This window comes from Elgaria multicarinata, chromosome 4 (assembly GCF_023053635.1).
Source record: "Elgaria multicarinata webbii isolate HBS135686 ecotype San Diego chromosome 4, rElgMul1.1.pri, whole genome shotgun sequence".
Classification (NCBI taxonomy): Eukaryota; Metazoa; Chordata; class Lepidosauria; order Squamata; family Anguidae; genus Elgaria; species Elgaria multicarinata.
In genome coordinates, this window is record NC_086174.1 from 66,063,189 (window position 1) to 66,135,277 (window position 72,089).

A 72,089-nucleotide genomic window follows, 5' to 3' on the forward strand; every position below is an offset into this window, starting at 1 on the left:
ATCTACGTCCCAGCACTGTTGTGAGGATAAACCTAGTTAAGAATTTTAAAATAATTAAATGTGCTTTAGAAATTTGTATCAGTCTCCCTGGTCATAGTTTTAATAGTTCCTCAAAGATCAGACCTGTCATTCCCATGATGTCAGGGGGTGGGGGCAAAATTTTGTTCAGAAGGTCCAGTGTCACAGGTATTTTGCCATAATAATGTACATTTTGCAATTCAATAATAGCGTTATGACTAAGGAAAGCAATTCTGTGACATCACCGAGAGATATCGAACATCTAAATGGGTGAGGAAGTAGCAATCATACTGGAAAAGAGGAGACCAAATAACATGAGGGATAAATAAGGACAAACAAATATCAAATCATATTATGATGATGATGATGATGATGATGATGATGATGATGATGATATTGCCACAACCACATAACTGGAGTTCCAAAATAACTTTCAATATGATTTAAGTACATTTTTTTTAAAAAAAAAAGTTAAAACCATGTAAAGTATTTGAAAGTAACACAATAGTGAGCAAGCATTCCAGTTCTCCAGTATGTTTTATCAGATGACAAAGACATGAAAGCCCCTTCATGCCTGAAAGGGGCATCATGTGATCTTCAGTATAGTGAATGATGGGTCACTGAAGGATATCTTCTCCTAATTTGGTACTGCAGCTATCAAATGTGTTGACTTCTTTTCAAGTCTCAGTTACAGAACAGATTATGATGTGGCTTCCTGAAAACTGGAGAGGTTGGTATAATTTGGGAAATAAGGTACATGCATGCAAAAGGAGAAGGAATCCTGGAAGAATTGACATAATCATAAAAAAGTTCTGCCTGATGAGTGATATCATCAGACTTTATTATAAAACTTAAACAACCTCTAAAATATTTATTTCAATAATGTAGAATTTAAAATAATGTGTTTTCTCTGGACTCTTTTCAAACAAGGTTTACTTTTAGCAGGAAATTGAACTCTCTGCTTCTGAGAACATTCTTCAGTTAATACTTTCCTTCAGTAAAATTCTAAAGTGCAATAGACTTTCTTGGAGTTTCCTAAACAGTCATATTCCCACATGTCAGTACAGTAGTTAAAAATGGAAATCATCATATTTGAGATTACAAATGACTGTGCTTTCTTAGGTGACAGAGCCATTACAACAAATTTAATCTACTAAAGCCATTAAGTATTTGCAAAATACACATGCAATTAGCAACTGGTGCAGCTAAAGAACAAACAGAGAAACGTTGTTTGGTTGGATAATAAGACAAAATTGATCTCAAAAATGTTGTAGACCATGTGGGGAGATTTAATATTTAACAGGTTTTCTGAGTTTTTCCTTATCAACTCATTGGTTTCTATCCTCACCTACTACTGTAGAAAGTAAGAGAGGGACTTACAATGCTGATATCTATCTCTATCTCTATATATATATCAGAGACAATTTTATAACACATCAAACGGAGCATCTAATTTGGTATTGTCAATCCTAAATAGAGAGAAACCCCAAACCCAATTTCCTATGATTCTCACAGAATAGTATATTATATTTTATTCATTCATTACATTCATATAGCTGAAGCTCTCTGGATAGTATTTTATTTATTTATTTATTTATTTAGAGTATTTTTATCCCGCACCTCAGCCAAGAAGACTCCCAGAGCAGCTTACAATCAATCAGTAAAGAAGACAGTCCCTGTCTTCAGGCTTACATTCTTAAAAAAGACATGACACAAGAGGAAAGGAGTCTGTTTAGCAGGACTGATAGGAAGGCCCTACTCGCCCCCTCTCATCTCCCAATGGAGGGCAGACCAACAGTTCCTTCTTCCCCACATGGTCAAGATGACCATTAGCCCTGGGGGGTCCAACTGAAGCAGGCCCTGATGTTCTCTGCCTGCTCCCATCTCCCTCGCTGCTGCTGCTTTCCCACAGGGACAAGATGACCATTAGCCCTGGGGAGGGGGGGGCTAACTGAAGCATATCCTGATGTATATCACAGTTGTGATGATTCCAAGCACTCCCACCAAGATGTGAGACAGTAAAGACGTCTGCCATGCAATCCACAAAACATTATTCAGTAAATAGACATTTTACAACTGGAGGGAGTGTGAATGCTAGGAGCTATCCTCTAAGCTTAATTAGTCTAACAAAGCAAGGCAGTTACCTATCAACTAAATGGGCAGTTTCCCACCATGCCCAGCAGGCTTTTACCAAACCCCTCCTTCAGGGATGGTCTTCAAGCTATAACCTCTTGCATGTGGCTAGTCTAGTGGACCACCTCCCAGCTCTTCTCACCTCCACTCGCTTGACCCTATGGCAGACTCTGGGAACTGCAAATTCCAATGCTCCCTCCCCATCCAACCATGATTGAGTTCCTAGGGAGGCGGAGGAGGGGGAAGATGATCTCTGAGCCTGGACCACCTGTTAAATACACTTCTGGGAAGATTCCTCCTTGACTTCTGGAGAATCTTGGAGAATTTCTTCCCCCACTTCCTGTCTTGGCTGCTCTTCTTCAGGTTTCAAGTCTGATTTGGGATCCACACCAGGGGGACCAGGCCTGATTCTGACACCAGTCCTATCATCTAGCACCAGTGAATTGAGCCAGGGAACTAAAAACAAAACAAAACCCAAAGCATGTACTTTACAAAGCCATGCTCCCTTTCTTTCTCTCCCTCTTCAAACCACTAAACCCTAACTGACTGTTCACAATCCCTCCTTTCTAATGTCATCAAAGAACATTTCATAAAAAATTTCTCACCAAAGAACTTTTTTTCCCCAGACAAAGGGTAATTCCCAAGTAGTGGTTTGAAATCTACCCCCTAGATGCTGAAAGTAGTGGGTGTGCCATCAGAGGGTGGCAGAATGAGATATAAGATCATAATGGCTACATGGGCTGAGAAATAATGACTAGAGTGAAGTCAGGTTAGGAGAACAACTGGATTATATAAAACAAAGCAAAATGACTTTTCTTGAAATGATCACAAAAGTCCTTCAATAGCGCTATTATGTTTAGCATATGAGTAATCCTGATTTTCAATGCTGTACAAATGCACATGTTTACCTTTTAGCATTTACCCAAATAACATGCCAAGCCTGAACAAGGCAATTCCAATACTTAACCTGAATTTCAAGCATCTGGGGAAAAGACTTGTCTATACATTACTTTCTGTTTGGTTTTATAATGACTCCAACTCCATCCTTGTTGAGTTAAAATAATAAATACCCAACTAATGCAGCTAACGCCTATCTAGAGTCATAAGCAGCAAAGGCTGTCAATCTGTGGCAGAAGAGTTTGAGTTCCATTCAATCAATTTACATAAACACAGAGCCATATGAGACAATGATGTAAACAAATTTTAGTGCAGTTTCATTTAGCCCAAAGATGTGTATGAATCTTGGAATTCAGAGTCAAAGGATTCACCTACTGCCCATTGTGACATCAGAATAGTTAAGTCAATGGCAACCATGCAATTCCCGCATTTGTAAGAATAACACAGGACCACACAGAGCAGATCAGGCAATGGCGTTAAGAGAGGTGGGGCTGGCTGAGAGGACAAAGCCAGAAAGAGCAAAACTGAAGTGAAAGGAAGGAAGTGCAGGCCCATCAGGAAGGAATTTTAACAAAACCATTGGCACTTAGCTAACCTATAGTGTTTTAATTACATAGGGTGACCATATGAAAGGAGGACAGGGCTTCTGTACCTTTAACAGACATGTAGAAAAGGGAATTTCAGCAGGTGTCATTTGTATGCATGCAGCACCTGGTGAAATTCCCTCCTCATCACAACAGTTAAAGCTGCAGGAGCTATACTAGAGTGACCAGATACAAAAGAGGGCAGGGCTCCTGCAGTTTAACTGTTGGGATGAAGAGGTAATTTCACCAGCTGCTGCACGCATACAAATGACACCTGCTGAAATTCCCTTTTCAATAGAGCTGCTAAAGATACAGGAGCCCTGTCCTCCTTTCCATATGGTCACCCTAACACTATGGCCTGGCTCAAACATAACGACAACCTAGGGTGTGGGTTGTATATGGGTTGTTGTTTTGTGCAAACCCTTTACTACAGTTTAAATATGGGTTGCTAACCATAAACAACCTAGAGTTCACAACCCAACAACAAAAATATGTTCTCTTCCTCAGCTGTTCATGGTTAACAACTCATAGTTAAGTCATAGTGCATATGTAACAACAACCCATGATTCAACAACAACCCATACTCTGGGTTGTCCTTAGCTGAGAACCAAGTCTGAATCTGTGGTTTTGAACTGCCATCTCACTGCCTTTAGAGGGTTCCACTCTTAAAGGTGGCCTAGAAATAACTTTATCTAGAATGACAGTTTCTGTTCCTGAGGTGGATTCAAATAAGCAGCAATGTTGGAGGAGATGGTCATTTTAAATCCAATAATATTAAGATTGCTTTAAGTTAAGAACCATTCCTCTATATTGGATCAGCATGTGGAACCTGAGTTCTTCATTGTATAGCAAAATACCCCAGATGCACATGTGGGGTGGCATGCTGAGCATGGAAAATTCTCGATAATGCTCTACCACAGACAAAAGGACTCCCCTACATAAAATATTATCCCTGTAAGTTCATTTAAAGTCAACCTAAGTCAAGCTGCATATGCTCCAAGCTGGACTTGAATTTTGCATTCTCCCACTTCTTCAAGTACAGAAGGGCAATGGGGAAAAAAGAAGAAAACTATTAATTAAATAAAATTTTATTATCTACTTTTTCTAATTTCGAAAAAGCTTCCATTTGCATTCTGGGCAAAGATTCAATTCACTTCACATTGCACTCAAATGAGCTCACTCATCTTCTTCTCTAATAAAAGCAGCACTAGTGAATCCATTTAATTAACATGAAAAACGGGCTCAGAAGAATACAGCAAAGTCTAGGAGGCCAAACTTAATACCTTCTGCCCTCAAAGCTTTAGAGCTTGGTCTTCATGGCTTGGTGTACATCTTGCGTAGTCATTTGGATTCAGGGTGCTCTGCAGCTCAATAACACACTTTCAAGAAGGAAAAGGTGAGGATTTGCCATCCAGGAGTTTAATAAGACTGCAATCATTTACACTCACTAACCTGAGAGTAAGGCCGTAGCTAGCTAGACCTAAGGTTTATCCCAGGATCATCCCGGGTTCGTCCCTGCCTGAGCACTGGATGCCCTGTGTAGCACTTAGATGGACAGGTTTGACCCCAGGACAATCCTGGGATAAACCTTAGGTCTAGCTATGGCCTAAGTCCTGCTGAAGTCACTTGAGCTTACTTCTAAGTAGACCTGTATAGGATTGTACCATTAGTAAAGCCCTGTGCAGCTATTCAGCCTGCACACATGTGGACTAAAAGGATGGTTGGGGTAGATGTGCATTCAACCCCTCCCCAAACCCCAGGTGCTTGGGTGCTTCGGAAGCCTTCATGTGTTTAGCACCAAGGTCTGCAAGTTGCTTGTAAGCATGTTCAGCTGAATGGCCTTCCCACGATTGGAACTCTGCCTTTTCAGGCTTCATGCTCACATGGACATTTGTAAGCATGTTCACACACACACACTGTAGACCTTTGTGCTCAACTCATGCAGGTCAACAGAGGAGCCAGCTGCACAGGGATTTGAGAGTGGGGCATGTCAGCAGTGCTGGTTCCAGTTTTTTGAGGATTCTAGAGGAAAGACACCATCAATATGCTGTCTCCCTCCATGAATCTACCTTCTTGCTGCCATTGCCACTAGTTGCGCCCCCTCTTTCCCATTCTTGCTGCCACTTGCTTGCTTAGCAAGCAGAGAACCAGTGAGCAAGCAGACAGTGGTATCTAGTGTTCCTCCTCCTCACCACCACCGCTATTGTCTGGGCCAAAGTGAGAAGCAGGTGAACAAGCAGGTTGCAATAGTAAAGAGGAGCAACTCCAGGGGGCTCTACTGTGGGCCCCTGCTGGGGTGTGGACCCTTGGTCAGAGCCCAACCATGCCTATCTTTGGTGTCAGTCCTGCTTGTAAGGTCATCCTCATCCCACCAGTCTTTAACCTTCATGTGTGTGGGATGGGCACTTGCACAGTATGTTTCAGAAAGAAGACTGCTGCTTACATTGTTTTATAAAGACAAGGGTATACTCTTCAGAACTAGAATCTCAGAAAGGTGAGCAATGAAAGAAATCCCATCTGGGAGAAATAATGGTAAGGGTTGTGCCTTTTTTTTTTAAGGGCTCTCTTAGCTAAGATCTAATTTTTGAATTGTTCTAATTCGAAAGACCCATTTGGTGTTGGCATGAACCTGCGGCTTCCTGTGTGCTTGCCTCTGCACCCCTGTGATTCTTGCCCAATGTACATCATGGTGTAGTGGAGCCGGTTCTTGTGGGAATGCAACACCAGCACTTTTCAGTAGTAAGGGAGATGACAAGATCTGCTACCACACCCCTCAGATTTCCCTGTTCCCTCTGAGCTTAGCTACAATTCTTACAGTCACTGGAGGAAAATGATTTTTCCCAGCAACAATATATTGTTCCCTGTTGTAGTGCAAAATATCTTGGGGTGGTCTCAAATGGGGAATTAAGACCCATGTGCTTTACAAAAGACCTGCTCCTGGTGGCAATAAAAACTGCAAGAACTGGTTTGTTGATCAAACCCGAATTTTTGACATCTCTATGGGACTGTCATGATGAGCAATGGCACGTCAAGATTTGCTAGTATACCACTGTAATGTACTTTGTACATTTGTAAATGAACAAAGATACCTTACACCAAACGTCTTTTCTGCACTTAAGGAAACACATGCCAACATTCCCAAATGCTAGGGAAGAAGAATTTGGAAACACTATTACTGTCTTTTGGGTCATTTTTCCAGCTCATCCTGAATCTAAATAAAAAGAGTGGTATTTTAAAGTGAAGATGTGCCAGATACCTGTAAGCAAGATGAGACCTAATCTCATTCCCATTCTGAACATACAAATGTAGCAGAATCACCCTGGGGCATACAGAAAGTATACTACAGACCCAGTGGTGGTGATTACAACCCCTAGTATAATAGGGATTGACTTTTTGGGGTGTTCCCTGTTTTGTTTGGGAGTAGGGAAATTGACAGCCAGAAGCACCCTCCTGCATCCGATGTCCCAGTCATCTACATGACTTGGCTTTGAGTGCTTCACATGGGAGGCTCCCCTTAAATAGGATGGAGAGAGAAGTTACTTTGCCGCTCTCTTGAGCGATTGCTTGAGATTGCCTTTGCCGCACTGGTTACACTTGCTTCGCCGTGTTTACAACATACACAGCAAGACACTGTAAATTACATTATAAAATGGGGACAGCAAGGAAGTTAAGAGGCTGGCACAGTGGCATTAAGCCCAGAAGTGAAGTCAACGGAGCAGACCTGGAATGCCCATCTGCTTTCATCTGTCCCTGACTGAAGGGGACTCCAGGTTTGAATGACTTTTCCTTGCAGTAACCTGCAGCTAATTAACTGCTGCCATTTCAAAGCTCCACTGGCTCACTGCCCAGTATTCACAGCACTGTTCAGGTAGTGACCTACAGCATCTCTTCCAGTGGACCTTGACTGTTCTTTCACCCAGAGCTAATTGACTAAAGCAGCAAAGGTGGGTTGGCTCCGTTCAGAGGCAGTGCAATCACTCCGTTCAGCTGCTTCCGCTGCTGCTGCTGCTTCTGTTTTATGCAAATCAGGGGTGCAACTTTTAATGGGCTATTGTAGCTGTGCCTTTAACATCAGATGGATGTGTGGACATTATTAATAGAAAGTGAGATGCTAATGTGAAGCTGTGGCAGGACTGAATCTGATATCTCGAATTAATAATGGATGAGGGACAATAAACGGAAGTTCAATGCAGCCAAACAGAAGAAACACTGTTGGTGAGTGGTTCATCTGACCTGGAAGATGGCATTCAGTCTGTTCTGGAAGAGCTGCACTCACCCTAAAAGATCTGGTTCACCGCTTAGAGGTGCTTGTTTTTCAGAGTGACTTCTGTGGTGCAAAGCATCATTCACCAATGATGTGGCTGGAGCATCTCTCCTCGAGAGAGAGATCGCCTGGTCACATTTCTACACACTCTGCTATCATCCCATTTGGACTACTGCAGTGTATAGTATGTGGGGCTGCCCTTGAAGATTGTCCATACAGCAGCTAGATTACGAAGTAGGACCAGGTAAATGGAACATATCTTGACAGTCTTGACTGGATTTGTTATTGGTCCATTTTCAGGCACAGTTTAAAGTGGTGTATTTAGCCTTTAAAGCTCCAAATACCTTAGGACGTAGTGATCCGAAGGGCTGCCTTGTTCAACATGACCCAGCTTGAGCATTAAGATCACCTCTAAAGCCCTTCATTGGAGCCATTTACCTTTGGAAGTGAGGTGGGTAGGGACCAGAAATAGGCCATTTTTGGTTGTAGTACCTTAGCGAGAGCAATGCAAATACTATACCTAAAACTGAACATGTTTCCATATTGCACGAAGCTTCACCTGCTGATGTCAAACTGCTGTTAAAGAAAGATGTCTTTTTTCTGATTAGTTGCCACCCATACAATAAACATGTCTTGTGAACTCTGTCCAGGTTCAGGTGACAGCAAAGCTTGGAGTGGATGGGGTTGTCAACTGACCAAAAAAAATCCTGCCTGACTTGCTCTTGTGCTTTTGGCAGTGAATTGAACTGGGAGGGTTGGGGCGGGGGAGAAAACTCATCAAGTGAAGCTTTTCACAGCATGGAAATAAACATTATAATATGTGAATGTCTGCTGATTAAGGTACAGCTATCATGTCATCCCTATCAACTGACCATATGAAAATATAATGCAAAGAAGGAACACTTATTTGTATTAAGCCCCATTCTGTGACAACATGCATAGCACTGGACTTCATGGAGTGTAAGCCAGTGAGCAAAACTGGACAAGGGGAAAAAAGGTTTGATTATACTCTGGGCAACAGGGTATTCTTGTTCTCTTTTTAATATCTGGGAGGGTATGTCCAGATATTTTAGACTTCAGCTCCTAGAAGTCCCTGCCAGCATGGCCAATGGTCAGGAATGCTGGGAGTCCAAAATATCTGGAGATTTACTTTCTGTCCACCTCTGGCTTATGTGGAATAGTATGGCAGCTTATCCCATTCCATGGAGCTTTTGTCTAAATCACAGCCAGGTGAAAGGGTACCAGCCATTAGTGTGAGGGCCAATACTCTAAATCCATATCTCGTAGCTGCAGATTTCCCCCACCCACCCTTTTTTTAATTCTGCAGCAGTCACAGGGGGGCAAATCCAGATAATAATGGCCACCCTATGGCCCATGCTAGGGCCCCAATGCAAACCTTGGATCCTACACCTACTTTATATTAAATACATAAATAAACGATGCAGTGACTAGATACAGATTTAAATTAATATTGGTTTTAGCCCTGAAACATGGAGTATTTAGAGAATGTGACTCCGGCAACACTCATGATCCTGGAAATTGATTCCTTAAATAGCACAAGCCAACAGAGATCATGGGAAAATAAAACCAATACCGCTGCTAAACTAAAAGAATGAAACAAATATAAGATCATAATATGGCTCAAAACCCTGTTTTAGTCTTAGATGAAACAAAGCGATACAAATTCCATCATGGGACTCTACTTCGGAATGCTGTTGGCTAAATTATAATCAAATAGCAGGCAGAGAACAGAACCACAGTTTTAAAAAGTGGACTGTTTGTTTCTGCTAGGTCCTGAGCAGTAGCCAAAATGAACAAATGAAGCTCCCTTATACTGAGTCGTCAGTCCATCTGAAGATCTTACATCAAGGTGTTTCTCAGCTCTGCTGCCTGTGATCTTTTTAAAGTGAGATGTCAACAATTGAGCCTGCATGCAGGACATGTGCTCTACCATGGAACTCTCCATGTGATTGAATTCTGGGGCAACATGTGCTTACATGATCTAAATGGCTAAAAGGGCATGGAAGCTCTGTGCAAAGATATATTCTTGACCCCGTATTAATAAAATGCATTCTCTCTCTCAGGCCAAACTACATGTGATATTAGCCACGTGTTTATGCAAGCATGCTTAACCTGGCCACTTTTATTTTGAAGAAAAAGCAACCATGAGCTCTGATCGGGAACATGTTCCCAATACTGATCAGAGAATTAGACCAGTTTTCTGCTGAAAATCACTCCCTCGTGGTGGCCTTTTGCTCTCAAAAGTACTGCTTGCTGCAAACAGTACCTTCGGAAGCAACTAGGGGGGAAATTTCAAGAGAAAAAATATCTTAGTTTGGCCTTCGGGTTTCAATCCCTGAATGACATATATGCCTCTGCAAACACAGGCAGTGGGCATCCTTCCCTTGACATGCTAAATCTACATCAGGGTGGGTGACTTGTAGCCCTCCAGTTGCTTTGCTCTACAGCGCTCATCAAGCCTAGCCAATTGTGAGAGAGCATGGGGCTTGTAGGCCAAAACATCTGGAGAGCCATAAATTGTCCACCCCTGATCTACATTGTGGTACAGTCCATGCTGCTACTTGAAAGGCTATGTGTCTCTAACTGCTATATAACAAGCAGAAAACCATCAAGTACAACCTTCTTCTCTACAGTATCTTCATGCTGGGGAAAGCTGCACCTGCTGAATTTCTGTTTGCCTTGCAGCAGTTAACAGTGCAGAGCCTTTTTTAGGGAAAGAGGCTGTTGCCTAGGTGAAGGTTGCATGTCCATTCTCCTCTCCTTCATATGTTGTGAAGGTAGCTCCCATCAAAATGAGGGAGGGGAAAAAACCACTATGCGAATCCAATGAAAAAGAAGAGATAGTCTCTAGTGTTGGAAAATAGAAAAGGGTTTTTATTTTTTGTTACGTATATCTTCAATCTTTAAAAAATTGCATTGTTGTAAAAGGACTTAATGTATAAAAAGCTCGACGTTTTGGATCTCCCGATCCTTCTTCAGGAGCTACAAATAAATGAAAAACTTTTTTATCAACACATACAATACTTACATTGAGTTTTGTCATAAACTGTATGCATATTAACTAGGGGTGTGCACGGACCCCCCAATCCGCCTCGTGGCCCGATCCGGAAAATCCGGATCGGGCCCAATCCTCTTCGCGCTGCTCTGCCCATCTCCCGCTCCACTCTGCGGAGCGAGATCCGGCTTCGCTCCGTGGAGCAAGATCCGGCTTCGCCGCCGTCACTATATCGAAGGCGGCGCCGGTGGCAGCGCCAGAGAAACCACCCACCCTCCCCGCCCCCTTACCTTCCTCTGTCGCGGGATTCAATTGAGGCCCCGGTTGAAGCCAGAAGAGGCCTCGGCCTTCACTTCCAGCTTCAACCGGGACCTCAATTGAAGCCGGCGACGGAGGAAGGTAAGCGTCCCTCCTCCCTGCTCCCTTACCTGGCGCCGCTGCCGCATGGATGACGGCGCCGGCAGCACCAGATTAGTCCCCCTCCCCCCCACTTACCTTCAGGCGAAGCTCCGGATTGAGGCGATCCTCTTCGCCTCGATCTGCCAGCCCCCCAATTCTCTTCGCCTCCGCCTTAAGGGTAGGCGAAGCCCCCCGCTCCACTCCTGCTTCTCCGGTTCGAGGAGAAGCGGAGCACATCCCTAATATTAACAACATTAAAATATGCAAAAAGCAAACGAAAAAGGAGGAGAGGGAAGGGAGGATAGGAGGACAAGAGAAAAAGAGAGAAAACAAAAAGAAATCAAAGTAACAACATTGCTTTTACTTCCGTTTGTGGCAACCTCCCTCTTCCCTTGGATTACACTTGCCAACCCAAACTTTTTTCGATCATTTACTTGTAGCCTACAATGTTGGCCTTGCAGTCAACCTTATTCTTACAGTAGACCCATTGAAATGATTTAAGTTAGTTCTGACTAACTTAAGTCCCATTCATTTCAATGGATCTACTCTAAGTAGGACTTAGGTTGGATTTTATCCCATGTTTACTTGGAGGTTAGTCACACTGGTTTCAATGGGGCTTACTCCCAAGTAAATGGACAGAAGACTGCAGTCTCAAATCAAATTCACATTGCAGAATGTGCCCTTATTTATAGATTATTTTTTTCAGGGAAGAACTTCTGCATTCACCTTAAAAGGGGGAAATATCAATACATTTCTCTAATTCAATATTAAGAAGGTATCTCCAGCAAGCTTTTACAGGTTTATGTGGGGGGAAAGAGGCCGAAACTGCTTGGGTGACACAGGCTCTTCCGCAAATTGTTTTATCTGTGCTAGTTTTAATGGCTTTACATGACCAAACATGTCAGAAATGAAACTGAATTGCTTTTATCAGCACACTTCAGGCCTACCGAGTCCTCAGCAAGCCCACTTTTGGCATAGAAGAAGTTGCCCAGCCCCAGCATTTGTGTCACATTAAACTAAGCTGCATTGTCTTCTTCTTCAAAGCACTCTTTCCGCAGCCTTGGGGCTTTAGAGCAGGATCATTTTGTGCTCATCCTTCTCTCTGTCTCCATTTGTCAATGTTGGTATGAATCAGTAGCCGCTCACTCTCCCCCCGGAATCTAGAGATTATAGACTTTACTGACCGAATGGGACTAGGGGCTCCTGCCGCAAAATGCTGGAGTCAGGCTGGAGCGAGAGCTTCAAAACACAGACAAAACAGATTTAACAAAATGTGTACATCCTTACAGGGTACAAAATCGTAGATGGCCATATGTAGCCCTCCATGAATGTTCATGCTTTGTCTTGGGAATGGGAGAAACAATCATAGGGGATGCAGATCTATTTTAGGGTGTCTATGCACTTGCCTTGGCTCAGAGACAACAGCATTTTGGAAGGAATCTGGTGAACCCTTGCAGTTATATGAACTACAGCAGAGGCCCACAACTTTTCTGGACCTGTGGCTACATTGGGGAATTTAAGAAACTGCTGAGGGCACCACCATATAATGCCTAATCAGCAGATTGCTGTTTTGGCATATACCCTTCACATTTATGGATCTTAGGCTGCACCTTACTCACCAACAGTTTTTGTTCTATGTCCATTGGACACCACAACATCGCTTTAATAACAGCTTTTCTAATTCAGGTAATTGGTGGTGATGCAATGCAGCTAATTCTTCTTTTAAAGATATGTTTGGCAATATCCAGTAGTTGCTTCTTTCGGAGCAAGTGTAGGTTATTACACAGATAAATTTTGTACTGGAACAGTCTAATATTCACTTTTAAATTATTTACCTGCTTCACGGAAATTAACAAATGGTTAGGGTACATGGATTCTCCTCACCCTTTTGACTGCTAAAAGACTGATATTACAACATTAGCAGGATAAACAGTTATTTACTATATTGCAATGGATTGAGAACCTTACAATGTTTTTAGTATTTGAAATGGTGGACACCACTTTCAAATGGATATTTATTTGGACATTTGGTCCACTTTCATTGAAGACTATGTAAAATTGCTAGAAAGTTGTATGCATTTCATACAAATCCACACATGTATATTTTTTAAAAAGAACAAAAATAAAATGTAAAATTAAAGAAATATCAGGTGCCTGCAGGCACCACATTGGAGACCCCTACACAGATCCTATTGGGGATCCCTGGACTACATGTTACTTTAAAGATGTGCCTAGCAGCTATATATTTCTTTCTTACTCTAAAGTGCAGTGGCCCAATCCAGGTTGGGACCATACTGTGGGACAGGATGGTGAGGCTTTAACCCTTTTTCCCCTGCTGTGGTCTCAATCCAGAATGGAGCCCACACTTACTTTGGTGTATGAAAGAAAGACATAGCTGCTAACTGTATTTTCAAGGTAATTTATAGCTTATCCATCAGCACAATTCATGTACATGGAATCCAATAGGAATTGATTAGAGATCTCAGTGACATCTTTAGTTTGGATTAGTGAATGAGCTCATCACTCCATCTTGATCAACTGGAATATATATACTCTTGGGGAAACTAATACCTACAGCCATTTTACCATTTATCAATCATCTGTGAAATGTCTGTCTCATTCTACATCAACTCCTGAATAATGACAGGAGCATTATAATATTTAGTCAACATCTCAATTTTTTAAGGTTGATTTTCATAAATAGTAATTTATACTCTAATAAAATTCACTCCCTCCTAGGGATTGTATATGGTGTAGGTGTATCAAAATGCAGCAGACACTTCAGCTTCTTGCTAATGTGTTGATGCTGATCAGATTTTACGAGCTGGCAATGCATCAATCACTCATCATTACACCACCCCCAAAGTGAATGTTAATGCACTCTTCCTCCTATTGGAGTGCAAGGTGAGACACACTTAGTTGACATTGCTGCCTTGCCATAACATGAGACTTACTTAACAAAACAAAGTTTCTCACAAATGTCATTCTCAAACTATGTCTGCCATTTAGGCACTGTGAAAAAGTTGGTACATTGATATCAGCACAACTAAGACCAGAGTGGAGGCAAAGAGATCTTCCTCCACTTCAAAGGTATTTCTCTACAGGGTGGCATGAGTGAGGCATTGTACCAGTTGAAGTCACTGGGGGTGCTTTCAACAGGTAAGAAGCATTCGGGAAACAAATGGTGGATGAAATTCTTAGACATATATAAAGGTCACCTCAGGCAGCTTAACAGATAAGTATGAAACATCACTATCTCTCACAATTATTTACTAGCTGTGTACACATGGATCCCTGTGGCTTGAGCACTGGCTCTCCCTTTGAACAAGAAGATCAGTCATTTGTGAAGAATGCTAGAAGTGCAAATGTTGGTTACGTTTTCCCCATATAATTCAATACTAATCCGCTGATATGTTTTATATATAAGTCTGATGCTTATATGTTGGAACACCTGCATAGGGCTGAGGAGACAAAGACGGTTTGCATGATCACAGAGGTAAAAGAAGCCATCATTGCTTCTCCCCTTACTCCTTTGCATGCCGCACATGCACTGGTTGTTTACATAATCACCCGTGCTGCAGTGTGGGTCAGTGTGTAGTCCGAACCCAGCACAGAGCACAGTGGGAGTGGCTTTATATCCAGCCCACAACCCCTACTGAACATTGTGGGTTGAAGGGTGGGTACGATGCCAGCCCTCCCATCCGTGCGCCGGGTTTGGGCGACACACCAACCTGTACTGCAGCACAGCAAATTATGTAAGAAATCACAATGGCTTCTTTTACCCCTGCAATCATGCAAACCTGGCCAATGGTTTTTATCCAGTTGGTGTCCCTCTGCTGACAGAAGGCTCTTTGATCTAGTAAAGGCTTCTAGAAGCAGAATGGGGAGGGTAATGGCTTTTTGCTGATTCCCCTCCCAATTGCAGCCCCCTGCACTTCCTCCCAGGCTGATCCAAAAGGTCCCCCCAATCCTCTGGAGCAGATTTTGGGGGGTGCACAAGGGGATGCAGGAGCAAATTGCCTCCTTCCTTAGTCTGTTGCAGGAAGCCCCTGCTGGATCAAAGAGCCTTTTGTCAGTAGAGAGATACAAACCAAATTGGATACAACCCAAATTTTCTAAATATGATGAATTACTGTCATTTAGAATGGTTAGTCATGAAATCAATGAGAGGAGAGGTGACCCTTGATTGAATACCAAGTTGTGTGTTCATTCCAGTTAGAGGTATAACTATCCAGAACTGCTTAGGAACAGTGGTTTCCCAATCCCCCAGTACCATTTTATTTATTTATTTATTTCATTTTTATACTGCCCAATAGCTGAAGCTCATATAAGTGAGTTGTAAATTGTCTGGAAAGTCCAATATCATCACACGTAATTTCAAATGAAGGATCCCACACAACCCAAACCCCAAACCCCCAAAATGAAGAGATTTCTTAAGGGGAAGTTAAGGGGAGAATTGGAAAGGTCAAATGCCTTCAGGAAACTTGAATGTGAGTTTAAAAACTTCAATAAGTGTTCAGATAAAATGAATACCATAGATTGGAAAGTGTTTGAACAAGTTCAAAAAGATGCCAACTTAACTAAATAGCAGCATTATGAAATACAGAAAAGGCATGGAGGCTCTTTAAAAAGTGGAATTCTTGCCCAATTAAGGAAAATAAAATAGAGCACAAACAACAAAGTAATTTGAAGAGTGTTGGAGATATTAAAATAAGCAAATATTTTTTTTCAATTAATACTTTTATTTATTTTCCACAAAAAACAGACACATAAGGGAAGGTACAAAAAAAAAAACCCACTACAAACTACACAGACTACTACACCATGCATACATCTACTAAAATAAACACAATACATAAGCAAATATTTATTTAAATACATTAGGGGCAAATTCAGGCAATGTAGCCAGTCTTTTATAGTGCAATCCTATACAGTTCTACTCAAATGTATATCCCACTAAATTAAATGGGCTTACTCCCAATAGGATTGCAGATTTATGCAGCAAAGATTTAATAGGACACTGAAAAGTGGAATGATTGCCCAGATTCTAGAGGCTAAATTCATTCTCCACATTTGTTGACTGAGATGTTGGAGAGAGACCATACCTGGACTATATTTTTTCAAGGAAGTTCATCAAATCAACTAATCAAATCTAATTAAATCAACTTGACAAAGGATGCTGTTTCAGAGCTAATTGGTAAATTACAGATTATTAAGTCACCAGGGCCAGATGGCATTCAACCAAGAGTCCTTAACAATGTGAAATTGCTGATCTTTTAACAAAAATATGGACCTATTAAAATCAGCCTGCTTACAAGAGGATTGGAATGCAGCCAATGCATCACCAATTTCTAAAAGACATCCAAAGAAGACTGAGGAAATTACACACCTGTAGCCCTAACGTTGGTCCTACGTAAATTTGTAGAAAGCATTATTAAAGCTAGAACATAGAAGAATAAGACTTCTTCTTGGGGATGGGTAAGCATGGCTTCTATCATCATATGTATATCCTGTTTTCATGGGGTTTTCCTCCAGGGCACTGACCAGATCTATACCTGCCTATTTTCCAGTAATCCTTTTGCATCAGCTATTCCCAGCCTACTCACTGAATCTGGACTGACCAAAGCTTCAGAATTCTTCAAGGGTGTTAATAAACATGTAGATGACACTGTGCAGTAGACAGCATATACTTAGACTTCCCCCAAAAAAATTTTTTACAATGTTTCTCACCAAAGGTTCCTAAGTAAATTCAGCTGTCATGAGATTAAAAGTTAAGTCCTCTTGAGAATTAGGAAGAGAGGGATCTGCACTACTAATTTAAAGCGCTTTAAAGCACTTTGAAAACGTTTTGAAAACTGTATATGCAGTGTGTCCTGGGCCCCAACAGTAGTCAAAACTGTTATAAAGTACTTTAAAGACCTTCAAAGCAGTATTGTAGATCCTGCCCAAGAAATGGAAGGAATACATAGAAAGTTTTCACAATTGATGGAGGAAAGTACAGTCCAGTGAGGATCTGCATTGGGACTGGTACTCTTTCACATGCCGGTATCATGACAGCTACACTCACACCCTTTTTATAAATATATATGGCATGGCCATATTTGGAACACAATGTGCAGTTTTCATCCCCATATCAAACAAGTTATCATAGCACTAGGAAAGGTGTAGGAAAGACCAACTAAAATTATCAGGGAGTTGGAACATCTTCCCATTGAGAAAAGTGTAAGGCATTTGTAAGGAATTTTAGTTAGTTTGTTTTTTTAAAAAATGGAGAGAATAATCCTATAGTCAGCTCTTCGATCTTGGAAGGGGGAATCAGAAATCTGCCCCCAGATCCCACCACTTTGCAGCTAGCATGAAGAGAACCATGCTGGCTGCCTCTCTGAGTCCAGAAAAGCGACCTTGGAGAAGGAGGAAAGGGGGCAGGAAGGGGGGAACACCAGAGAGGCCTGGATATGAGTTATCCTGAGCCACCTGCACCCCTTGTCCCTCCCCCTCTAAAGTGCCCTTGCTAGACAAGCTAAAAAGCCCATCCAGTGAAAATCACCAAAGACAGACAACAGGGAGGCAAAGGTCACCTCTTCCATTGCTCCTGCCCTGATGGCGTCAGCCTGGCAGGGCATAGGAATCCTGGAATGCCATACGATTGTGCCCTAAGAGTACAATCTAAGGGACTGCTGCTCAATAGACAGAGAGCTCTGAGATTGAAGCCTCCTGACTATCCTATTCCCTGGCAGCAGCAGCGGCGAGGAAAGGGTAGAAGAGAATGGAGGCAAAAACATCTCCCTTATTGTGGGCAGGATGGGTAGCCAAGAGGCTTTAGCATCCTTCAGATCCTAGCCTCTCCTACTCCCTCCCTTCCCTTCCCTCCATCCTCCCCCACTTTTCTTCTCTGCAAGCTCTTCTAACATCACTGTTATGACTCTGGAAGAACAACCACCATGGTGCTTTCCATGGTGTTTGCAAGAGGTGGAGGTGAGGGAAGGATTTTAGATCCCACCCCTCCCAACGTCACAGCAGTGCCTACACATTCAGGAGGGGGGGGGATCTGCCAAATACTGTGGGACACTCTCCCACTCTTTTGCATCTGGTCAAGAAGGCAGGACTCCTGCAGCTTTAACTGTTGTGATGAAGAGGGAATTTGACCAGGTGCCGCATGCATACAAATGATATCTGCTGAAATTCCCTTTTCTATACAACTGTTAAAGATACAGGAGTCCTGTCCTCCTTTCCATATGGTCATCTTACCAGAGGATTACTGTAAAAAGGAAAAGAGCAGGACAGATGTATATAAAATCATGAATGCTATAGAGAGAACGACACAGAAAGATTTTTCTTCCTATCTCACATTTACAAGTACTTATGACATTGAACAGAATAGATAAAAAGGGACTTTTTTGTATATAACATAATGGCCTCTAGCTTGGATGGCTTTTAAAAAAAGTTTTAGGCTGCAATCCTATGCCCATTTATCTGAGAGTAAGCCCCATAAAACTGGGACTTACTTCCAAGTAGACATGTAGAGGATAGCAAATGATTTCATGGAGGATAGGCCTATCATGATAGCTAAATGGACCCTCCACATGGTCAGAGGCCTCTGAATGCCAGAAGCTGGGGACATACAACTGGTAGACAGCTATCATCTACATGTCCTGCTTGTGGGCATCCCAAGCACCTATGGTCTGCTGCTATTAGAAACAGGGATGCTGGAGTAGAAATGGTGTGCATGTATGTGTGTAAAAGAGTTCAGAAGTGGGCTTCAAGAATGATTCATAACTTGGAAAGTCTGGCTTCTATCAGGATTGCCAAACTAAATAGAATGACCTTAAAACAGATGGTTAAGTGTTGCTATTATCACTGTTTGTAACTGCCTCCCATGGAGAGATTTCTAATAGGAAATGCTGTTCTAGCAAAAGCATTATGATATTTTGGAGTTAGACGTTGAGGCCAACAAACTGAAACTGGAATTAAGACATAAGCCTTTCATATATAATTGACATCAAAGATGTAATCTGCTCCCCATCAAATGAAGTCTTTGAATTGTACCTCTAGTTACCATCTTTCTAAAAGAGACTCTTGCATTCCATCAAAAATGTAAAGTGTTGTACTAGTAACTAATAGTTAAATCTATGAGCTTTCTCAGACAGGATTTTACATATGGCCTTAAAGGGCTTGAAGGGAAGGGAAGGGAAGGGAAGAGAAACCAAGTAACAATTATTGTTGGTGGAGGTGGAAATTCAACTTCAGAGATAAAAAACAATTTGCCTTGGAATAGTCACACAATCCATATGCAAAATATCCCTGAAATTATCTGGGAATGACTTTATTACAAAAGATAATGTTTATAGTTCACTGTTTGCTGGTCTTGATAGCCTAATGCAAGTGTGACCATGCTAATAGACTATCTGAAGAGATTATGAATTCAGCCAAATGCTGTGAAATACGCTATTGAACTGGAAGGCCTGGAGAATGACACCACTTGGGTCCAGTATAACCATGGTATGTTTTACATGTCCTAACTTGGTGACTCTGGGACAGTTTGCTATTGTTGTTGCTGTTGTTTTTAAAAAATCTGTTTGCAATTCAGGCCAAATCTGATGGTAGTTCTTAGGTTGTTTGCATAATGGCGGGCATAGTTGAATTTAAACGACTACTTGAAAGGTCATCTCTTTCTCCCTCTCTCACACTATCAGTTTGATAATAAATTCCTTTATATTGTGTAGAGTATTTTAGGCTGCTATCTTACTGAAATTCTACATAAACATCAGTGCTACAGGAAGCCATCCATATCTGTTCCATTTGGGCCATTTTTTCCAATAATTATTAGAGAGTCCCCCAACTTTCCAGAGCAGATTTCGAGGGTGCTGCAGGGGGGCAAGCAAGGACACATTCTGGCAGTGGTTGCTTCCGCTTGTGTTATCATGATGCTGAATCTGTCCCTTATTTATTACACAGGTCTATATGCCACTTCCCAGTGAACTATCAAAGTAGCTAACAATAATAAAACAATCATGAAAATGCAATCATAAAATGCAATAAAATAATCACTACTTGGCAATAAAACTATAACTCTACTGGCTGGGTCACACCTCAGGAAATCTCTGCTTGGAGAGGCAGATCTTAAGCAGAGGTCTAAAGATCAAAGCTGAAGATGTGGTGTACGTAGCGTTAAAGAGATTGAGTGGGTGTGTAGAAAGGTTGGAGGGAGGCAGAAAGTGAGGACTGAGGGTCTTCTCTGGCTCAGAGAAGGACATTCAGCACTGTCACACTTAAGTTGTATTTGAGGCAAGCATTATGAGCTGCCCAAGTTCATATTTCCATGCCTGAAAATATGAATTTTGTTGCCATTGCTAAGCATGTGTTGCCACAGCAAACCACATTAAATGGCAATGTGGGCAAATGATTCCAAAGAAGCAAATGGCACAAAGAAACAGCAGCTAGAACAAAAGGGAGGGCCCATGTTTGTCCTGGAGGGCTAGTTTTGCTCATGGAAAGCTCCATGAGTGTTAATCTACAGTCAGCAGTGCTCCCACTGGTAGAAGGGCCTGAAATGGATTGTTCCCTTCTAAAAACAAAACAAAAGGTACGTAAGGGTGGGACTAGGATGGCCACTTACACATTGCCTAGAAAGAAGAATTGCATCACAAAAAAAGAGGGCAAAAGAGGACACCAATTGCATGATATCCGCATACGCAAATACAGGTGTGTAGGTGCAATTTTTAAAATAATAATGATAACCTCAATAGAAATGCAATACATCTCACCATAACAAAGAAGATTGACCCAGGTCACTTGTCTGTGTGCTCAGGTTGCTGTCCAGGCACTAACTGTGGATGGGGAACTTCAAGGCCCACTGCTCTCTGCCTTCTTATATATCTTTAAACGGGACATGGACTGGATAGCCCTTCAGAAATAGAACACTTTCAAACAGAGGAATGTCTTCTGCCAGGTTTCCAAAATAGAAGAAAGTCTTCTCTAAAGTAGTACAACCGACCACTCTATGGGCCCCCTCTGTTCTCCCTGTAATTTAGGCACTGGCCTAGTAAGCCACGATATCCAGATCCCAGCCCTTCAAGGGATGGAAGATAATCCAATCTAATGTGAGAGGGCACTGACAAACTGTGTTGTGTTTTTTCTGAGGCGGTGAAAAAAATACAAAGTGGTTTTTTCCCATTAGCACTTTACTTTGCATTGCCTATTTTCCCTCAGAAACATTGAACGGGTTCTATATTCAGGGAGTACGGTACGACTTTTTTGGTTGCTGCTGCTGGTGGGGGTTGCTGACAAAAGCAGGTACAGCTTCTGTGCCATTTTGACTGAAGCTAACTTCAGGCCAATTTCTGCTCTTAGTCAACCTTTCCCGCACCGCAAGTTTCACCAGAACAGCAGTAAAAGAGCTGTCCAGAAATCTCTTTCTTTGGACTTGTGTCTTATTTACAGAGGCAGATATTTCAAAGAACTGACAACTTCACCCATCTCCACTGGACTGGAATACGATTTTTTTTAAGAAAACAAAAACATAAGTTCAAATGAACAACCTGACATTCTTTAGCTTGGAATAAAAGGGGTCCTCTTTCCCCCACCCCACCCCACACCGCTATATAAATCTTTTACAGAACTTATTGGCACCAGCTTCAAAAGAGCTGTTTTACAATTAGCTACATCTTTTCCCTTATGAAATCATATGTCAGCGGGAGGTTTGCCCAAGGAAAAAGCAATAAATAATACCTTTAAGCAGCATTTAATAATTGTAACCTATCTAATGCTTCCATGATAGGTTTGAATCCAAGAACCGTGAAGGGCATTAGACAATGTGATTCATGCAGGAGTCTGCAGAGACACAAAGAAACTGCAAAAACCTCCATGAGGAAGCTGGGAAGACCAAAGCATTTCATTTTAAAAGCATACAGGAGGGCTAAAGAAGGTCTATGTTGTCAGTGAAAGCATTTTCTGTGCTCTGCATGCCAAAACAAAAGGAAAGAGAACAAAATGAGAAAGGGGAAAGAGAGGAGAGAGGAATTTCAGCAGGCATTCCAAGAATTGTTCTTTGACGTCATATGAAACAGTAATCATGGCCAGACACCAACCCGTTCACATGCTTCCTGTGTGGTGTGAAAGCTATTTCCTTCTGGTGTGAGCCCTTGTTACTGTTGAATGGATGTGAAGTTTACAATCATGAGTGGGATCAATTGCACAAGTTTATGCCATTTGAGTGGGATCCTTCTAAGCAAGTGAGAAAAACATGAAGATGTGCTTGTTTAATTCATACACCCTCCCTCGAAAGGCATGGAATCACAGTGAGAGCTCCCACATTGCTCAGTGTGACTGACTGTGAGACATAATCCCCGGGCTGAATTTTCCTTGAGTTAAGAAGATAAAAAGGATCATCAGCCAGGGGGGATATCACGGTTCCCAACTGTCGCTTCTCCCCTCCTGCTTCTGTCACACAATACTTCCTCTTTCTTCACAGAGAATACAGAGGAAGGAACAGTGACCACATGGCCCATTCAATGGGCATTTTTATCATGACACATTTCCTGCACACAGCAGGAGATCGCAGCAAGTTTCACTTCCCAAAATAGACTTACCGGGGTCTTATTTTGTGATGGAAAGGAGGCCAGAAGGAGCAAGAGATGCATGGGAGGTGGACAGCAGCATCAAAAGGACTCCCCAAAAAACCATGAATGGGCAGTAACGAGCATGCAATAAAATGCTCATCTGATTAAGCTTATAGTTGAGAACAAACATCCACTGGTGTTATTGGAATTGGACATAATTACAAGGGATGGACAGATAGTAGATCTCTGGGTGATTTGCAGTAGATCTACAATATCAGCACCACCCTCAAATCATACTCTTCGGGTAACCAGGAGTGACTTTTTTTGTAGAAAGACTGTAAGCTGCCTTCAGTTCTGGTACACAAACAAAAGCTTGGGCTGGGGGGGATCTAAGTTTATGTCTTTTGCACCTGGCTCCTGTTGGTAGATCTCAGGGTTCTAATAATAATATAAAAAAACCAAACTAGATCCCCCCAACCCCAGGATCTGACCCTAATCCTGAATTAACCTATGGGGCATAGGAAAACCCACTCCTGTCCCTGTCTAAAGAGGATCCCCCCAAATTTGAGCAGTTTTATGAAGCCTGGGTCACAACAGCTGGAGGCTCACTGAGAAAGCTTGGACAAATCCCTCTTTGTCAGACTCATTGCTCCTATCTCTAAAATGGAGCAAGAGAGACTTAAGGCAATTTTGGTAGCCAGCCTGAACCTTGAGATAGATGGCAGAAGGGAGGGACAGAAGTCTAAACAGACTTGTACAAGTGCACGAGGCACTGGCAAACTGCATGTAAATGCCAAGGCCATGCTGACTGACAGAAGTGAGGCAGGTGGAGTGTTTCCTACCTCCCCAAACACAGAGTTGTGATTCTTCTTGACTGTCTTTGGAATACATCCAGTTACCTGCTGGATTTCTGTGTGTGGTCATTTCCCAAAAAAGACGTAAAAGCTGGGATTGCAGCTGATCCTAATTGCTTTGAACGCAGATTCCTTTGACATTTTGCACAGGAATAACAGGCAATGTGGATGAATTAATGCAAACATGCCAGATGGTACTTGATTTACAAGGACTCTGGTGAAGCGGCTTTTGGAAGGGAATGCTTACAAAACTGTCTGTGGGAATTGCAGAGGATTTATAGCGCTTCCAAAATGATATTTTATCACCCCAATTGACATTTTTGTAAGGGGACAATATCCAAGCAGTCTCAATAAGGTTGTCGGGTAAAGAATAAGCAAGACTACTTACTAATGGGGATGGATCATAAAATTGGGAGAGGGGATTGTTTGTTTCTTCAGAAAAGGAAATTTTATTAGGGTTCTGGTTTAACTTGTGAATTCAGCCATCCTGTTCAAGCAATGACCATTTAACAACCTTCTATGATATATACTGTGACTATGTAGAATGTGTGTACATTATTTATTTAATTTATATACTGTCCTACTTCCCTCAGCACAAAAAATAAAACAACCACCAAAATGATAAAGACTGCAGTGAACATATTAAAATACTGAAACATTAAAAAATATTTAAGAGCCAACAGTAAATTTCATAATCAGAGCAACAGATTTTTAAAAAACCAAATGCCTGCTGGAAGAGGACTGAATTAACCTGGCACCTTAGTATATACAATACAGGTGAATGTCCCTGGAAAGAGCACTCCACAGATGGGGCCACTACAGAAAAGGCTCTTACTCTGGACAGCGACTCATAGAGAAGAGCCTTCAAAGATTATCTGTGCAATAAGGCAGGAACATATAGGAGAAGGTGCTCATTTGCAATGCCCAGTTCTTCACTGCTCGCTCCTACTGGATGGATGGACAGAGAGAGAGAAAGAGGGAGGGAGAGAGAGAGAGATGGTCTGTGTGCCCTTGTGAGTAGACTGCTGAATCCACCAAGTAAGGCCTTTCCAATCTATTACTTTGTCATTTTGTTGACTCAACCCCATCCCTAGCAGACCCATGCCAAGCCCACTCCAGATATCTGAAGACCTTTGGCATGGCCTAGAAGCAATGATGTCACTTCCCCTTTGCTACACCAGAGGACGCAGAGACTATGATGGGCTGCATGGCTTAGCATGCCAGAGGGGCAGGATCTACACTACTGCTTTAAAGCACTTTATAACAGTTTTGACAACTGTTGGGGCCCAGGACACACTGCATATACAGTTTTCAAATCATTTTCAAAGTGCTTTAAAGCACTTTAAAGCAGTAGTGTGTAAATTCCCCCCCCAGGACACCCTGTCTCAACATTAGAATTACTTTGTTCCTCTTCATAGGTGTCTGCATTTTAAAGTAGGGATGGCTAAGAATTTTGGTTGGTTGGTTGGGTTGTTGTTTTTATAAGAACTTCATAAAATTTGCACAATTTTCATATTCAGGAGGGAAGGACCTTGAGTTTTAAAAATGTTCTAGTGTGGGAGAAGCCAAAACAGACAGATTCATCCTCCAGGTACAGGGCTTTGATTGCTTTGCACTTAAAAGTCTGGGTTTGAATCCCTGTGTACTCAACCCTGCTTATAGTACTGAATCAGAGTGATCAGAGCCAAACTACAAGTAAAACCTTCCCCCACCCCATCATCCCTGTGAAAGAAAAGAGGTTCCATTTATGCTAGTGGAGGTTGGTTTGTTTTTCCTTTTTAACTCCCCGCCCCCCCCCAAGCAAACACACTTTGCTTACACCAGTGTAAATAGAAAGCTAACCATCAGCTACATGCTATGAGATTAACGTAATGTGTAGTTTGGCTCTCAGTCACCTCTTTTTCCTGGCAGGTTCCTCAGCTTCAGCTCTATGGCAAGCAGGTACATGGTGGCGCTCTCCATGCGGGGAATAGCTGTGCCTCTTGAATTTGGCCAGTCTAGAGGGGTGAGAACTCCATTTAGCTCATTGTTTGATAAGAACTTACCAAAACGTCTTCACTGACAGGATGGCAAGAACTTGAGATTATTTTAAAAAATGAATGTGGGAAGAAGCGAAACTGACAGATTCATAAAGAGAGCTGAATGGTATAGAAACGTAATAAAATAAATAAATAAATAAAATCCCTATTTTACTGGCTTAATAGCTATGACATGCATATTTACTGATTTTGTTGCATTTCTATTCATTTATTCTTTGATGATCTGAACTCCTAGTTCCAAATCTGTAATTTTAATCTGCATATTTATTAATAGACTGTTTTCAAGACTTCCTCTTCTAAATTTAAGTGCAGAGGGGGAGACAAGGGTCAAACCAGTTTATGAACCACCTCTATAGCTCTGGAAGAAAGTAAACTGTGGCTCTAAATAACAAGCCAGTGAATAAAGTTTCCTATGAGTCAGGATTTATTTCACATTTAATTGGTGTATAGTAAATTATATGCGCTCAGGACACCCAATAAATGACTAAGTGATTAGTCTATTTTCTGCTACACCTCCCAATTTAATATGCACAATTTTAATTAATGGGATGTTTTCCCTACACCGTTCCAAGACATTAGGAAAGATAAATAAAGCTAAGGCTTCTTCCAAGTCTGTGACACCCCACTTGGGTGTCTCCCCAGGACTCAATAGATCACTACAAATTGTTGCTATCTATTTATCCTTCTTCCAGCCATGTGACACTGTTTGCAACCAGGCCATTAAGAATTAATATCGCAAGTAAGAGGCATTATTCTTAATACTTCACAAATAGTAATAATTACCCAGGATTTTACTCCTATCTTTCTTATCTATTAATTTTCTAATTTTTTCAAAAATAAAAAGGCAATGTAATTGATGATGATGATGATGATGATGATGATGATGATGATTCTATATTTTCATCATTATACCATTAGCCTTGTATAATATGCTTCTTCCCCAAAAAAGGAATGCTTAGGATCTTCCCAATCCCATTTGGCAAGCCCCCAAAATGATTAAGTTGCCATTCATGTGTTAGATCCTTCATATGTCCGTGTCTGTGTTCACACATAGGAACACATGAAAAGACCTGACCTGATCAGAACCCTCCAAGTAACTGTAGTAGCTACAAGCTTTAACAGTTGAAAAAGCCTTTTTGACATGCTGCTCACACACACACACCCTTGCGCATCCGCCCTCCTTGCTCACCCTTCCTGGAAGTACCTGACAACTTCGATAAACATTGTGGCAAGACAAGAAGAGTCATGTGAAGTCATAACTGCAAAGCTTCTCAGTGCAAAGATAATTAACACATCAGGAGGGGGAGTGTGCAAGCCCCCACCCCCTCCATCATTGTGTTTGCCACCCTCTACAATGGTGGGTGACTTTGTGAAGAGAACAGCCTCCTATATCGGGGGGGGGGCTCCACGTGATCCAGAACACTGATTTTTCGGCATCGGGATCACGTGGAGAGCCCCCACGGATACAGGAGACTCTCCTCTTCACAAAGTCGCCCTCTACGTATAGAGGGTGATGGACACAATTGCGGGGGGTGGGCATGGCTAGCACACTCCCCCTCCTCACAGGTTGATCAACCTTGGATTGAGAAGGCCTGAATATATACTGTACATAGCTATGGAAAAACTACAAAATAAGGTTCAGCATATGGACCTCTGTCTTTTTCATCTTGCTCCCCTCCCTGCCAAAAAAAAAAAAAAAATGGTGAAAGAATGTTTATTCAAAGTGTCTTTGAACAATCCCATGAGTAGCCCCATCCTATGCATGGATTCTCAAGAACACAGGAACATAGGAATCTGCCTTATAGTAGGGTGACCTGCTAGAAAGGAGGACAGGGCTCATGTATCTTTAACAGTTATATTGAAAAGGAAATTTCAGCAGGTGTCATTTGCATGTGTGCAGCACCTGGTTAAATTCCCTCTTTATCACAACAGTTAAAGCTGCAGGAGCCCTGCTCTCTTTTGCATGTGGTCGCTCTAGCTAAACTAGAGTGTGATGAAGAGGGAATTTCACCAGGTTCCCCATATATACAAATGACACCTGCTGAAATTCCCTTTTCAATACAACTGTTAAAGATACAGGAGCCCTGTCCTCCTTTCCAGATGCTCACCCTGCCTTATACCAAATCAGATCATTGATCTATCAGCTAGCAGCAGCTCTATGGCATTTCAGCCAGGCCTTTTTTCTACCTGGAGATGACAGCAAGCAGGTGTTCTACCACTGAGTCATAGTTCCTCCCCCTCTCATGCTCAATGGAACATGCTCCAAAGTAAGTATGCATAGCCTCATAGCCTTACAGTACAACCCTAAGCATGTTTACTCAGGAATGAGTTCCTCAGTGTCCAATGGGACTCTTTTGCAGGGATGGTGCCAGACTAGACTTTCATTGTGCAATCACCCTGCCTCAAGCACAGCTATTTGCAGGGGAGAGAAGGGGCATTTTCCATTTTTAACCCTCCCACTTTTTTCCTCCCACTTTTTTCTTACTGAAAAAAAAAATCTGTTGAAGGGTAAGTGCGCACAGGATTATACCCCAGCCTGTAAAATTGCCCTTAGAAAAATTGGTTTGAGTAACAAAGTATATATTGAGAAACTGTGTGCGTACAAAATGAAGTGGGACAGGAGAAATCGGGAATGTCCATGAAATACCTCAGAGGGACTTGGCACTGTCAAATGTAAGCACACATCTCACACCTCATAATTCTGCTTAAAAGAGCTACACAGGAAATGAGAAGTGTTATTAAAAAGTGATACTTTTTCTCTTTGAAGGTAGGTTTCAAAACAGGGAGCTTTAGACACTTGAACTGAGGAATTCGTTTTAGCATATAAAACCTAGGTGGCATGCATTTTATGCTCCCTAAGAGGGAAATAAAGGCATCTCTTATTGGCGACTGGAGTTAATAGGAATTGATAAATTACTTTCCATCCCAATAGACAAGAAATCTCAAAAGTTTTGGATTTCCATTGTCAGAGAAATTACTTCTGCAATTCCGCCAGCAGGAGGGAATTTAACTGTGGTGTGGGGGGGTTGGTTTTTCTTTTCTTTTTTTAACCTTATCAGAGTATGACAAAAAACGGAAAATTCATACCTCTGTGACTGCACTGTATGAATGCACCAGTTCCAAGGGCCCTGTTTAGAAAATTCTAATTTATGAATGCCACCTGCATATTTGTAGCACTGGCTTGAAAGTTCAGAATCCTTTGGATGTCAGACGGCTGTTCTTCAAGCCTTCTCAGCTGCATTGCCTGGAGAAACCAAAGGGAGAGCACCGAGAGGATTAGCGCTTGAGCTACACAGGGCCTGTTTCACACTCCCCCAAGCATGTCCCTTTCGCTCGGGGTTATGTGAGCACATTCTGCAGCGAGTTAAAATATCGCACTGCATATGAATCTACTTACTGAAGTTTGAAGTTACTTTTAGGACACCAGGCATTAATAAAAGATTAGATGGTTTTAAGCAGAATATAATGTCTCAAAGAATGGATTTTCAAATAGGCTTTTTAAAAAAAAATGGAAGAAAGGAAAGGAAAGGAAGAGAGAAAGAATTCGTCCTGGTTTCAATATCTGCACTGTGCAGTTTGGGTGGTATCTTATCAGAGGCCACCGTCTGGATAAAGTATTACAACCTCAGTGAGTGCAATAGATAGGTCTGCTCATAGAGCTGTGCACAAATGAACTCTTGAAATTCTCTACCCTATTTGTGGGCAGAGAAATTTGTGATGGGGGGGGGATGATAATTTCACTGAATTTCTCCAGGGAGAGGAGAAATTCTACAAAGTTTCGCACAGGTTGGGCTCCCCATTGGCAACACGACTTCTCTATTTTTTCCTAAGGGTGGTTTTTTCCCTAGGGGGGGTTGCTTCCACTGCAAGTGGCAACAGCATTAGTTGTGTTGGCAGAATGGCCCCCATTTTGCAGCTATCACAAAGCACGTGCAGGGGACATTGCACTTAGCTCTAGGGACGTAGCAGAGCTAGTACCATGCAAAATTCTGCCCTCCAATTCCTTGAAACTTTTCTTCCCCTATGAAAGCGTCTCCCATCTTTCTGCCTCATTTTGGGTGGGTGGGTGTTACCATTTTTTTAGTGGTATTTTTGAGCTTACCTAGAGTGTAATCACATGGGGGGAAACCTCATTTGCTTACTATTGCTTCTCCGCCCATGCGTTTGTCCCTCATTACTTTCTTGTTTAAAAGAGGAAGTAAATAACATCCATGTGGCCCCTTCAGTGGGCTGTTTTGACCGCGCTGCTTCTCCTGCACACAGCAGGAGATAGCGGCAGCTTCCACCTTAAAAAATTAGTCAGACTTACTGGGGTGTGTTTTTGGGGTGTGAAGAAGGCTAGAAGGGGTGGGAGGCAGACAACGTCATGAGAGGGACCTGTGACAATCCATGAGTGCCCAGTACCAAGTGTGCAATAAAACACTTGTCTGATGGAGCTCCTATACATTGTGGGCAACTGAAGATGCCACCTGTGGCTCTGTAGCCCCCCTGGCTGCTTGCACTTGCTGATCTGAAAAAAAAACACCCTATGGCAGGAATTACGTCATGACACCTTTCCATGGGCTTTAGTTGAACTGTGGGAATCAGAGGATGCTACAAGCCACAGGGAAGATGATTATACAATAAAAGACAAGATGCTCATGCACACACTTCAGCCACATCCTAAGTAAAGGAAGAACAAGAAACCTGAACCCAATCCATGACAATTTCTCTGAATTATTTTTCTTCTTTGAATTTCTTTTCAAAACCAATGTCTTTTCTATCAAATTGAATGAGGATGGTGGGAAAACATGTTTGCATCAAAAGCAGAATGAATAGTAGGTGTCTACAGTGTCACATTTGGCATTGCACCCTGTGGCATTCCTGTCTCCTGGTTATTCTCCCACCAGTTTCCACCCTCTTGAACCTGGGCGGGGTGGGTGGGGAGCCAGGACGTCTGCCTCCGCTTTTGTCCAGTTGTCTACATTGAATCTCCAAAGCTTCAGGAGACACCTGATGGATTAATGATCTCCTTTAACTTAGATAGATATAGTAACAGGAAAATAGTTTTTTTTTCCCTATTTGGTAGCGTTAACAAATCAAACTGACACACAGAATTATATAATTAATAAAACATGTTTTATTATACACAAGGAAGTTCATAGAGGTTATTTAATTATTTTATACTTAGTCCTAACCTACACACCAACCCCTTCTAAATGCATCACCCCCAAACCATTCTTACTAGATATACATTAGTTGAAGCCCTAAACCCTGACTGTCGGCACTCTGCTTTTAAACCCCTTTGAACTCTTGTCCCTCTCAGACCCCTCCCACCTATCACTCACACACCAACGTTCCATTAATTCTGTCTTATCTGGGCAGGATCTACACTACTGCTTTAAAATGGTTTATAATAGCAGTTACAACTGTTGGGGCCCAGGACACACTCCATGTACCTTTTTCAAATTGTTTTCAAAGTGTCTTATTCTGCGTGGTGTAGATCTGGCCCTGGATAAAATCTTACAGCTCAAAAACAAACATTTACATGACTCTGCACATGTTACATGCACCTTATTTGCATGTGGCTCCCTCCTTAGAGACAGTTGACACTTTTTCAGATTGTCAAAAGTGCCATGGCATCTTTACCTGGGGTGTACACAGGCATGTTGTTGTTGTTGTTGTTGTTGTTCCACTGTTATACAAACATAAGAAAAGAGTTCTGCTCTGAATGCCCCCAGAGTTTCAGTAGCAAGACTCATGAGCAAGACTTTTCTGCAGTGCCCCCCAAATTGTGCCATGCTGAATTGTAGAAAGCCCTCCCTAGAGAGGCCCCCCGGCACCTTCGCTGAATTGTTGCTGCCAGGTAAAGACCTCTTTATTCCCCTAGACCTTTTAAAAGTATTTATAATGCTGCTTGCATTTTATATGTTTAATACTGCATTATAAAATTATCTTCTCTGTGTTTTTATCTGCTCAGTTGCCTATCTCTTTTAAAAGCTGGATTTTTTTTTTTTTGTTGCTGCTTTTAAAAACAATACTTTTAATTGTGTTTTAATCATTGGTTTAGCTTTCATTTTTATAACATATGTTGTCCTGAGAACTTTGGCTATAGGGTGACTCATAAACTGAAGAAATGAAATGATGAAGAGCCCTCCCGGATTGGACCAAAAGCATCATCACCAATTTTTTCCCAACACAAGTCAACCTGATGCCCATAGAAAGCCCTTAAGCAAGAACAGGAGGGCAATGTCCCTCTCCCACTACTGTTCCCTGTCACCTGTTGCACCATGTCCTGCTTTGTGGGTCCCTGGTCAACAGCTGGTTGGCCACTGTGTGAACAGAGTGCTGGACTAGATGGACCCTTGGTCTGATCTGGCATGGCTCATCTTATGTTCTTAGGAACCAGACAGCATCCAGTCACATATTCCTACAGTAACACGATCAGATAGCATGGATAGTAACCCTCGTACTGGAACAATGAGGTGAAAATCGAAAAACTCTCTATCGATAAACTCCTTATAAGGATTACCAAGTGTGTTTAATTGAAAAACCTATCCTCGTAATCTCATATGCCTGGGAACTGAGGGCCTAAATACATGTTACACACAAATGTGTATAACGAAACATCAACAACAGTTGATATTGTTTTACAGGAAGGGATGATGTGAATCAAAATAGTCACGTGGAAACTAAAGGGAGGGGAGGCTCAGCCTTAAAAGGCAATTTAGTAAAGAGAAGCAACAAGCATGGTCCCCTTGCAACTTTTCCATTTCACACCATCCCTCCTTGTAAAAAGGTGGATATTGGGATTTTATCTAGGCTAAATCTATGCTACTGCTTTATAGCGGTATTGAAGTGCACTGATGTTGAGGCACATTACACATTCTATACACCACTTTCATAGTGTTATTTCCTGCTTTTTATTCCACATTATCCAAAATACTGCAACAAATATCATTGTCATTAGACAAGCGTTTTATTGCATGCTTGTTACTCCCCACTTATGAATGTTCACAGGTCCTTTCGATAACATCTGCCTCACATACATCTCCTGCTCCTTGCCTTCTTTCAATCACAAAATAGACCACTTTAAATCTGATTGCTTTTTTACACAAAATTTTCCACCCTTTCCTGCTGTCCACAGGAAAAGTGGCACAATAAAAAAACACCCACTGAATGGGCCACGTGGTCATTGTTTACTTCCTCTTTCTTTGCCTGTGTGAAGAAAGAGGAAGTATTGTGGGATGGAAATGATGGTAAGGAAAAGTGATTCCCCACGCCCCCTGTCTGATGACTCTCATTGTGTATCCTATGAGGTATGTAGCATTATCATGATGGGATCATAATGATTTGGAACATGGTTGTAGATCGGGCCCTAGTTCAACCCTGACTGTAGATGCTCAGTCATAAAAATAATAAACAAACAAGCATGCTTTACATACTCATTGATACTCTAGTAAGCATTCATTAGAAAATTACTTGTAAAACTTTTTTACTGTTTACCACTTCTTTATTAGCAAACATCACCAAAAAATACTTGACTATACTGTCTACTTGTGTAATTAACATTTCACAATGAAGACTGGGGATGCTTTTAGGCTGCTATTGTGGATGCTGTACTAAAGCGTAGTGTGCTTCCTAATTAATCAAGCCTTGTTAAGGCCACTTCCGCCTCAGCACTGCATAAAAGGCCTAAATACCTTTGAGAGAAAAGTCTTTTAAATGTATACTCAGAGCATGCACACAGGAGAGAAGACAAAGGAGCTCTTGTCAAATACAAAATAAATGTAGCCTGTAGAGACACTGCAAGCAAATACTGGACTACAATAACAAGCATGATAGCCATCTAATCGTGTATGTTGTTGCCAATTTTTTCTCTGTACGCATAAGATACCATTTTATTTTCTGGTCCATGTAGCTGTTGGGTCTGTGGTGTCTTTGAGGATAATTAGTCCTGTGGCCAGCAATACCATTTATCTTACCCTGGAGACAATCTTCTGTATTCTACTTCACACAGAATTTGCTAATGTAGGGTGTTTTTGTTTTTTAAAAGAGCAAACTACGTAAGGCAAAGGAACATAGCTGGTATCTTCAAGTGATCTTCTTTCTGAAACTACAGGAGCTGCCTGGGATCAAAAAAGGCGTTATGATTCTCACAGAGCTAAGTGAACACTAAGAACAAACATAAACAAATCTACATTCTTGCCATTCCACCACCACCACCCTTTTCCATGCCAGTGCTGTAAAGCAGCACAGGACAAGACTTTGTTAAAGGGGAAGCTGGCTGCTGGATCTTTATGGAACATTCCTTACCTCAGCCCTCCCCCCCAGGTATTTGATAAATCAAATTAAATAGGTGTTATGATGACTTAACTCCCCATACTTGCCTTCAGATGTGAGCTGTAAAAAATGAACTCCCCTCTTCCCACTTTTCTACATGAAGCATTTATCATGCACCTGTTATTCCCTCCTCACAGTTGTTTAGATGACATTATGACCCTCCAGTTTCACTTCAGTGTTTAACCAGCACTTTCAGTGAGTGTTTGTTTGTTTGTTTGAGAGCAGGGGAAATGCAGCATTTAATTGTGAAAGCAAAAGAAAGCATGATTTCCTCTTGTGTATTTGGAATATTCCGCTAAACCACAGTGCTACCTAGGGGTTATATAATGGAAAAGCAGGAAAGGAAACACTCCTCGTATAGTACTTCGAGCTCAATTCTTCACCAAAACTTAAAGTAGATAATGTCCCCGTTCAGACAACACACTAAACCATGCTGTTTAAACACAAAATGGTTAATGGAATGTGTGTTGTCTGAATGGGGCCAATGTGGATTAACAGCCTTGTGTAGAAAAGCTCTGTGTTCAAAGCCAGTTCCTATGCCACTTCATCGGAGCACAAAATGCTTCTTTATACCTGTTCAGACTAAGTTTCTGCCCATCTAGCCCAGTATTGTCTACTCTGGTTGGTAGCCTGGTTGGTACTCTGGTTGTCTAGGATCCCAGTCATGCCATCCCGATACTGGGACCTTACCCAACCCTCCATGGATCCCAACACCACTCATCTACTCCCCCCCACCTCCTCCCTGCTCCAGCCCTCCTCAGACATTGACTTTTCCTGTGGCTTTGACAGCAGCAGTGAAGTCAAAAGAAGAGAGGGTGTTCTCTTGTCCCCCTCACAATGGCTGAAAAAACTGCATTTCCCAGAATTCCTATCATCCAGCATGCAGCCAGAGCAGCATGCCAAACATTAGTGGGGGTGGAAAGATCCTGTCCTTTCCTCTGCTGCCAGAGCAAAACAAATGCTATTGGGGAGGGCTTGGAGAAGTATGTGTAGGTCAGGGGTAGACAAACTGATGCCTCCCTAAGTTTTGAACTGCAACTTCCAGAATCCCTGTGAATTGGCAATGTTGGCTGGGACCCATGGGAACTGTGGTCCAAAATATCTGGGGGAGTGGAGGGGACCAGCATGCCCGCCCCCAGTGTAAATGGATGAGAAACATAAGTTTAAATTCTAGTCTAGTTCAGATTTTAATCCAAGCTAGAGAAATACTTTTGTTGTTATAATACTTGCTTCGTATTAATGAAAGCTTTACAAACCTACCTGGAATACATTTTCTGAGCAGTGTTCATATAATGTTCAGAACCATCATTGGAGGAGTGTCAATCAGCTTTATTGCTGGGACTAAATTCACTCTGAAGCATTCTAAAAACACCATCTGACACCACCTATTGAGTGACATATAGGAACTCTTACTATCAGGAGTAGGTGGTTCAGTGAAGAGATCTAACTGGAGCATACTGAATTAAAACTCTGGAAGCTTCCCATCTCTTACCCAACGGGTATTGTATTCTTTCTGATTAACTTATCGAAAAGGACAAAGGCATTAAAACGGGGTGAGAAAAAATAGCTTAGAATCCTGTCCCTCCAATCAGAATGTGCAGACTTACTTAACAAAGCAGTTTGTTTTATTTACACAAAGAACATAAGGACTGCAGAGAAGCAAATAAAAAGCAAACATTTCATCTAGCTTAACATAATTGACCTAGCTGATATAATGGGTTGGGAGGTTATATCTTACTTCATTATGGGCAAATCCATCACAAAAGGCAATAGTGAGTCTAGGTTAGAAATCCAGGATCTCCTCTGCCTCTTGTGTGGAGAGGCACAGGGGGTGATTTTGCTTTTGTCAAAATCATGAGTGGAGGCTGAAGCCTTAAGCCCCTAACACCAACTTGAGATGTGTCTGATTTTTTATTGACTCTATGGCACACTGTGGTCCAGGAAAAAAGAAGATAGACCAGGGGGCTGTCTATATGTAGGGAAAGCGCTTTAGTGGCTGCCTATCTGCGCTGCATCAGTAAGACGATGCAGGCACCGTTTTGCAGCCAATGTGGGACTTTCCTGCGAAGCTGCAGATTGAAAAAGTTGGGCATTTACCCTGACCTTTTCAATGGGAGCAAGGTCAGTACAGTTCTTCTGCCATCTGATGTCACTCTGAGGCCAATCTGGCAGCAGTACCTGGTGGAATGTGACCAGCGATTGGTCACTTTCCACCAGAAAGTGGGCGGGGGTGGCTCTGGTACCTGGATGGCCACGCGGAAACCCCACGGTCCCTCCTTGGCATCAAGATTACCCGATGCCACCCCAGGAAAGGGAAACTGTGGGGTTTCAAAGGGAGGCAGTGGCAACCCAGTGCCGTGAAGACACCCCCCAGGATTCCTAGGATAGTTCCCTAGCATAGGTCACAAGACAGGATAAATTTAGGCTTGTCCTAGACAATATACACCTCGTTTGTTTTGATACAGTCTGTGAGTATCCGAAGCCAGCACGCTGAGCAATTCGCATGGGATGAACAGTAGCTAGTGTCTGGAAAGTCAACAAGGGTAACGCCATGCAACCTTGTCCTTTTGGAATGGAAGCAGACTGGATTATAATTAACCCAGACCATTTACTACTACATATTCCTAACTCTATGTAACATTCTCTTTTAAGATAAATATTACAACAGCTGGAAGCAAATGTTGTAAGTAATTTTCCAGATGTCCTAAAATATCCATATATATTTCTGTGACTTTAGCAATACCTAAACATGACTCTCAGAGAGAAAATACAGAGGGAGGGGTGTAATCAAACTGAACTGCATGAAACAGCTGATATCAATTTATTATTTAAAAATCCCTTCATGTACCCAGTCCACGAAGCTGTGGTTCTTGAAATAAAGGCTAGACCATCTAGAGACAGTATGACAACAGATGCACTTTCCTCCTGAGCAATTTCCCCCCTCCAGAATCTGTGTCCTTAAGTCAGGGGTGGAGAACCTGTGTCCCTCCAGATGTTGTTGGACTCCAGCTCCTACCAGTCCCAGCCAGGAGCTTATGGAAGTTATAGTCTTACAACATCCAGAAAGACACAGGTTCCACACCCCTGCATTAACTGAGCAACAAGGCTATGGGAGATTCCCCCCCTCCTCCTCCTCCTCCTCACCACCACCACAACCTATTGGGAAACTGCTCCTTCACTGGGCAATCTCACCTATGGGGTTTCTTATTTATAGCAAATATAGGGTTTTCAAAACACTGCTTAGTGACAATTCTTAAGGACTCAAGAAATATTGTTGCTGCTCATAGGTGTGTACAGCATATTTCACTAGGGTGTGCACCCTGGTTATTTTATTTTATTTTAAAGGTGAACATTTATTGAATACTATATCATAAAGGACATTATTATTTTGATTGATTGAATAAACACTGTAGATACTGATGCTCTACTCAGCGTTTGGCTTGCCTGAACACTGGAGGGCCATTGCAGGGGGAGGGGGGGGAATGAGGAGTTGCTCCTCAAGCCCCAGCATTGGTGGGGCTTTGTGTGACACTGGCTGGAGAAGGGGCTTATGAGGCAATATTAACCTTTTGAGGCCCTCCTCCTGTTCTCTTTGAAGCATGGGTCTTGGCAGAGAGGTTCCCTGCAGAGCGATTCTTTTTTGCTCCTGCTGCAAGGAGCAACAGTATGCTGGTGAAAGCAACAGCAGTGGAGCAGCCAGTGGGCAGACAGAGGTCCATTCCTGCTGCGTCTGGATCCCCCTCTGGATCCCTACTCAATGCCCCCCTCAATTAGGTGATTACTGCTTCGCATCAGAGTGTATCATGGCACACCCGGCACACCCCTTGTGGACCCCTATGTCACTGCTACAAACTTTTTAATGACTCCTTTTACCTCAGGCAAAATTCTTTAAGCCTCCATCTCAGCCAAACACACAATCAGGAATAGTTGTTCTGACTCCCAAAGCTCCTCCTGTTGTATTTCTGGCTGCTTGGACAGGTGTTTTTTTTTGGGGGGGGGAGTTGGAATTTCACTGGCTGCTTGTTTAATCTTCTTCTGGCAAGATCTTCTTGTTGACAAGCCACCTAAGGAGAAGAAATGGTTTAATATCCAGGCCTTAGCTATTCACTTTCTCTTCAGCTTCCTCCCAGTTCTTCTAAAACACCACACAACAACCAACAGACCACCTCCCTCACTCTCCATAGATTGACTCCCCCTTTAGAACATCACTAAGCAAGTACTACTACACCGGGCTTTGACAGTAACAAAACAAGGCCTCAGGCATACTCAAATACGTTGTAGCCACACAAAGTAAACATTATATAACCACAACAGTTATATACCTGGCATTTCATCACAAAGGCCTACCATTTGAAATCAAATATTAGACGTCAAATTTCAAAAACTATCCAGTGTTGAATAATGGATTGTGAATTGTTACGGACCCCAGGATATTTACTTCAAATCTGAGGGAAAGACATTTCAATATGTTCTATTTGAAAGCCATTGTGCTCTGCTTTACTGCTTTGCTTTGGAAGGTCCTGGCTTACTTTTGCATCCTGTGAGTTCTCTAAATAATAAGATTTTTCTCAAGTAGGAACATTCCCTTCCCCATCCCCTTTCTGCTTTGTCTCTAAAATAAGTGTATTTTCATGGTAGGAGCGGGGGGAGTTGTAGCTCTGCAGGAAGTAACATTTGATGGGAAACCAGAGTTATTTAGCAATCACAGATTGAGGTGTTTACCCTGTATCCATTCAAGCTGAGGCCTCTGTGGTTCAGAGGGCATAGCCCAGTGGCAAAAATAGGTCTCTCTGATGTATTCCCACTATCTGGATGGCAAAGAAATGGCAACATTGGAAGATTTTTCTACAGGAAAATAACACATTTTTGAATGACTGCAGTATCACTCCCCTTCTTGAATTTCACTGACAATAATAGAGACCTTATAAACCTGCAGAGCTTAACTGGTTTTTATAAAAACAAATCTGACTGAGCCTGTGAGATCAAGAAAATAAAAGGGATAAAGCATCTGTTTTCACGTAACATGCACAGGATAAGGGGAAAAATAATAGCAACAAGATGGAACAGCTGTTGATGCAATTGGTGCTCTTCTGGCTCAGGAATGGGGGTGGGGGGGTGGGGGTGGATAACGTTAGCCCTAATAACTAGCTAATAATATGATGAGCCAACTAAGGCTTATCCAGACAATTAGTCCAAGAAGTGCCTATATGTTATTTTAGCATTTATAGCAAGATAGTTTTGGAAACATCAGTTTGAAAGATAATAATATGATATGATACCCTGTTTACACATAATATGTTGGGAGAAGGAAGGAGATACCTGTCATTCTGCTCTCCACGTTGCATTGATGATGCATGTGCCAGTGCATGGGAAGAGGTGCACCCCACTTCTCATGCAGAGACTCACAAATGAACTGAAATTGATTAATCTTAAGGCAAAGTGTGGAGAAGTCCTTATCAATTTCACCACATGGTGACCAGTTTAGGTGTAGAGTTAGGGCGAAATCTGAATATCTATTCTGTGGGTGTGCATGCATGCGTGTGCATTGTGCATGTGTTTATGCACGCATGCTCATTTGTGAAATTGACAAGACTGCAAGTATCAACACCACAGACATTGCTAGCATCATTTCCCATGTTTTGGACCCCTCTTTGTAGACTAAGCTTACACATTACTCAAAATAAAATAAAAATAAAAAAGTGAAATGCAACTACAGGGGTGAGTCTGTCAATCTGACCAGAGAACCAATGTGTGTGTGAGGGAGTTTAAACACTTTCTACACTGCTTCTACGAACAAATGGATAGTCCCACCCCTGAGGTGAGCCCCCTCCCCCCTTACCTGTGTTCAGAGCTCCGGATGGAGGTGAACCACTTCACCTCGATCCGCAGCTCCCCCAACCCAGTTCAGATCCGCCTTTGGCAGAGGCGGATCGAGTCAGTCCTCTCCGGCTTCACGATCCAAATCGGAGCGGAGCACATCCCTAATATTTACACAGGCATTTTTTAGTCATAATTCTACATAATAATTGCCACCACTAGCTGGACAAGCAGCTTTTAATATCCCGGGGGTGGTCAGGCAGGGGGTGGTTTGCAGGCCACAATTGGCAAGTGGGATGCTTAACCTGCCAATTTTCCCTGTACATCTCCCCTACCTGTTTTAAACTACCACCCCCCAACTAGGCTCCAAGCTAAGAAGTCAACCCATTTGGAGAGGGAATAGCTGGGGTCAGCATTTGCAGGCAGAGAATCAGAAGATCAGGGGGTCTCACAAGCTGTTTTTGTGTTCAAGTTGGAAATACTGCTTTGGCACTATGCATTTGCTAGGATAATATATAGCTTCTCCCTCATCAACTGGAGAGTACAGCATGTGATGGAAAGCTCCACACACATGCTGACATCATCTGCCAAGAAAGGGTAAAGTAAGATTAGGATAGTAGCCATAGCTGTAAAGTAGTTAGAAAGTTGCTGAGATCTGATTGCTGTTGCCTTTCTACTTGTACAATGGGAATCAAAATTAATTTTACCTATAATTTTCATGAAATTGACAACAAGCACCAGATGGTATGTAGCTCTCAAATATCAGACTTACAATGGAACGTGAAGACACAACACAGAATCCTTTCGCCACCTTTGTCACTTGAATACACACAAGAAGCACTGTTCTCTGTGAAATGATGAAGTCGGATGTTTGCAAGGTTTTGAGTAGCAACAAAATAGTAATCCGGGAAATGAAACTTGAGCTGGACATAGCTATTCCATCTCTATAGCCTGACTTACATTTTTGGGCTCTTCACAAAATAGATTTATCAATGTACCTTGATATAAAAATAGCTTTATGAAATCAGAAGCAGCCATTAAAATGTCAGTATTCCTTCGTGCTCATGTTTCATCACCAGAGATACACATTTTGCAAACAGAATGTTGCTAATGGTTGTGCTGCTGGTATAGAAGACCATAATAGAACCTAGTCCCTTATTTAACAATAGTAAAAAGAAATAGCACACATATTTTGATGTCAGAAAAGTAATCAACACACACAGGGAATAAAACCATTGAGTAGAAATGCATCACTTTCTGTAGTCACTTATCTGAATTACTGCACTTTAAACTCTCCTCTCTCTTGTTGTATAATGGAGGCTACAAAATGCTTTTTTTGCCTTGTACATTTTACAGAATTCATATCAAATGAAAAATTGAGCAATGAGAACACATTTTAAACTAAGAAAACTGAAATGTGAATATCATCATAGCAGGTAAGAAAAGCAAAAACTGGGTTCTTGGTACTACCAAAATTAAGCTGTAACATTTCTTTGTATATAGCTTATGAGAAAGGAAGAGAAAGTCTCAACATGTTATGATAAAATATTACTGATAAATATTACTTCTTATAGATTATGTGGTACAGTTTAGAGCTGGTCTTGACCTTTTCAAATCCAGCCCCATCACAGCACTATGCACTATTACATCACGTGCATTTACCCTTATTGAGGTTGTTGCTTGTTTGTTTATGCAAAATGAATCATCTGCTTTAGCTGATGCAATGATGGAAGAATGCAAGAAAGCATTAGTCAAAAAGAAAGCCACTGCTAAAAATGGAATTGGCTGAAACTGCAGATTAAATCGTATAGATAAAAGAACCTATTATTCCTTACTTGGGTAAAAAAAAAAAATTACACATTCCAACAGGATGATTTTTTGATATTTAAGGTGGAAGGTACATTATGGAATCTTAAAGTTAAAGCTGACTAATGTGTAGTCCACCAGATAGCTCATTGAATCCAGGAGGCCTGGGTTCAAATCCTACCAACTGCAAGCATTGCTTCTCAATTCGGGTATAAATGCTGACACTTAACAGGGATAAACTACTGTTTTCTTTATGGGTGTTTTTGAGATTTCTGGCACTACCGTACATTGCTGTCTTTATCACAGTGCATAAACACATATAAGGATGTTTTTCGGTGGTATCTTAGTGCTGGAGGATAAGGCTATCAGTGGATTCCAGTCATGATAGCTCTATATTATCTCCAGTATCAGAAGTAACATGGCTCTCTACCAGCTGCTGGGGAACACAAGCAGGGGGTGCTATTGTATTCATGTCATACTTGTGGACTTCCCATTGGCATCTGGCTGGCCATGGTGGGAAACAGGATACTGGACTAGATAGGCTTTGGCCTGATTCAGCCAGGCTCCTCTTATGCTGTAATCATATGTGCACATCTGTGGAAAAGGTTTTATTTGAAAAGGTTTGACAAGCATGTATGCAGTGAAGGCTGGTGGCTCTGATTTCAGTGGGGCTGTGAATCCATTCTGGGTTTCAGTCAGAACCAGCCAGAACTTGAAAGCAGCTATCCAAGGTGCTGAACCCTATCCACAAACGATATTCAGCACCTAGTTCATCGTAGAGGTGAGATATGACCCAAGGACTTGGTTCAGCCTCTTAACATTGTGATTCTAAGCATGTTCAGAATTGTAGCTGTAGAGCCAAAAGGTTAGATATGGGGATCGATGAACAGTTCTCCAGTATATATTTTGTATTGTTACCTAAAAGTAGCTTCAGGGTGTGATGGCAGCAATTTTCTCCCAGCCTGACACCAATAACAGAAGTGAACTGGGCTGGGAGAAAACTGCTTAAACCAATTCAGATATGGGAATAGGGAAAGGTTCCACTCTTTTTGTCTAAAAAGAAGATACACACTTCAACCCCAGTCCACTATCCCTGTGAATGGAACAGGCACATGGCTGATCCATGATGTCTAGTTTGCCCCCTAGTTCCAGGGTCAACAGAGAAGACTGGCCATAGCTAGACCTTGGGTTTATCCCTGGATCGTCCAGGGGTCAAACCTGTTCATCTAGGTGACACACAGGGGATCCAGTGCTCAGGCAGGGGCGAACCCTGGATGATCCCAGGATAAACCTTAGGTCTAGCTGTAGCCTTACAGCAACCCCTTTAACAAACCAAAAAAGGAATGCTTGCTTTGACTTATAAGCAATGGTAGAGCCAGTGTGCTGTAGTGGCTAAGGTGTTGGACTGGGAGTTGGGAAATCTGGATTCTAGTCCCCACTCAGCCATGGAGACCCACTGGGTGACTTTGGGCCAGTCACATACTCTCAGCCCAAACTACCTCACAGGGTTTTTGTTGTGAGGATAACATGGAGAGGAGGAGGATTATGTACGTCACCTTGGGTTCCTTGGAAGAAAAAAAGTGGGATATAAATGTAATAAATAAATAAATGGTATGGTGGAACTAGGGCTCTCAGCACCAGGACTTTTTGATGAGCAGAAATGATGCCATCATCTGCCTTCCCCTTCAGATTCCCCTGTTCTCTCTGAGTTTAGCTGCAATCTTTATAGTAGCTGAAGGGAAATGGATTTCCCCAGCAACAGGATATAGGATACATCCCTGTTGTGATGCAAAGTATTTTGGGTGGTTTGGTCTTGAATGGGCAGTTAAGACCCACTTGCTTTACAAAAGACCTGGCACTGATGGAGATAAAAATGGCTAGGACTGGTTTGTTGGTAGGGTTCAATACATTTGTTGATAGGAATCAACACAGTTGTGTTGGGGGTGGTTATGGGTAATGTCTAGATGAGCTCCTGCACTTCAAAGAAAATGGCCACTTATAGGGGTGAACCTTCTCTTTAAAAGACTGTCTACTGCTGGATCAGTGCCAGGTAAATGGTACCATTTCTGGAGCAATGGTGGTGATATTTTTAAATACTGACACCCCATTCCTGTAGTTAGACATGCAGGAGCACACAGCGTGTAAAATATAGTGGCAAAATGCATGAGGGTGCACAAATGTCTGAGCAGATTTCGTTATTCTGCACGCCAACATATGCAAAGCCAGGTTCTACCTTTGAGTAGCATACGTAAAATGAGAAAACAGAAAGTAATTTGTTCCCCCACTACCATCATCACCACTCCCCCACTCCCCAAACAACTCCTAGCTGTAACCAGCAATCACGGAGCATGAGGAGTGAATTAATTAGGGTTGAATGAGATCTGGACTTTCATTCAGGGATAACGTTTTACGAGCTATATCCAAACCAATTTCAGCTAAAATAAGTCTGAAAATCCTGATTGTGCAAAGTGGAAGTTTTCTGATGGTTTGAGTCTAGAACAGATAGGGGTGGGCAGAAAGGATTTTTATTTTCAGGAGAGCCAAATTTAGCTGCAATGTTATTACTGATTCACACGTCATGCAATTATTAACTGTCATTTGTATTAACTCTCTGTGTGTCTGGAAAGTGAGTTGGTGAATGAATTACTGCAAAATAGATATGGGGGATGCTGGGAGATAAGATGTACTGTGCCTCCAGGTTTTTCTCATGGGCTTTGCACGATGTGAGTCTTTGACAGAGACTCCAAGAAAAGTAGGGTTTGTCTCCAACCTAAGAAATCCCAGTAAAGAAAGAAAAGGAGAAGGAGAAAAACACTGAATGGAACCCTGTTGTGTTGATGTTGAAGAAAAAAGTGTTCACTTCAGATACTGAACACAGGGGCTGATGCACAAGACCAATCATTTTGTGTCTGGCTGCATTTTTTTCCAGCCCAGATGGCCCTCTGCATATAGTAAATGCATCATCTGAGTGCCAAATCAGACAAGACACAGCAGGTCCATGGTCAGATCTCCTTTCCTTGAAAGCAGTGAGGAGCTTCCATTTTGATGTGAGCAGTGGTGCTGGGGGAGAAGATGTTTAATCCTTTCCCAATCTAAATTACTCTCCCCTATTCCCAAGCTGCTATTAGCCATGGGGGCGGGGAGTCACAATGCAGGTGCCTGTCTATTTTCTATTTTACAACTACTTCATATATTCCTAATATATTAGAACAAAACCAACAACAACAACAACACTGTTTTCCACCTCTGATCCCCCCCTCCAAAAAAATTGCACCTCTGAGGATGTGCAGTTTTGAATTTAAGAGGGAGGAATACAATGGAGTTTGCTTCTGCTGCCCTCTTACAACCCTTCCTGTCCTGGAGGATCCAATGGCCAGCCTGAATGAGTGAGGTCACTCAAGGCCCTGAGAATACTAAGCAGCCTAGACAGATGCTGCAATATGCAACTCAATGGCTCCCCATTTATTTATTTATTTACAATATTTATATACTGCCCCCCATTCAAAATTTCAGAGCGGTGTACAAGATAAAATAAAATAAAAACAAAATAGAACATTTTAAAATAGATTTTTAAAGTAGCAAAATGTACAGTGAACCGTGCTGGTCATTAAGGAAAGGCTTCCTGGAATAATGACATTTTCAGGAGGCACCAAAAGGAATACAAAGTTGGCACCTGCTTGACCTCCAGAGGTAGGGAATTCTATAGGAGGGGGCACCACGCTGAAGGCTCTTTCCCTGGTGGGCTCCAATTGGAGGATGGGTCTATGTGGAACCACCAGGAGCATGCCCTCTGATGACCTCAGTGACCAGGCAGGTTGGTAGGGGAGAAGGTGCAATCTCACACATCCTGGTCCCAAGTTGTTTATTATTATTATTAATAATAATAATAATAATAATAATAATAATAATAATAATAATTTAAAACATTTGTATCCTGCCCTATATTACTAGGATCTCAGGGCTTTATACACAAGTACAAGAACCTTAAACCTGGCCCGGTAGCGAATAGGCAGCCAATGCAGTTCCCTCAGCAGAGGAGTTACATGCTGGAAAGGCGCAGCTCCAGACAACAGCCGAGCTGCAGCATTCTGCAATAGCTCCAGCTTCCGGAGCAGCTTCAAGGGCAGCCCCACATAGAGCGCATTGCAGTATTCCAGTCTTGAAGTTACCAATGCCTGTACCACCGTGGTCAAGCTATCCCTGTCCAGGAGGGGCTGTAGTTGGCGAACCAGCCAAAGCTGGTAAAAGGCACTCCGAGCCGCCATGGCCACTTGAGCCTCCAGTGACAGAGATGGATCTAAGAGTACCGCCAAACTACGAACCTGATCTTCCAGAGGGAGTGCAACCCCATCCAGAACAGGCAATGAGCCTATCTCCCGGACTTGGGAACCACTCACCCACAGGTCTTCCATCTTGCCAAGATACAGTTTACTGGCCCTCATCCAGCCCATTACTGAGACTAGGACCTGCACAGCCTCCCCATAAGGAGCAGCCATGCAAAGATGCAAAGGTTCCCAGTATGCATCTCAGCAGGGCGTGGCATACTGTTTCCTAAGTTCCTTTGGGGGATTGAATCTGGGTCTCTCTGCATGCAAAGCATGTGCAATGCCACTGAGCTATAGCTTTGCCAGCAATGTGGAGAGTGCAATAGCACATGAAAGTGAAATTCCACGCAACTCACTGATTGTGTACAGAGTGCTGAGAAAGTCTAGCTATGCAGAGAGAGATCATGTGAACCTGCCATTATTTTAGAGAGAAGAGGTGAAATGGTTTACGAGGAGAAATATTCTAAGGTTTTAGGGAATTATTCATGAAGGTGACTCAGAAAAGGTAATTCTGACTCTTAAAAAAAAAAAAAAAAAAAAACCACTGTTGGCATCTGACCAGACTATGACTCAGGCCAGTCTGTGAGCCTTTTATCCCCTTTTTCCTGTTTTGTCTGATAAGTAAAAGTGGGGCAGCTTTAGGCATTTTTAAAAATTAAAATATATTACAGCAAGGAGGCGATGAGAACTGAGCTGCTAATCTAAGAGCCATTTCATCATAGTGGCTGCTGACATTGTCCTGTGACATTGGGCTGTTCACCTTTCCAGATGAAAGTGACCACTTTGTCTAGGAAGTAAGGATTCAAAGGATGTTCGAGAACATGACAAGCCTGAACAATTCAGACACCAAAGGATTACAGTTCTCAAGAAGATTGTCAGGATCAGGCCTGTTCTCCCTAGCATGGGAGAAGGCGTTTTGTGGTGTGAATCAGACTCAGATTCTGAAGGAGAAGGAAAAATAGGACTAGAAATATACCAGCCAAAACAGGAAGGAGAGGAGGAGATTCTTCAAGACTCTTTAGGAGTCAAGGATAAATCTTCCCAGGAGCTTATCGGACAGAAAGCTGATGGCTCATAGACCATCTTCCCCCTTCCTCTGGGAACTCAGCCTCTGTTGGAGGGGGAGGGGACTTTGGAGCTGACAATTCCATAGTCTGCCACAGTGTCAAGTGGGCAGAGTTGAGAGGAGGTGGGAAGCAGTCCCTTAGGGGAGTCACCCACCAGAGCCTTCTCCAAAAAGACCCTCTCTGAGGTATATTGCTGGTTGGACTGCAGGGAAACTCTCCCAGTTGAAAGGCAACTGCCTAGCTTTGTTAGGCTAATTAAGCTTGGAGGATAGCTCTTAGCATTCACACTTCCATGAGGTGTGATGAGATGTTTATTTGTTGAATACAGCTTTGTGGATTACACAGGTGGCCGATTTATTTCTTGCATCTCAGCAGGAGGGCTTGGAATCAAGACAAAGATTGAAATTTTAAGTATAATAAGTTGAGGACCTGCAAGGAATCCAGTCATTATTAGGATGGGCAGGTGAGGGCTGTGGAGCTATGAAGCTCATTGCGTGATCTTGGGCTGGTCTCTTCCTTATACTAACCTACCTGGTTTTCTGTGAGGATGAAGGGGCGAAGCCTGTACCCCACCTGGGGCTCCTTGGACAAATGGTGGTTGAAGGAGTCATGTAGGTCATCTAATCCAACTACCTTCTTGATGCAAGGAATCCAGTATTAGGCTGGCTGTCCAGCCTCTTCTTGAAGACCTCCAATAAGGGAGGGGCCTCCTACCCCAATGGCATTGGTTCCACTGTCCAACAATTCTTACCATTAACACATTTCACCTAATGGACAAACAATATCAACACTCCTGTAACTTAATCCCATCAGAGCTAGTCCTGTCCTGTCCTCTACAGGCCTTTGTTCTCTGCTACATGACAACTCTTCAAGTATTGGAAGAGTGCTATCAGGTGATTCACACCTTGGATAGCTCCTTTAGAGTTCTGACTGAAATCCAGAGTGGATTCACCACCTCACTGACATCGGAGCCATCTGCCTCCACTGTTTAAAGCCCATTTTGCATTTATAGTATATTTTCAGAAAACAGTATCTGTGCTGAGCACTTGAACTAAGTGACTGTAGTAAATACAATACAATATTCTAAATTGCTCGGGGATGAGGTATGTTAGCAATACAGAATTAGAACCTCAGGCCTAGAAAATCTTGCCTCTTTTGTAGATAGTAGATTAAGCTCCTAGTTCCAGTTCTATCAGTCACTCCCAACAATTAAATTCACAATATAAAATGTAAAAATAATAATAATAATACCCATAATACAGAATTAATAGAGCATACAATTGTAATGTTACTCATCATAAACACTTGAGCTTTCTTGAGTTCCAACCCAACCCTATTTCTGCCTTGCAATTTTTTCCCCTTTATGACAAATCAGAAAACATTGTTCGACTTGAATCAATCACTGCTTTTGAGGATGAATCAGCTTTGATTTGCTGAATTTCTCATTTACGGATAAAAAGCTTCAAAGCAATGCATATACATCCACAATGTATATAGTGGATCCTATCCAGAGATGTTATCATATATGAAAATATATCCTGGAATATATAATCTGAAGTACAGGTACATATCTACATATATTTGTGTGGTATATATCGTCTCCAGTCATGTTTCTGCCATGTTATGTTCTGGCTGCCCAAGGAGCATCCTTAAAATCTTGCAAGCAGCCTGGTCCACAATTCAAGCCCCCTCCAAGCATTGCATTTATCTGTGGAAGGGAATGCACTTCTTTGCCACAGCCCCGACATTGTGCATGTCACTAGACTCACACCAGATGTCATCATATGTGCCAGCCATACCTCCCCCATAACTGTATATTCAGCATTCGTGTGAATGGGTTCTTTCATGTGAGATTCTGATGAGAACTGTTATACTGTTAGTTTTACTCTACCCTGTGCCTGTTTGGTGCATTCTCTTCCCCTTCTTATTGTTTTATTATGATTTTATTAGAATGTAAGCCTATGCGGCAGGGTTTTGCTATTTTATTGTTTTACTCTGTACAGCACCATGTACATTGATGGTGCTATATAAATAAATAATAATAAGAAGAAGAAGAACTCCCACATATAGTGGGGACTCTGATGTGTCAGGCCATGAACCAAACCTATGAAAATTTCTCTGAAATTACTAATTTTGAATTTCTTTTCAAAAGCAATTTCTTTTCTATCAAGTTGAATGGGAATGGTCAACATGTTCAGGGGAGACATTTTTAGCACAGCACTAATTAGAAATGCAAAACAGACCATGGGTTGAGGGCCAGGTTGGGATGCCAGGTGTGCCAGATTTGGCCCGTGGGCCTGAGGCTCCTCACCCTTGCCTTAGGATGTGGAGAGAACAGAAAAATACACCATACAAAGAAGTTACACAAGCTGGGTTTGTTCCATGAGAAAGGCCCACACAGGCATGCAAGCTGAACTGTAGAAGATGCACAGGATTTGTTCCATGCATCTCTCACAAGCTAGAAGTTCTCCTGGCAATACCCATCAATTTAACTTTTGGAGGCCTGGCTACCAGCCAGTGAGTGCTCAGGTTCCATATGCTCAGCAAACAGCCCAACAGCTACTATGCAATCCTATTGTCAGGCTGAGTAGATAAAACACAGCACAATTCTTTTCAAAGCCAGATTCCTTGGACTTGCTGGGTGACATTGACAAGTCACCTTCTAAAATTAGCACACTCCGATAATGAGTCTATATCCTTCTGCTAACAATGTTAAATCTCCGGACATAGCTGAGCAATCTGGCTATCCTTCAGTCACCTAGCTGAGTATCTGACCACTGCTAACAGTAAATGCCAGTGGAGGAAAATATAAAGAAAAGATTTTTAGAGGAAAATTTAATTAGGAGATCTTTTCTTTCTTTCTTTTTTAGAAGTCTAAATTCTTTGAATGACATACAAGGGGAAATGGAGCCAGAAACACTTGTATTCCAAGTACCAGCAGAAGTCAACTAGATGGCCAGCAATCACTCCACCCATCACATAATGGAAAGTGAAGAAGGCCTTTGGCAGAGATCATATCACCGTGTTCCCACAGTTGAGTTACAGGTGGGATGAGGTACAGCTTGCTTTATGTATTTATTTCCTCACATTTATCATCCTCTTCTAAAATACTCCAAGTAATTATTGATATGAAAGGTAAGGAATAAAACAGCTCTAGAAAGAGTACAACCAATGAACAGTTAAAACTGTTAAGCCAACAATTAAAACTGTGAAGCCAACAATTCAAGAAGGAGAAGGAGAAGCCAAATAACAACCTCAGGTTGATAACTCAGGTTTCTTGATATGACTTAATAATGTATTCCCCTGAAAGCTTGTTTGTGTAAAAGGATCTTCACTACCTGTCGAAAGGTAAGCAAAAGTGGAGTTCTACAGACCTCTCTCAAGAGGACATTTCACAACCTTGGTACCACCATAAAAAAGACCCTGCTTTTCATGTCTTTCTGTTGCACTTCTGGCTGGGGCATGTGGATCAGGCCCTCTGATGTTGATCTTAACATCATCTGGGCAGGGTCTTCACCTGGGATGAGATGGTTCTCAAAGTATCCAGACACTATTATCCTTGACAACGGAGAAGGCCTTAGAATCCATTAAGAGGAAACTGAGGGATGCCTAGAAGGGAGGAAGAGTTAAGAAGTTTACACTGTCCTCTTATGGTGGTTGCCACTGCCCTCTCCTGCCACAAATAAAACCTATTGCAGACTTCCCAGAAACACTGTCCAGCTTTCTTTATTCCTTGTGGTATGCTGAAGGGAGTTCTCTTGGCCTCAAATCAGCCTTCCCGACCTGCTGTCCTCTAGATGTGTTGGACTGCAACTCCCATGGGCTTTGTTATAAAGAGGCACTCCAGGATATTTGCCCTGAATCTTCTGAGCTGTGCCCCAAACCAACTGAGATGTTCCAATGATAATCTACATTAATACAAGTCTGCTTCTGCCCTCTGAGCTCAGTAGCCTTGCATTGACTAGGAGGGATTAGAAATCACTGTCTTAGCAGACCAGGGCCAGATCGACACCAAGCAGGATAGGACACTTTGAAAATTGTATATGGAGTGTGTCCTGGGCCCCAACAGTTGCTACTACTGTTATAAACCACTTTAAAGCAGTAGTGTAGATTGTGCCTAGTACAGCATGCAGTAAAAAGGCAGCAGCTTTCTACGTTTGGGAGACACTGTCACCTTGCCTTCCACAGCCTCCTCATTGTTTTGCTCTCCCTATCTTTCTGCTACTGGGAACTTGCTTGTGATGTAAATGTGAAGAGGGAGGATAACAGCATTTCACAGCACATTTGCTTTTACTGCCCCAATTTCTGCAACTCAGAGAGCCATCACACCAGCATTTTACTGCACTCTCATCATGCCTGGTTTGTCATTTTGTAATGCGGTACTCACACGATGTTGTCACTGTTCTGTACTCATCTCGGCTCTTCCGCCCCATTTTCCATCTTATTTTGGAGCAGGAAAGGTCTGGTTAATTTCCTCCTTGCGAAATTAAAAGGTCATCCTGCTCCTGCTCCTGTGTAATTCCATCCGCACACTATGTCCTTCGTGGGGGAGGGGGTGCTTTGAAGGGAGGTCTTGCTGACAAAAGAGGAGGGTGGGGCGGTTCTCCAGCATGCAAATAGAGCCCTGCTGCCCAGTTAGACCTGGAAGACTGGATGGATTAATGGGTTGTGATGGGAACAAAAGTATTTCAAGCTCCAAGCATTCTTTGGCCTTAGACATCAAGGTCAGGTGGCTCTTCCTAGCCAGAGGGGCAGGAGCAACTGAGAGTGTTGTGTCCCCCCCCTTTTTTTCCCCTTCACCCACCTCTGGCAGGGGGGAATTGGAAGCTGGCTCTAAAATGCTTCTGATTCCTTACAGCCAAAACCATTAGGCTAATCATAGTAAAGGAAATGAATAAATTATTCTGTCTAACCAGGCTCAGTCTTCTGGCAATAAAAGATGAGCAGTGATCCCCTATGCTTGGGGTGGGGGAATGAAGAGAATGATCTAAACAAATGCACTTGCAGGGATGCGAGGAGGTGCGAGATGCAAGGTGTTAGGTATAGGTACAAGGCCAGAGGCCTTGTTGAATGTAGGAAGCTTTAATAAGAAATAGGTAAAGGAGGTCAAATGTCTCTGAAAGCTTATCTTTGTCAGAAGTTCTCATGGGAGCAGCTCTCTCTCACTCTCTCTCTCTCTCAGCACTGCTAGCTCTGATTCATACAGATTACCAGAGGAGGATATAAACAGCTGGGATTGGTACCAGTGACCAATGATGTAGCATCCCTTGTTAAGGCCCATAAGCTGTCCAAAGTAACTAATTTTTTTCCAACCTAATTCTGAGAAAAGAAAATTACCAGTTAATGAATTTCCAAACCTTGCATCCAGGCCAGCTGATGAGATTTTGGACTCGCCATTGGGCCCTCATTGTATAATGAAGCCCCTGGTGAGAGATGTTACTGAGAATTTCCTCTCCTTTACAGCATAATAATCCTAAAATTAACAACTTGCTTACCGTGTGTGTGTGTGTTCTTTTATTCTTCATTTGTTCATTGCTGCGGCTTGATTTTCAATTCAATCCGAGGCAGGTCTACTCAGAAGTAAATTCTATTGCATGCAATGAGTCTCACTTCTACGCACTAATTTGAAGGGATGTGTGGATTTTGTTGTAGCTGTCTCTGGAAGAGCTGTGTATTTAGGGACCAAGGCTGTTTGTGAGTGAAGGCTTTAAGCTTCCTTCCCCACCCTGCAATTACTTTTTTTAAAAATCCCATGTATTTGATTTTTAAGGAATGTTTATTCCTGGGGCCCCTATCTGACTTAATAGAGCAAAGGAGCCACTTATGGAGCCTCAGAACTTATCAGAAGGGAGGGGGAGGGACGCAGGAGAAGAGCCCCATTGCACTGGGAAGGAGGAATATTTCGAGGGACGTTCTCCCCTCCTTTGCCCATCCCACTCTGGCAATCCAGTCTGACTGGGAATCACAATATGGGCATATACTGCTCAGGGCTCTTATTAGCTATGATGGGTTTTAATGTTGATAACTGGGGAGAAAGATATAGTGTAGGGAGTCGTTTGGGGCTAGGGAGTCTTATCTTGAAAGAAAACATTGCCAATTTTAAAAAAACTTTTAAATTTGGGAAAGTACTTGAGCCCCAAACAGTGCTCTTCTATTTTGCCATGGCTGGGACATGTAGTTTTGTCAAGATATAGGAGGTAGCCACTTGTTTTTTGACTGCCTGGGGTTCCTTGTAGTTAAGTAAGACACACACACCCCAGTGTTGAAAGCAAAGGGAAAGCTAATGTATCCTCTGCATCATTTCCATCCCATACAAATAAAGCTTCCACCCACACACTTTCTTTTGTAAAAGTCTGTAATTCAATGCTTGGGTGCAGAACCCTCCTCATTAAGAATGGGACACTTCTGTTGGTTCAGAATGCAATGCTTAATGCATGCTTACTCAGAAGCAAGTCCTACCATTTCAAAAGACAGAGTGTGTCCCTAAGTTACTCCCAAGTAAGTGTTCTGAGCGTCTTATGTCTACTCAGAAGTAAGTCCCATTGTCTTCAATAGGGCTTACTCCCTAGTAAGTGTCCTGAGGGTCTTATGTCTACCTAGAGCAGTGGTTCCCAAAGTGTGCAGTACTGCCCCCTTGGGGGCAGCGGGATTGCATAGGGGGCATTAAGAGGCAAGGGGGCAGCAGGGGGCGCTAAGAGGCAAAGGGGCGGCAGGGGGGTGCTCGAGGTGGTCTTTTCCATACCAGGAGTTTTGGTTACAGAAGGAAATTTCTGATCACTATCCACCACTCTGGAGAGTGGTTCAGAAGCTCCAGGTTGAATTTCCAGCATCATATTTGGTGGAATGTGGTTTTAGTGTGGTCTGCCTACTTCTCTCCAAGCAAAGAAATTTACTCCAGATTACTAAACGTGGTGATTTAAGACTCATGTTAAGTGACTTTAAACCAGACATTGGGAAACTGGTATCACTTCATCAAGCCCATCCATCACATTAAGAATTTACAGTATAGTGAGGTACTCTACCCTAGTTACTAAATGTGATATCTAATATTCTTGCTAAATGACTATCAGACTTTGAAAAGATTATATCTCTGGATCAAGTTCATCAATTATGTTTAATTGAATAAACTAAAAAAATGTAATTGGATTTTGAATAAATATTCAATTAATTGTTACTGTTTTGAATTTTATTGTTATTATCTTTCTTAGTGGGTCATTGAAAACCACTATTCTGAATAATGATTTTTATAGTGTAGGGTAAGGGGCACTGGGCATGAGTTTGTGGAACCAAGGGGGCGGTTACCTGAAAAAGTTTGGGAACCACTGACCTAGAGTAAGTCCTGGCTTTCCTGGGGGCTGCAAGGAAACAGTACAGCAGACGTCGCCTCCCATCCTTTGCACACATGCCAGGGAAGGATGGTTGCATGGAGCGGAAAAGTTCTGGTTGCAGTTTTCATGCAACAAGTGTAGTCACTGCTTAAACTTTAAAAAGGTAATGCTGAGGCTTTAGTGTGTGTGGGATATATTCCATTACTGTTAAGTGCGTGGGAACAGGGAGGCTGAAACTGGTCAGAGGCAAGAGAAAAGAATTCTGTATATGCTCAGGGGAAATCTTTATTTCAGTGTTATTTTTGCTAATGTTGAAATTTGAATAAACACTAGTAATCCTAATTGTGTGTGCGCATACACACACAGTTGTGTCATGAACCTGTTCCCCATATCTTTTAAGTACCTAGGAATGCCCCTAGCAGCTCCCATAATTGGAATTGGCATTTCAGTATAACAATAGCATAATTACATCAAGTTAGGAGACCCATTGATTGCTGCTATGAATGTATCTCAGACGGAATCTGGGAAAATACTGCACAAGCCACAGAACGCAGTGCAAAAGCATGTGCCTAGTTTCCATATTCTTCCCTTTAGTATCGTGGTCATTTGTTGTTGTTTATTTGTTCAGTCATTTCCGACTCTTCGTGACTTCATGGACCAGCCCACGCCAGAGCTTTCTGTCGGCTGTCGCCACCCCCAGCTTCTCCAAGGTCAAGTCTGTCACCTCCAGAATATCATCCATATATCTTGCCCTTGGTCAGCCCCTCTTCCTTTTATCTTGGTCATTAGCCCAGCCATTTTCCAAAATAACAATGCAAATCCAGTCTCCCTCCTCCACAGCCCCACTTTGCAGAAGCAAACTTGCTTAAAGCCAAAGTCACCATCAGCTGAAGCCTCTCCTCCCTCTGCTGTTAATAGAACAAAGGGTGTGAAATATTAGCAATTTCACACATGCCTTCTTCCCATGTGCTCCGGAGGTAGGTTTGTGTCACGCACGGCTCCATCTGGTTCAGACTGCTGTCCGGGGCTCCTCGCACAGGAAGGCCAGGCTTGTTCGACAAACATCCTCTGAGGCTTGCAGGCTGTTAGCATTCATGTTGGGGCTGCTTGTGCTGCCAGTGCAGTTGGTACAGGTGTTGTTACAGCCGTGGAAACACTGGAATCCCAGACTCAAAGCATCTGCATTGCCTCGCAGGTCATTCCAAGCAACCTTTCATAAAGAGACCACTATATTCTCTCTAGTGTCTGTTTCCAGAGTGTGCTGCGTCTGCCATGTCCCACAAGGCTAACACAACCAGTGCCAGAAGGACCCATCCATTAGCCTTTTAGTGGGTTGATCACAGTTTAGGTATTGATTAGATTTTTTTAAAAAAGATGCAATTCATTAGCTAATGCTGGATGTCTGTGTTCTCCCATTGACTCTTTGGAGATGTGGTTTGATCTCTCTCTCTCAATCTCTCTCTCTGTGTGTGTGTGCCTTTTTCCTCTGCTAAAGAAGGGGGAGCTTGATTCTAAGCATGTTTACCCAGAAGTAAAACCCCATTGCATGGGATGCAGCATAAGCCTTCCATAAGGGCTCCATCTATCTGAAGAAGGGTCCTGCCAGCAGAGCATTTCTGTTGACAAGATGGTTAAGGTGAACTTTCTCAATCCCCCCTCCCCCTGCATTCCCCTAAGCCCTCCCCAAATATGTTCCAGAGGGTTGGATGCTCTCCAGAACAGTGCAAGAGGTGGCCCTGGGGGCTGCAGAAGGATTAGGATATCTCTTCTCTCCATCACCACACACACACTTTATACTGATAATAGCTTTCCAAGTGGAACTCCACTCAGGGGCAAAACAGACCATGACTTTAAATGTGTATCGAGCAGCTATGCCTTTTTAAACAGAAAAAAAAATACAGTAGAATGCCCCTGATCCAAATTGACACCCTGGTGTGAGAATTGGGGGGGGGGGGCTTTGAAGATTGAAATCTGCCCCCTGTACCTACCCTAGAGTAAAATGAGATACAAATTTAGAGCTTTATCACACAAGCGTTATACTGTGTAATCACTGTGAATTGAGTGCAAAGGACTCTGAAGTTTTCCAGTTTATAATCTGCTTTGACTGTGAAGCATCCTGCTTAATCCTGCTATAAAGGCAAAAGAATTGACCTATTTTGCTACTAGTTTTGGAGCGAATCATTTGTTGTTTTCCGAGCGGCCACTGGGGTGCAGGAGCAGGATTTGATATGTTTAAAGAAAAATTAAACAAATGCTTACATCTGCGTAAGTTTTAAAGATAAAGACATCAAAATTGGCACAGTAATAGATATTAAGGAGAGCTTTAAGCATACCAAATTTGAATTGGATTGAGTCATCCGTTGATTTTTTAATGATTTTTTTACATTTCCCCTTAAACCCATTTCCTGGTATGCAAAGGATCTTAGCAGCACTGCCACCCGGGGTGTGCTTTATCTAACAACAACAGCGACAGCTTAGCGCTGTAGGGGATAATTCGAGGGAAACAGGTACATGGGATGAAGCTATTAATGTCATGTCTGGTTTGGCCACACAGGAGATGTTCCTTCTAGCAGAATAAAAGCTGGATCCAATCCTCTGGGCCTGTTCACATGATCATGGACAAGGAAATAAGCCACAGCAGCTCATTTCTTCCACTGTGGGCTCAGTTGCACGCCATGGGGATTGAATGATTACCCTTGCTAGTGTGGCTTGCTGTGTCACATGAACCCAGTGGGGTGTGTGTGTCTTGTTTCTGGGTGGTTTGTTGCCATGGTGAACAAGCCATCCTCACTGAGTTTGCATGAAGCACTGTGGTTTCTTTTCCCCTCTGTGAACATGCAAACCCAGTCTTTGAGGAGAGGGGGGCTTGCTTCCAAGTAGGAGTGCATAGCAATTGCATCCTCAGTGCTACAGGACAAAGGCAGATCATGAGGAGAAGAGAGGAAGAGACCTGCTGGATCAGACCAAAGGTCCATCTAGTCCTACATCCAGTTGACAACAGTGGCCAGCCAGCTATTTTTGGGAGTCCACAGCATGGAAAGTTGGCAGCAGACCTCACCCACTAACCCCTTCCCAATACTTTGTATTCAGGGGCATGTCGCCTCATAACCCCAAAGCTCTATTTTTCCACCATGGGTAATAGACCTGCCTTCCATAAATGTATCGAATTTCATTTCAAAGATATCTACGTCCATGGCCACCATCACATCTCATGGATGGAATTCCATACATGAATCATGTATTACATGAAAAAGTCATTTCTTTCATTTTTCCTATCAATCTATTTCACCGTGTGTCTCTTAATTATACTAATATGAGGAAAGGATGGGGGTGGATGGGGTGTGTTTGAACAGTCATAATTTTATTAACATTAACACTGACATGATTTCCTACAAAGGCAAATATTTGGTTGGGAGAGATTTTCATTTGGAAAGCAGCATAAAAGAAAGACACCTACTATCACTACCACCATGGTTCTGATCCAGATCAGAATGTTCTGCAGTTGCTATTCACAAAAAGTGTAGAGGTCAAGATGCATTCATGCATTTTCATAGTTGTGTTTCTTATTTGTCTCTGAGTCACCATTTTCACTGAGCTTTCAACCATGACTTCAAGATCTATTACAGAGTTATTCACTGCCAGTTCAGACTGCATCAGTGTATATCTGAATATATATATATATATATATATATATATATATATATATATATATATATGCCCAAATGTGAATCACTTTACGTTTACTTACATTGAACATTATTTGCTATTTTCCTGCCTGATCACCAAGTTTGGAGTCATCCTTTTCACCATCTATTTTACGTTTTACCACCCTGAATAATTTTATGTCATCTGCAAATTTGACTCCTCACTGCTTTGCACTGACTCCAGCTTGTATATGAATAAATTAAACAGCACTGAATAGAACAGCAATGTATATTCTTAGGAGATCCTGCTATCCCCATTGTGAGAACTCTCCATTTATTCCTACCCTCTGATTAATTTTCTTTAGCCCATTCTCCATAAGAGAAGCCATCCTCCTATTCCAAGACTATTAAGTTTACTCGGGCTTTGGTTTGGGATTTTATGAAAGCTTTTGGGGAGTCCATATATATCATGTCTCATTGCCTGTAACTACATATTTACTAATACCGTCAAATTATTCTGAAAGATTGGCAAAACAGGATTCCCTTTGCAGAAGCCATGCTGATTCTTCCTCAGTAAGGCTTCTTCTATACATTTAACAATTTCTGCTATAATAGTGCTTTGCAGCAATATATCTGGGGCAAATGTTAGATGAATAGACCTTTAATTTCCAAGCTCCCTCGCCCAAGATCCATTTATAAAAATTGGTATTACATTGGCTACCTCCTAGTCCCCCAATATAGACACTGGCTTTGGTGAAAAGCTATATAATTTTGTTAAATTATGAACAATTTTACATTTGAGTTCTTCCAGAATTCTCAGGTATATACCTTCCAGTCCTTGTTAATTTTTAATTTGTCAATCTGTCCTAGGACTTCATCTCATCTCTCATCACTTCTTTTTGACTTCATCCAGTACCTTCTCAAAAAAGAGTTCAGGCATGGATATCTGTTCCATATCTTCTGTGGTAAAAACTGACACAAAGAGTTTTTTCAGCTTCTCTGCAGTGGCTCTATTCTCTTTCACTCCTTTGTCATGTAGCAGTCCAACAACCTCCAGGGCTGTTTTCTGGCTCTTGATATAGTCAAAGCCGTTTAAAATGTTTCTAGCAATATGCCACACAAAGATTTTTCTCCCACTCTTGCCTTAAATTTGCCAGAATTTGTGTTTTTCATATTTTCTTCATTTGGGCAGGGCTTCCACTTTTTAAAACAGGGTTGGAGTACCTCTGGACTTCCAGAGGTCAGTGAAGTCCAACTCCCATCAGCACCCGACCAATAGTCAGGGAAGCCAACAAGTTCCCACACATTTGAAAGGAAATCTTTTTGGCTTTCCCAGTTTCCATAATTCTACTTGTTGTCCAGTGGCCCCACCAATGTCTTTCTACCGTTCCTAATCTGAGGTATACATTCTATTTGAGCTTCTCTTATTGAGGCTTTAAATAAACCCCAGACAACCTGAAGAGATTTGACCCTCTTGACTCTCCCTTTCAACTAAGCCTCTCAACTTGGAGAAGTTTCTTCTTTTGAAGTCAAATGTGTTCACCTCAGACCCTTCCGGGATACTTAGTGATTGCATCTATGTTGAAATTGACAGCACTGCATGTTCCCAAATGCTTCATCACTTACATTGTGCATCAGATCCTCAGCAGCACTCAGGATGAAGTTGAGGGTTGCCTCACCTCTAGCCAGCTATTATGGCTCAGTGGGGAGTGGCAGAGAAAAAAGTGTCCTTGAGAGAATGGGCTCTGCAATAGGAAGCCGCAGGGGAGTGTTAAAGAACTTAGTTCTTCAAGAACTTGGTTGCTATTTGCCATTCTTTGTGACACCTGTTCTCATTGAGCAGGGGGTGATGAGTCTTTCTAGGATGAAAAGAACAGTGAGGATGTGTGGAAGGAATTTCCTGGAATGTAGCAGGATTCTGTAACAACTACACTTTTGCATTAATTAAAGCACACCTGTTTATAGACATTTCCCCAAATCTTGGGAAATACATATGCAAACATGTTATAGGGATGGCTCAGTTGTGGGAACAGCTCATCAATGATCCCAATGGCAAGTGAGATTCCAAATCATCAGCAAACACATCCTTCCTCTAGGTCAGGATTGGAGAACCTCCTATTCCCCCCCTTACCAATGGCCACATTCCCTCTTTTCTCACACCACCTCCTCTCCCCTCTCTTCTTATCTGCCCAACTTTCTTTTTGTGTGTGATACAGTTACTAATATGCAAATGCCAATTTAGTTCCAAATTGCATGTCCCAAAGTCTTAAGGATTGTCCACACATTCAGCCCCAGTGCATTCAATAAATATGTGAGGGGGAAGTGGGACCATGCCTGCTGGCCCCAATTCCAATGTGCTCCCTGACCATTCTGCAGCTAATGTCCACATCTTCAACATTAGTTGGAAAAAGCCCACTGGATATAGAGCTGTAACAGAGTCTTCCCAAAACATTTTGTTGCCAGAGGCAAAGATCAAGATGGCACCCCATCCCATTCTATGTACAAAGCTGTCTGGACTCACAGTTGAATCTTATGACATTACTGGGAATGGGACAGCATTCTCCACTGCACCAGAAGGCAGCTGGCTGGCTTAGTGGGCACAGGGCACAGGACTCTCTCCTCCAACACTTTTTTGCCACCTCCCAGCAAATGCCTCACTCTGCCTAACAGTAGGGCCAGCCCTGGGCTGTAAGCAGATAAATTTCAACGCATGACAGGGAAGCCTGGAGCGATCGGGTTTCAAAGCACATAGAGTAGCCTTACACACATGCACATGTAGACCTTTTTCAAACAAATGGGGCAGATGTGATCATCCTTTCCCGCTATACCTGCATGGGAATGGGGACATCTGTGTAGACCAGCCTTCCTCAACTCTGGTTCTCTCCAGTGTTTGACTATCCACAGCAACTAGAGCTGGCTGTGGGATTATGTAATTTGTAGTTGAACACATCTGGAGGGCACCAGGTTAGGGAAGTCTGGTGTAGACTTCCAATTGACTACTGACAGACAATATGCTGGGATGGAAACAGTGCTTCTGTCCATAAACAGCTACAGTTTATTTTTAAATCATGCAGTTTGTCATATACCTCTCTCACCTTGCCCATAAGTGCTACAGGTTATCAGACTGATAAGGCTGGAGACAGTGATGATACCCCGCTGGGCATCATGCAGCCGTCCCAGTAAAGTTGTGTGCTAAAATCACATTGAATTGAGGTTAATGCACTACAAGGGGGCAATCCAGGCAACCGGCCTCAGCAACCAGGCTGCATCTATCACAGAAATTAGATGGCAGCAATGCCTCTTTCAATGACAGTTCAACTAGTTCCTACACCAAAACAGTGTTGCTAATACTTTTTCTTTCCCCTGTTTTAAACAGGTAATGAATTTGGAATCAGAAAAAGGGACAAAAGCCAAGATTATTACTAAAGTGGCTTCGATCCATGTCAGTTTAGGTTGCTTAGTAAGGGGAGCCAAAGACAGATATCTAACAATACAAGAGGCATTCTCCTAGTATTCTCACTGACTTCCCATGTGGGTGCACTCTCTGCTACACACAGGCTCAGTTTGCTAGCTGATCTGACAACAGCTAGGCGCAAGCAGGCAGGAGTAAAAGAAACATCTGTCTTTCCAATCCAATGGTTCCAAATATACTTTCAAAGTTCCTCAAGCATAGCAGAACCAGAGTTTTGATGTGCTGAAAACTCCTGCTTGAAGTTACATTTTAGCATAATTTATTTATTTTTCCTTTCAGTTCTAGTTCCTAGAAGTGTTTCTTGGCTTTTCATGGAAAAGCCACAATTGGGAGCAACTGTCCTCTGGTCTAAAGCGTATCTTTAAGGAAAAGGAAAGCCTGAGGAATAGCTCTATGAAACTCAAAACATAGCTCACTGGAGTTTTAAAATGTATAATTGGTTTTTATTCTGGTTTTACTCTGTTGAAAACTTTGTAGTGTTTTATATTCTGTTGTATTATGCTATTTTGTTTTATGGTTTCAAGTCTTGTTTCATGAATCACCCAGAGAGCTTTGCCATTGGGTGGTATAGAAATGTTAATAACAATTACAACAATAATAAATTGGTCCTAAGAAAGATATTATTACTGAAGGACTTTGGCCAAAATGCAACACACAAATAAAAGATAATGTAACATGTTTTATTATGCTTTTCATGGTTTTAATTTTTGTGAAACATCCAGAGAGCTTCAGCGGTATAAAAATGAAATAAATAAATAAACATAACATAACATTAACAGTTCATGTTTGGGCTATTTTTCTCTTAACTGAGAAAAAGCAATATGACACAATAGCCTCCTTTTAATTAAATACTGTGTGTGTTTAGATAACTTCTCAGAGATAAGGAGTAAAGATTTCCACTCTCCATTTGCCAGCAGAGTGTCAGTGCAGAAAGCAGGAATGGAAGATGGGCAAAGAAAGGGATTCAGGAGGTTCAGCTATGTGGGAAGCTAGAATGATAGCCAGAGTTATCAGGTAGACCAGTTACTAGATTGTAATGGTATTTAGATATGAAAAGAGACAGTCAGGAGGGAGAGGGTGTAACCAGGCCGGGGTGAAGAATGAGCCAGCAAGGAGGAAGCACAATTGTTCAGGGAGAGAGAAACAAGATGGAAGCAAAGTTGTCTACCTAAAGAAAGTGAGTAGTGGATGAAGAAGAGGCCATATTTATGGGAAAACAAGGCAGTCACATGGCTGTTCATTCTAGTGCAAAGTGAAATATTAAGGAATTATATGGGTCCAAGGTTTGTGAAGGCTGATGTAGAGAGTAGATACCCTGCTATTTCAGTTTTAATGGCATTTGCCCCATTTTAATTGGGGCTCTTTCTTGCCTCCATGGGGTCTAATGCAACCTTCCTCAACCTGATGCCCCCAGATGTTTTGACTCAAACTCCCATCAGCCCTAGCCAGCATGGTAAATGATCATGAATGATGGTCATTGTAGTCCAAAGCATCTGGAGGGCCACAGGTTGGGGAAGGCCACAGTAAGGAGTGAACAGCCTTAAGGCACTGGGGACATGCTAGATCTTGAAATCAAAACTTGCTCATTCCTGAAATAAGGTTGTTTAAGGTTGCAGTTGAACTCAATGGGGCTTATTGCTGAGCAGATATGAACAGAATTGCACTGTAAACAACTGTTGTTGTGATGACTCATGCCTAATCTAGCTTCCTCGGCAAAAAACAAGGTTCTGATTCCATGAGTTTTTCTAAATGAGTGATTTCTTGCATGCTTGTGATTGGCCACTGACAGATGTTTGTGGATCCATTACATGATGTTGTCTCAGCCAGGATGTCTTCCATGCTAACCCCTAGAAATCACACCTTTTTAGAAAGAGAGAGAGAGAGAAAGAATGTGGTATTTCTCTGGGATAGTGCGGAGTCCCTTTGCTGCTAGATATTGCTGTCTAATGGGGCCTTTCCAAGAAGGGAAGTTTTCAATTCCAAATTATGTGGTCACATGTGAAGCAGCGCGCCATGATAGTGTGAATTATGGGTGTGCGCTCTACCCCAGAATTATCCGGTAACTGTGAACATCCATGGAGCATTCAATCTTCCAGAGCAGAGATTGGCTGCTTCCAAACCCATCGATTAATATCAGAGCAGAGACATGCCCAATTGTAACTTCTAAAATCTCTGGAATTATCCTGCTCTGTGTGTGTATGTGTGTGTGTATAAAGTGAATATCTCCATATTTGGAAGACGCTGAGTGGGGTAAGGGGTAGCTTTGATATTAACCGATAGGAATAGCCACAGTGCTGTCCCTGACCATGTTCTCCTCCAATCACAGTGTTCAGCAAAGTGGGAAACACTAACTGGCTGCTGATTCTGTCCATGAGGGGGGAGGGAGAGAGTGAGCATGTTTCTGCTCAGACTCATAAAAGTCAGTCATCTACATTTCCACAGTGTGAAAGTGCTGCTAGGCTGGCTGGTGAGTGAGAAAGCATCTACATCTGAGTCAGGCACAGGCAGGCTCTTTATTTCAGTGACTGGGCTTCCAGTGCAAAGGTCTGGAGGACACTAGGTTGGAGAAGGCTGGAGTGGGGATTTTTTTTAAAAAAAAATATCCTAAAAAATCAAAGCATGAATGGATCTGATTCAATCTTGGCATGGCTAAAGCCCTCTATAAGAGCTATCACTTTGCCATGTTTCATCTCTTTATCTACAAAAAATATGCAGCTGTAAGCATTTTTGTTAATTTCCATTTAAAAATTCCTTAAAAATCAAAGCATGAACCAATCTGATTCAAGCTTGGTGGGGCTAAAGCCCTCATTAAAAGCTATCACTGGGCCAAGTTAGATCTCTTTGTATTTAAAAATGAGGGAGATGTAAGTATTTCTGTTAAAACTGGTTACTCGAATACTGAATGGTTCTTTGAGGGTAATTTGACGAGGCAAAGAGAGGGGGAGGGCTCCAAAATCAAGGCAGAGAATCACCTCCATGGAGCTCCAGATCGAATTTCAAGGCAGAGAAGACCCACTTTGCACACCCTTAGTGTGAATACCATGAGAACAAAAGCCATAGTAAGGCTGCAGGATTTTTCCTGTTTTTTCCCTGAGTGTAGAGAAGCTCCAAATCAGCATGAAACAGAATCAGGAAAACTCACCCTCTTTTTCTTTTCTTTTCTTTTGCAGTCGGGTTCATGCTGTGGAAGGTGAGAATGTTTTGTGACAGGCTAGAATTCAGTAAGAGGTCAAGCACTCTCGATTGCACACTGACCTGCCAAAAAAGATCAGAAGGAGATGCAGGAAAGCCTGCCTGACAGTCACATGCCACTCTGATTGCCCTGAGACACTCTCCCAGACGGCAAGGGGGAGAGGCTGCGCTCCCAGTGAGCACTTACCAGGAGCCCCGGAGGAAGCAGGCCCGCATACACAGAACAGATGCCAGTCACCAGAGACCTGAAGAATTGGTTGTCCCTTCCCGGCTCGATACCTTTTTCTCCTCCTGACAGGCCCAACTCCTCAGCAGCTGCCAGCCAGCACTCTGCTGGAAAGGGCCACCTGTCAGGCCTAATTGTGCGGCAAACACTGCTGTCATCTGAGACTGTGCTGGCTTCAGGGATCTGCTGCACTGAACGAAAGGGCATCCAGCAGTGTTTGAAGAAGGAGATTGTGGATCTTTTTCATTTCTATGATAATGTACAATTGTGGCAAGTTTTCTATCGCATTGCATAATCTCTATGACCAGCTTTCATTATAAGTCTGTCTAGCAACTCAGGCCTGTCCTCCTCTATTCACCTAGACACTCAGGAAATGTTCAAGCTCTTCACAGCAGCCTCTCTTACTTCGTTTGTGCTACTGCTATTGCTCAGTCAGCCTCTGACACATCCATTTGCTTCACTCTCTCTTTCTCCTGTGGCCACCTTAGCCCAAGATTGCTCCTGGCTGTGTTGCACAAGGAGGGTTTCTATCAGGGCCGGCCCTACCATTAGGTAGAGTGAAGTACTCACCTCAGGCAGCAGATGCTGAGGGGTAGGGAAAGGCAGTAAGGTGTTGGATGATAGAGCTGTGTATGCTACACAGCCTGCCCTGTGTCCCCTAAGGTAGCTTGTTGCCGTCAACACTATCAATTGCTAGTGTTAAAGTAAGAGTCCAGTCCAGTTGCCTTCTATACAAGCAATTGGGGGGGGGCACCATCTTGTACTTTGCTTCAGGCAGCAAAATATCTTGGGCTGGCCTTGGTTTCTGTCATGGACTGCATGGTTCTGGCCTGTTCTGTGATGACACCCATGTGTAGAGGCTGGTGGCCCTGATTTCAGTGGAGTTGTGAAACCATTCTGAGTTTCAGTCAGAACCAGCCAGAACAATAAAAAAGAAGCTTTCCAAGGTGCTGAACTCTAGCCCCATAATAGGTCTGGGACATTCTCCCAGGCGGAAGGGGGGGGTCACTATGCTGCTACTCTATTCATTATTCCAGCTCAATCATATGCTGATTTCTAGGTATTCCTATTAAGGGTGTAACTAGGACTAGACCTTGGGGCTAAAGTTCAGGGTCCAGCAGCTGGGGGGGGGGGGCAAATGACAACTCAAGAGGGTGGCAAGTGATGAAGCAAACTCCATTTTATTCCAGTAGTCATTATGGTGCTATGATTGAAGTGAGCTTAAAATACAAAACTGCATAGAGCATTTTCTTTAAATACCAAAACCTTTTGGTAATTTTTTAAATCACTTTTGGAATATTTTATTGGAAAGACAAATAATAAGCCTTAGCAACAAACCAATAAATAGATTAAACTGTATTGGGGAAACTTAAAAACCAAGGCAATGTGCTTCCATGTGGTGTACTGTCATGTACTTATCTTACTGTGATCTGTTACCCAGAAATGCCAAGTTATTCTTTACTGTACAAAATAATAAAATAAATTCAAGAGACTATCAATGCAATCTTATGCTTATCAATTCAGAAGTAAGTCCCATTGAGTTCAATTGCACTTACTCCCAAGTAAGGATATGTAAAATTGCAGCCTGAGGCAATAAGTAGTCCACAGTGATATCCAGTGAGATTGTTTCTTCTCTCAATTTTTTTTAAATAAATACTTATTCCATTTAACATCAAACAACAACAACAACAATGAATGAGTACTGTGATGCATCACAAACTTCTTGGGGGAAGGACAGAATACCAATTAGAAGATAAATAGATAGATAGATAGATAGATAGATAGATAGATAGATAGATCAATAGATAGATAGATAATCCCAAACCAGTTCGAACCATAGGCTATCAGGGAGGCATAAAATATATACTGCCATTGGGATACAAGTATGTTCTCCCTTCTATATATCAAGTTTTGACATGAACATTGAATTTCACAATATTAATTTGATGACAAGAATTATATAAACCAGACCTTCCTTGACATCTTTCAGATGTGAACTGCAACTCCCATCATCCCCAGCCAAGGAATATTGGGAGTTGCAGTCCAGGCTGGTAGAGATGTATAATGAGAGCAGTGCGTACATTTAGATACTTGATTTTTTATTATTTTTTTATGGGACAGATTTGTTTTTTAACTGGTCACAACTATTTTTCTTCAGACCACCATTTTGGAGGACTTTCCCGAACAGAAGTTAATCCATTTCAACATCTTTCTGTACCTATCTGATCTCTCTATGAAAAGCTCCAGTAGTCTTTCCTGTTCTCTCCCCATCTGCACAATGCAGTGAGTTGGCAAAAATATTTGACTAAGAACACTTTCAAATACTTTAAATAGTTGTAAAGCTATGAGAGTAATTTAGTTTGAGCCAAAAAGAAAGTGCTTTATAGGTTAATTAAACACCCAGCATTAAGGCATATCCCACCAATGATTAGCACGGTTATAGATATGGACTTATTACATAACTGTTAAACTTGGTGTTTAGCAGATAACTTTCTTATTAGAAAGAGATTAAAAGCCTATTTGAGAGACTTCATTTTTAAATGTCACCATTCCAGTTTTACTAGACTTCTTGCTGTGCTTAATGCCAACAGAGTGTATTTAAAGTAATAACAAAGAAACTATCAGCTGGAGCACCCATCGTAATGCTAGTTCCCTATAACACAATCCATGCACTTTTCTGCTAAAAGATCCATGCACTTCCTCTTCATTAGCAGGTGTTTTATGTCTCCTGCACACACCTGCATGGGGAAGATACTTACCGTTAGGGCTGTGCTCCGCTTCTCTTCAGTTCAGAGAAGCAGTAGCGAGGCAGCCTGATTCGCCTCCGGAAAAGGCGGAGGCAAAGAGAGTTGGGGGGGCTGCGGATTGAGGCGAAGAGGATTACCTCAATCCAGAGCAATGGACGCAGGCAAGTTGGGGGGGAGGGGGACTCATCTGGCGCTGGCAGTGCCGCCACAGTCCCTGCGGCAATGGCGATGGAGCCAGGTGAAGGGGCAGGGAGGAGGGAGGCTTACCTGCATCCATCGTGGGCTTCAATTGAGGCCCCAATTGAAGCCAGAAGTGAAGGCCAAGGCCTCTTCCAGCTTCAAGCTGGGGCCTCAATTGAAGCCTGTGACGGACGCAGGTAAGGGGGCGGGGGGTGGCTTACTTGGTGCCAGTGCCACCGTCCATGCAATGACGACGGTGAAGCCAGATCTCACTCCATGGAGCGGAGCAGGGAACAGGCGAATCGGCCTGAAGAGGATCGGGCCTGATCCCAATTTTCCATATCGGGCCACGAAGCGGATCAGGGGGTCCATGCACAGCCCTACTTACCATGTATTTTAGGGCCATTTCACACACTATGTTGACACCTAGTGCATTCTCTTCCCCTCATTGTTTTATTATGATTTTATTAGAATGTAAGCCTATGCAGCAGGGTCTCGCTATTTACTGTTTTGCTCTGTACAGCACCATGTACATTGATGGTGCTATATAAAATAATAATAATAATAATAATAATAATAATAATAATAATAATAATAATAATAATAATCTAAGATGTGGTTTTACCTCAGAAATGTTTGCAAAATATGTGTTTTGCCACTATGCACATCATGCAGGTAGTCTCAGCAGGAAGTTGACTGCATCTTCCTGATGAATCTAAACTCTAGGGATTGGTGAGAATTTCGTTTCAGTTCAATTTTGTGAAGAATTCACCCAAATTCACACATTTCTTCATGCTGGGATTGGTTATACCTACTGACTTTGGCTGGTGCAGATGGGAGGGAATTTCATTTCAGTTTTGATAAGAATCTGCAAATTTCTTCATATTTGGGACAAAAAGAACTTGAGATTTCAAAAAAATTGAATGCAGGAGAAAGCAAAACTAACAGATCCCCTTTATTTCTACAAAGTCCAAACTAAAAATTCTGTGATTGGAACTCCCTATTTAATTTTCCTTTGAGAGAGAGAGAGAGAGAGAGAGAGAGAGAGAGAGAGAGAATGACAAATGGTGAGGGATGATGGGACTTGTATCTGGAGGACTCTGGGTTGGGGAATGCTGATGTACTGACAAGCAGTCCATATCATATATACTGTTTCTGATGTCAATCCAAGCCAGTTATGGAGATGCAGGGCATCAGTGGAGCCATTTCACGGAGCAGAAGGGTGTTGAAAAAGTGCTGTAAAGTGAACAGCCCAATGAAATCCAGTGTGGTGTAGTGGCAGAATGTTGGACTGGGACTTGAGAGATCTGGATTCTACTTCCCACCCAGGTATGAAGCTCACTTGGAGACTTTCGGCCAGTCACTGACTCTCAGCCTAACCAACCTCACAGGGTTGTTGTGAGGATAAAATGGAGAGGAGAGGGACCATGCCAGCAGTCTTGGGTTCTTTCCAAGGGGGAAAAAGTCAGGATAAAAATGTAATAATTAATAAATGCTTTCACTGCATGTCCACCCCCAGTGGACATCACTTATCTGTCCATGTTTTCAATGCACTACCATAGGAGTGCAAATTGATCTTAATCTAATGCTTCAGTGTTGTGAAAACAGCCTTGCTCCATTTCCCATATGACACTTCTTCCTGTTGCTTTGGCTATACTGTCCATCTGTTCCTAATTTCTGTGTTATTTTCTTCCTTCTGTGGTACTGTGGTTTCTGAAGAGTTTATATGTACAAGTTATATTTCTACCTATCAGTAAACCCCAACAATGCATAGAGTGGGTGATTGAGAACAGAGGAGCAGTGGAAGGAGGAAATGGTTCCCCCTGAAGTCCCACCCAGCTACTCCCCCACTATGTACAAAACCACACCCAGAATTTTTCTTAAGGAAATTAATGCTTAATTGCAAGAAAAACTTGGAAAGTGTCCACTCTCTGAAGTTTCAAGAACCAGGACACAAATATAAATAAATACAAAAGTATTGGCACAGCTCTTACTGAGGCTGGCTTTCCTTCAGAAGGAAGACATAGGAGGTACATTGATGGGTAAATACAGATTGAGCATAGGTGGAGCTTAAACACTCCAGGCAACACCCAAAGTCAACTGCTCCCACATTAGATCTCCAGGGAGGTAACTAGCACCCTGCAAAGCTTACAGAGTCCAATGTCAGCTCTGTGTCCTCCTTTTTCCTCTGACATAAAACTGCAGCCTGACTTTTGTTTCATTCACAGACACCTAGACCCCGTCTTGATGGAGGAGCCTAGCTCCCGCACTTGCGTTCCTTCCCAGCATTTGCACAGGAAGGAACACAAGTGCGAACTTTCCCTGCTCTATACAAATAAAAAACTATAAAAACGGAGGGGAGGAGAAGAACAGGGCCATTCCTCCTGCTTTTAAAAATTGTCTTATCTGTATCTGCGCAGATAAGTACGTACATACATAAGTACATAATTCTTATCTGTATCTGCGTCTCCTTCCCTGTCCAGCCCATGGTGATCAATCAGGGGGCGCCATGGGCTGTGACAAGCCTTCACTGCCAAAAAATCTCGGGGTAAGTGCCTGACTTTTTTTCAGCAGAGTTTCCAGGGTTTGCACCTGGATGGCTTTGAAATGGCGGCTGCATCATATAGATGACATGCCACCCCGGGTCAAACCCTTCATGTAGACATGCCCCTAGATTGCATTGGCTTTGGCTAAGGGAGTGGGGTGTGCATGAGAGACAGAAATACATGCCCTTTAGCCGAAATGGCTCTTAGTGCCCAAGGAGTCCCCAGTTATTTCCTAGTCAGTGTAGACCATATTCCTGTAACTTCACTAATAAAAGAGATACTTGGAAGGTTTCTCAGGGCCGTTAAGGCAGTCCCCAACCGTTCTTGATCTTACTGCAGTTTGATAGTTTTCGACCCTGGACTTATTGGTCTTAAAAAGGGGTCTCCTCTTTAGAAGATAATGGCCTAGGTCACACATCACTGCAGCAATTCCTGGATTGTTTAACCCATGGTTTGTTGCCAATGGTTTGTTGTTGGATGAACACTGGGTTTTTAAACCCATAAACAACCCACCGTTTTTGGATTCACACATCACAAAACAACCCAGGAATGGGCATTCCTGTGTTGTTAACTAAAAGCAGAAATGGAGCAAAGTCTGCTCATCCCTGAAATTCTTGGGTTAAACAACCCAGGAATTGCTACTGAGACATGCACACCAGCTGAATGTATCTTATTTCAATTACTTACAAATGTGGTAAGACAGACCTGCTCATTTTGCAGAATGGGTCCCTAGACTTCTGCCCCAGAGTCTTACCCTGAAGGTGCCACCCATGTGGCAACAGTACAAAATGAGTAACTGGTTGTAAAAGTAAAATGAGGAAGATCCACACTAGGATGGATTTTCCCCCATGCTTGTACTCAACATATTGTCATACTGTATATGCATGAAGAAGGGCATTTATCTTCTAGGATAGGATGCCCCTTGCTTGATTCATTTGGACCTATCATTCTGCAGGCAGGTTAACATGTTGCACCCATTCCCTGCCTGTCACAAACTGAGGCCTGGAGTGGATCTACACATAAGTGAATAAACCTCTTATAAACATTTTTAATTGCATTTTCCATCTTATCCCGCCACATGACACTTGGTTTTTATCGTTTTATCACTTACTGTTCCTGTCATTATATTTTCTGATCTTACCCGTATAAGTAGCTGTATTTTCTGTAATGTGGCCGATTGTGTCATTAGGAAACATTCCATTATTTTCAAATGCTTTCCCTTAGCCAATCACCTTCCTTGGGGGTGTTTCCTGTGTTTTCCGCCTAAAGTAGCAGCCATTTTAACTCTTTCTTGCCTTGTGTTCCTCTTTGCAGCCAGAACTTCCTTTCCCCACATCTGCATGTGATGTAAACAGTTCCCTTCCCCTTTCCATGATCTGCATGTGATGTAAACAGTTGAAATCAATGGGATTTGCTTTACAGTAAATCCCCTAACCCTGCTGGAGGCTCCCTGCATGTGTATGAGCATTGTTCGATATGTGTTTACTCCGAAGTAAGACTCTCTCTGTTCAATGGGCTTTTCCTCAAAGGGAAGCCAGCATGTGATGTAAACAGTTGAAATCAATGGGATTTTCTTGAAAGTAATCCCCGAACACTGCTGGAGGCTCCCTCCATCCCTCTCGGAGGAGGGGCAATGGAAGAAAACAGGAAGCAGG

The 72,089-nt window shown here is 42.3% G+C and overlaps 1 long non-coding RNA gene across 1 annotated transcript; it reads right to left on the reverse strand.

Moving 5' to 3' along the window:
* Window positions 1-11,462: 11,462 nt before the first annotated feature.
* Window positions 11,463-29,238, reverse strand: LOC134398381 (uncharacterized). Its single transcript, XR_010025411.1, has 4 exons — window positions 29,160-29,238; window positions 28,850-29,006; window positions 25,619-25,720; window positions 11,463-11,550 (listed from the first exon to the last, which is right to left on the reverse strand). It is a non-coding gene; the product is annotated as an uncharacterized LOC134398381 (long non-coding RNA).
* Window positions 29,239-72,089: the final 42,851 nt, after the last annotated feature.